We start from the raw sequence: 72,089 nt of genomic DNA on the forward strand, positions 1-72,089 counted from the left end.
TATATAAATAGGTACATAAGCTTCATAGAGAAATGTCTGATTATGTAATACAAGTACCAGTCCTCACCTTCCCGTCGCCCTTAGGGTTGATGAAGACCACGTAGTGTCCCCCGTGGTTGTCCCCCGAGTGCACTAACACCGCGTGAAGCGTGTAGTGCGCCGGCGTCGACGGGATCTCCTGCAGGTACGGGTCCAAGTTCACTTCCTCGAAGAACTCGAACCTGATGATTGGATTTCTTAGAAATTTATGTTGCAAAGTAAACTAACAATAATTACAGATTTTATTGTGATATCTGTCTAATTCCACACAACTTACACAGAGACGCGATCAGAAACAGGTTAAAAATGAAAGCTAATATATAAATAGCTTTGATAAGCCCTTTTGTGATTTTCAACCGACTTCGAAAGTCGGTTGTTATTACTTATATACTTCTGTATGTTTGCTACTTCAGAAGTTAGGATTGGATGAACCGATTTTGTAGATTCTTTTTTAATTGAACGTGAAATAACTGACATATAATTTCCAAAAAATAAATCATTAAGTTTGGCTCAGTAGTCTGCTAGCTCTGTTATCTTAAAAGATCAGCATGATGGTCATCGTACCTGTCATTGAATTTGACCGAGGCGTCGCTCTGCGGGTCGTACTGGAACCGCATGAGATGCAGATGCAGTACAGGCGGGAAGACGTCGAACCTCACGCCTTTCTCCGCCTCCTGCAGCCCGTGCTCGCCCGCGTCGTACTTGTTCTCGCCGTCCAATAGCTCCGTACTGATGTAGTCTTTGAAGGACTCGTAGACTACATAAGTTAAATAATTGTAACCGCTATGAGGAGTATAAAAAGGCAGACTGTTTCTAATCCATTGCTCAGTTTGAATAACTACTATCGGTATTAAACAAGTCGAAGCTAAACTAGAAACAAAAGTTATTAAAATGCAGAATAATCTTGTCAAAATTTTATATTATAGGTCATATAGGCGACAAATTGCTAGCAGCACCACCTAAGCTTCCGTCGTCCCAGAACAAGATTTTAATTCGTCGCGCGTCTTTTATGTTAAATTTAAAATTTTATAAGTGTCACTGCGCTTTATTCTGTAATAACATAGACAAAAATAGCCATTGACTATAAATAGTATCAAGGAAATCGAAAATTATAAATAAGACTCCATGTTTTAATAGGACTTTTCTGGCAATCACATTTTCTACTTTCAGAAAGTACTTCATCAGTTAAAAGTAATTTGTCGTGAGCGTTAAATATAGAAATGGGTCGAACTAAATTGATCAAAAGACCATTAATGGCATTTTCAGGTGGCAAATTTCAGTTCAATAGCGAAGAGGAATTGCTTTCAAAAAGTAATCTGGTATGAACTGAGCCCCGTTTATTTCTTAGTGTCATGAACTAGTTCGGATTAAGGACTATCGATTGCACTTTCCATTTAATCCACTTGTCCCCTGCATTCATGGGCGAATTTGTTTTCTTTCATATATCATATTTTAAGAGGAAATTTAATAGTAGGTGACCTTTTAAGCTAAGTCTTATTTATTGAGCATTAGGGATTTCCAGGCGTCCTTCTTTAACGAACCTTTTCTCTCGGACGTTCTGTCTATACTGATTCAGACCTTATAGTAACAGAGGCACTCGTCTGTACGCTCTGTACGTATCAAGGACGCCTAGGACAATAATCTAACCATAAGTAGAGGATCTATAGATGATTAAACTGAAAGTACGAATTGACCAAACTTACTATTATTCTTTCCCTTTACACTGAGTTGTATGTCGTAGAACGTTTCGACTCGTGTGCTGGTACAGTTCACGTTCTTGCACTTTATGAATGACGTCATTTTACCCTCGAACAGTTTCGGTACCGTGCCCTCCACCACCGTCCCTTTCATTTTGTTTTCAAGCTTATCTAATAGTACCTGAGAAGTTAGTTTTAGTCATAATTCTCACAACTAAGTACTAAAGAGATTAATAATTTCGTGGACCTCGTTTCGATATCATCATTCCCGGTTTTAGTTTTCGGCTGCCTGACTGTATACTTTAAATTTGAAAAGGCATTCTCATGTACATAATTATGAACATTATAGATTTTAACTTTTAATAGCCTTCAAAAGAGGTTTATATTTAAATATCCTTGCTCTTACTGACAGCATTCAGTGGGATTACTGAAAAAAGGCCGAAAAATATAATTTTGCGTATGGATATCAACAAATGTTAGCGAGATGAATTTTCATCAGGCAAAGGCAGAGATATGAAGCTTTTTATATGCAAAAAAATCCCGGGTAGTTATGAATAAGCTTACGCGCAAAAAAATAGCGAAACCTTTTAAACAAAGAGAGGGAGGCTTTAAAATTCGGCGTTTTTTACAAACAGGAATTTTGATACGTGCTGATGATGGGATGTTGGGAAATGTTCGTACTGGGAATCTATCGAAAATATTCATTCTGATTCGGAGTATCTAAGGGATGAAAATAAAGGTTTTAACAGTATTTGAACTTACCCGTAAGAATTCTTGAACATCATGTTGCATGAAAGAGTCTAACGTCTCCCAACCAAAACTCTTGGTGAGTTTCTTAGTTGCGACGGGTTTGTCCGAGAACTGCAAATCGTAGAACACGCGTTGTAACGCGAAGGCGACGGATCTCGAGCTGTCGTCACCCACCGTGGGTATCTTGTATACAGCCTTACGTAATACGTTCGTGAAGAACAGAGTCTGGAGAAGGGAGTTCATGTAGCATGTTGCTCCTTGGTTTTTTAACCCTGTACAATAAAAACGGTTAGTAAAGTGAATGTTAGGTTTGTGTGCATATAGCATCGGAAATAAATTGCCATATAAAACTTTAAAAACAGAAGACAACCGCATCTTAATGAGCGCGCGCAAACTTCGGTTAAGGTTTTCTTGTGGCTGATTATTTTTAATAATACATCCACCGATAAATGAACATATTATATTCAATATACCTATTTTCGTGCCATATTGTAACATTTTGAAAACCGTAGCCCATTTCACGAATTTGGCCTGAATAAAAGTATGTACTTTGATATAATTTATTAAGCTTGATTGCGAGTCCGGCTAAATCTGGCCATATCCATATAAAACAAAAACAATATTTCGAATCCAATTTCATCCGAATTGAATGGAAATAGTGTATTTTGCATGCGAGTGCCTATTCTCCGTATAATCCTTTTGTCACAGTCGCGACACTCATTGGATGAAATGACTGGTTCTATTCGCTTAGTTATTGCTTCCGCTCTGATAAGTTTCCTTTAAACCTTTGTCTGCTACGTCATGCACGACAATTGCTATTCAAGCGGGCTTAACATCTAATAATGATGCAGTTGTTGGTGCTATTGTTTCGATATCTTAAGTTATGCTTTCTGGAATATCATCACAAGAAAGACTTCATAATGGGTTAAACAGACATTTGTCGACGCCATTCATTGATTTTGTAAAGGAACTTTAGAGGGCTGTACGTGTTTTAAAATGAGTGAGGTACTGGCTTCCAGAAAGAAAATATTTAACTAATTAGATGTCGTCTGAGGTCTCTTAAACCATTCTTCAAACTAAAATTATTACTAGTGGTAGTAGAACTATTTCTAATTATTATACTTATAGGTTAAGAATATTTAGTATTACCAACAAATCCCGTATGTTTCTTCGAATCCCATGAGACACCGTGAGGTGCTTCAGCAACAACGTGAGCCTCTATAGTGATCGCATCATCCTTAACAAATCCGTTTTCAAGGTCCATCAAGTCGTCCCAGGATATAAAGTGCGCGAAACCCCAGTCGTCTTCTTTACTGTAAAATATTAACGCAAAATTTTTAAGAGGAACTCTTAAAAGTAAATAATGTTATAATTGAAGGTTTAGTCTCGTAATACCCTAAGGTTTTATGTGTTGGGCCAAAAAAGGATGTAACAATGTATGTTTTTTCTTTAAACTCTTGTTGTTGTCGTGTAACATAACGTGAACATCCAATTAAGACTACACGGTTCACATTCTAGTAATTTTTTTCTTTTTTCTTTTACTTGTGACACCACTCTGCCTCAGCTCATAGTAAGGGACTTCGAGTACGTCCTAGACTAGTCAGACAATAAATGTTACTAAAATGTTGGGTTAATTAAAATTTTAATGGGTAATACCAGTGATACATATGATGAAGCTTCCGACAAAGGTGTCCACCATCCTGCTTGTGAGACATGAGCTTCAACTCCCCCAAACCGTAACACGACCATCCAGGTGAATCACAGTCGCCATTGCATTGAAGAAACACTCCCAACGCCTTCTGTTGCTGACGGTCCGGTGTCGTCGTGTGTCTAAGGAGTATAAGTATCTTCCACGGAAGACACCTTACGAAGCAAGGAGGTGATAGCACTTGCTCCTTCAGCTGACTTATATTTTGGACAGTGAAACGAAACGTCGCTTCTGGCCGTGCGATATCATCATCATCTTGTGCAACTTCCTGTGAATCGTTATTAGGTATTTTAGAATTTAAGGTATTAATTGCTGAAGTTGAAGCTGAATGTTGTCTTGGTGATAGACGAAACAAGGCAGGTTCCGATTTAATTAACTGCACAGTGTTGAAGCTTGGCACAATATTGTTTTTAAAATAAATAAATGCACTTAAAACTGTGATTTTAATAACGTGTACGTTTTTATCCTACTTCGTTTTCGAACCGGATTTACTTTTGTATAGATACTGTATTTAGAAGGTGAACACTGTTATAAATTAAGTGATGGATCGGCTAACCGGGTTTGCCGCTGGTGTTACAGCTGTTGCGGTATCCGCGCTGCCAGTTTCAATCATTGTTCAGCAGCAAATGTAGTGCTACGGGAAAATAAAAACTATCGATAAACTTTACAGTGATTCAACATCCCAGACGTTTTTCTTCACATTTTTATTCACAAAAAGCTTTTTTCTTCGATAATATTTAACTACAGAAAGATAAATTACAATATAATTACCTTATTTCAAAATATTATACATAATGGTTGTTATCAAAATATAAAAAACTAATTTTGTAATTTTTTTAGGCAGATGACATACGTCACCTTATGATTTTTTAAACGTCATTTTGACTATTCTAAATTCAAAATAAATGCCTTTAGAAAATATAAATACAGGACAAAAGAGGTGGTGTATGGGGTTTTCAGAAAAGAGGATCAGTGAAAGAGTCTACACATGTAAAATCGAAAGCCATAAATAGAAGTACAGTCGCCTGCACACTAGCAGTACTTTACCAAATTTATAAGAACCATCGAACTTTCATCATTTCAAAACGCTCGTAAGCAACTATTCAACAGATTTCCGGTGTCAAACTCGTTTACTTAATTAAATATTAATACAATAAAAAGGAGTACATTTCTATTTCTAAAATGATTTGTATAAGTTGATGCTTATGATTTATGAGATCGAATTTCAAGGATATTCCTCCGAGGCGCGGTAGTTATTTTATAATTGAACGCGGCGTGATACCTACCGGATACCGGAAATTAATTAAATTGCCGAGTCATCTTGCGACGACATTATTATCTATTGCTTCAGAGATTGACAGTTAGATGCTGGGCTCTTTAATTAAAATACGTAAATAAGTTATTTTAAAAAGACATTGATTTAATTTTTGTAGACTAGACAATTTTCATCGCAATTTAAACCTAGTCGCACTTACATTCTTAGTTCGTAATACATTTCTGTAGCATTCGACGCAAAGAAAAAAGTAATGTTAATTAATTTTATATTACCTACAGCTAATGAATTCCAGTAAGTTGCTGCATCATTGTACCTAAGAATCATACAAGAAAGTGGAGCGCGGAGTAATTAGAACCTTTGTTATACCCAGACTGCTGCCGACGATGTCTATTGTAGTTCTATTAATTTCCTGTATAATATTCTATCTTAGATATAATTGGACTCTTACTCCGAATATCATTCGAATTCCCTCTTTTTATTAGCCATTATTTTAGTACGCACCACATAAGTTGGTAAAAGTTTTTGTTATTTACGATTACTGTAAATGGAAGCAGCAAGGGAAGTTTTTAACGATATAATAAAATAGTCTATAAAACTTGGTCTAATTGAGTTATTTACTGCCATTACAAACAAGTAAAAAAACCTAAACCTATGCGTGGGTTGGTGTACAAACTTTTTATGCAATACCTATTTAATTTATTTAGGTTATGGTCGTTGGCAGAGTAGTGTATGCTGTTGCTTAAAAAAAAACGCTTTCATGATTGGCGCCATTTTGAAACGTCAAAAACATTATTTTTTAAATCATTATCATATTAATCATGTCGAATATAAATACGTAAGTCTAATGGTTGAAAATTGTAATACAAATAAGCAAAGTATTTTTCGCAAGACCTTTACGTGGAGCAGCGGGATCCAATCACCCGTTAGAGTTGCGGCGATTAACTCCATTAACGTTAATGGAAGCAAGCAAGCAATCCCCGGCGTTACGACTCATTAGAGAATAATTTGAATTAGAATCAAGATATAATTGTGATCATAATGAAGTCTGGAACATCGAGGTTGGTTTATGTATTTTTAGACTTTCGACTTATTTTTAGTACCTATAGAGTTTACAAAGGGGCTGATTGTCATTTTTTATAGAACTTGCAACACTGTATTGATATATTTCTTTTTCTTCGACATATTTGGATTTACGCATAATACTTAAACGATTTGGAAATAAAAATTCTTTTAAGGTGAATTTAACGCGGCTTTATTACTAATTTTAAACTTTAACCTCCTTGCGATTTGCCATTGTTTCAAAGTGTCGTTTACAATTAATGGTTTACAATCAGTAAGATGTTGTTGTACCTACATCAATGTCTGGAACAACGCTTTCATCGATAATATTGTCAAATCCCGCCTATTATGTCTGGATTATAATACCTAGATGGATTCTGATATTAATTGAAGTGAAACATGGCCTTTACGACAATATTCAATTAACTGTAATCGATAGAGATACAGCCTGGAATTGTTCGAATGCTCGGGAGCGAGGCAGTGGGATATGTTGTGGTGTTCAGTTGTGTACATCCTGTAATACCTTGTTATGTAATTATTTGTAGGGCGTGTGCTGTTACTAGGGGTAATTAATCGGTGTAATGTTTAGTAAATTGGTGCTAGTTTTAGACTTTCATTACAGCTTGTGGTTAAGTTAACTTTCAGTGCCTAAATCGTATACCTGAAATGTAATGTTACTTACTGTCAAAATGTATGGAAAACTAAAAATGTGTATATTTTAATACATTATTCAATTACTTAGCCAGTCCCATTGTATTAAATATGAGTTATCAATTCGTAATCTTTAATTCCCAATAGTATTGATAGCTAATCGCAAATAATGATAACAGGCACGACTAGAAATAAATAACAAAATAATGAATTGACGTTCGGCCGGTCAATACAACTAGACACAATAATGGTTTGTGATAAATGAGGCAGAGTTCGGGAAATTGCCTCGACGGTATCTCCCGTTTCAGATTGACGTCTACCCTCGATCGAAGCAAAAAAAATCTTATCCCATCGGATTCCAATCAGACTCGCTCATTTATTGCAATTGGCTGATGGAACAAGAATTCTGTAGAAATACGAAGTAATTTTACCTACTTTGTTGCTGATTTTTTTCTTTTCCGTTTAGGTTTTTTTTTGTGGATAATTGTTAACGTTTTGTTACGTCGGCTGTGCGTGGACGATACGGATACGACATATGACTAGTTGATGGCTGTTAATAAATATTTGAAGAGAAATAATAATAAATATTATCACGTAACTTCATATTTAAATGATGATTTTAATGGTGTACAAGCTGTACTGCGCGTTTTTCGTAAGAAAAATAAACAAATAAGTAACCAAAAATACGTATAAAAATTATAAAAAGAAAAATGAAAAATCTCAAAAAGCCGGCTCGTGAAGGATTCGAACCTTCGACCACCTCTATTAAATTCATAAATGGGCGCTCTGACCGCTGAGCTAACGAGCCTTAGTGCGAGACATTCAAATTACGCTTCATATTTTCGGCATGGTGACGTCATTTTAGTACATCATCGCGCACAACACACCTACCTCTTGATATCTCTGCATCACCCTATGATTGACTGGTAGAGAATGCCTCTGGCATTAAGTCCGCCATTGTGCATTTAATGTATAGAAGTGTAAATAAATAAATAATGTAGTATACCAAGTATGTTGTTATAATGTTATAAACGCAAAAACTGGACAAAATAACAAAGTATTTAAAACTACTACCGTTTTTTGAGATCGATGACATAATTATTTTATTTGATCAAGGCCAGAGCCCCGTATCAATAGTATCAATGTCTTGTTTATTGCCTTAGCCAAAATTCAAAATGAAAACCTACATTAATAAATAACTTTGGATACCTAGGTAAATCACACTGTTAGTTTTAAACTGTTATTTGCGTATCAATTTTGCTAGTAGATTATACTGTTTCTGTTTTTAAGTTTATAACATTGATTACCTAAAGTTCTAACAGATGGCGCTAGTAATCTATGTAATTAACTTTTTTCTTTAGTTTCTGTTTCTGATTGCATTTTAGTCTTTGTCATAATGTCAGCTCAGTGGCCAAAACATAGATTAAGTTGATTCTTATGATAAGCTTAACTCTCTCGAAACACGAGTGTCTCCTTGAAATAGCTAATTGATTCGAGTATTCCAAGTCGTTCATATCATGCCATATTGTTATAGAGATCTCACTATCCACTTACAACTAATGAAGTCCAACTAAATTCCTAATTGGCTCAGCCCTGTGATACGAAAGTTTAGCTTTCAACGTTTAATGGTTTGTGACTTTGTCCTCGGATTTACTAGAACTAATTTCGCAGTCTGAAGTTGGATCTCTAGGGTGTTACGTTTAGTTGGACTTTCACTTGTTGATGGAATTATACGAGCATGTGAGGGTAGTTTGTTGATTTAAGCGCGCCTGTGTGTGTGTAATCCATTCGTTGAGGATAAGGGTCGAAGTTTCGAAATGGTCGTTTTGGTTTAAACTGAGCTTCTTATACGTGTAAGTGAGTGTTTTCATAAACAGCTACGTTGTTGTCATGTTGCCGTGTTAGTTAATTGACGGGAGTGAAAGCGAACTGTTTTAATATGATATATGGGTGAGTTTAAATGCAATTTTCGATGCTTATCAGTAATAAAAACATAATATATTATACATTAAATGGAGTTGTTTTGTGTGTGTGTAATTTGGCTACAAACGTAGAGTTTTTTCAATTACAATCACCTATGAATGGAATTTCCGAATTGCAATTCTTAATCTTAGAAAATCAATGTATCTGCTATTTCACAAAACACAGTTATAAATCATAGCTCTTAGCACAAAATTCATTTCACATTTTAGTCAGGCACAAAACGTTCGATATCAAGGCTACATTTGAGGGCACTTACATCCGAGTCGCCATCGAAACCTAGTTCATTTGTTCTGAATGAGCTCCGATAGTAGGATCTACGTCACGAACACAGTTGTTCACCGAACTAAAGTAATTAGAAGTCGCATTTCACGTGAAATACGTCAGCCAATCCCAATGGTCTTAAGTGCCTTATTGAAAAGTTAGCATTTACACTGTTCTGAAGTCGGTAAATTGTCTCAGAAGTGAAATGAATGGCGAATAGTTATGACGGTATTTGTAAGGATTCTGAGTGTTTTCAGTTTGAAGCACTGATATTTTAGTGCTATTTTTGTAACTATTAAAATCGTTTGTCGCGTCTAACAAATTAAGATGGTGTTGTTTTTTATAAGCTTAAATTATAAACTCATTTTCCATCCATAACATTTTTTTACCATGCAAAAATCTTATTTTGACAATGTTTAAATGTTATAATTTGAGTTAAGGTAGGAATAATAGGAAAAAATGCGTTTCTAGTTTCCAATATTTCACGACCACATCATTATCACTTCTCTCGTATATCCATTATCTCTTCCAGACACAGGCGGCCTTGTGTAACAGAATCCCGTGCAAATGGCTGGTCGCTGCCGCGGTATTGCGTTACAAAAGTGACAAGGGACGTCCATTTCCCAGAGTCGGGGCGCTAACTCAATCACCACTCTACAGGATTTTTCCCCTCGGGTTTCCTTGCAGGGGGCGGACGTGAGCGAACCACGCTGATGACTCCGTAACGAAGTTCCCTTCAATTTGAGGGACCATCGTGCTTTCTTATCCTGCGAATGCTACATTCTCGTTGCTTTGTTCTTTTAAGTGGCCAGGCTCTTGGTGTAATGGTGTCGATGTAATTTTTGCTCGATTTTCAGTGTAATCTTTGAATTTTGGAGCATCAATCAGTCAACAACTCTGATTTTTATTTTTATTTCATAGTAGTTTTAATTCATGTACCTACCATGTAGGAGATACTTTTTTAGGGCTTGATTTCAATATTATCTTAATTTTAGTATTTTGGAAAAGTTTAATTGCTTCATAGATAATCTGTAATATTTTGACCTGTATTTTTTATCATACGCCCCAAAACTTAGCTGATTAAGCAGTAAAACAAATTTCTGCATTCATTCAAACTGGTTTCTAACCAATTACAATTTGTCCGGTGTTGTTATTTCAGAACCAATACATATCATATGTTATCATATTCAGTCCCATTTTTTGAATGGAGCTTTGGGCAATAAAACTTTTTTATTGCTTTTCTGTTTTCCAACATTGTTTCCAAATAACGCTTAAACTAGCTTTAATTCTGCAGCAAACCGACTCACTTCGCATTTATATTAGTTTGAATTTGAAGCAACATTTAATTTAATGTTGCTTTTAAATTTCTTACTTAATTAAACACAAAAAACTTACAATTCTTAATTAAAGCTTACTTTCGCAGTTTATTATTGTTTCAATGACAAAGTAGAGTGAAGGCGCTACGGGAGGGGTCTACTAAAAGCGGCTTGAACATTGCTAATTAGAAATGCTCCTGTCGGAATGCACAAAGTTACTGCTACCTTTCATACTGGAACTGCACTTTGCTCTGAACATTTTTCCGCCGCGACTGAGGGCAGCGCTGACGTTTGCGCCTTTTTGTTCGAACTAGCTAGTTACGTGTGACACACGGGCGCGAAAACTTTTCAAGTGTCTGTTACGTAATATTTTGATGAGATAAAGATGCATGGCATTAGAATGGATATCTTCCAATGTTATGTAATGGAAATGACATTCCGTTTTGAAAAGTCACGTGATTTTGACTGATCAGTTCAGTACATTTCTGCGAAGAATTTGGTCGAAGCTAGCCTTTTTGAGAATATAACTTGTCTGCAGGCACCATGACGATATTACTGAGCGCTTTCGCTTTTACAGCTGTTATGTTAATATCTAAACACGTTCCTTTTCTTATCTAATTTGTAACTCTATCTTCTTTTTCTAGGTGGATAGGTATTAGATTCTTAGGATATTGTTTCTTAAAAATATGTACGAAACACTAACCAATCATGTCAATGTATCCAACATTACATACATTGATGATATGATTACATCCTTTCGCATTATATAATTTTGGCCAATATTATTGTTTTTGTTAGTTTATAAGTTAAATATTTGTACACCAGTAATGGTAGAATACAAGATACTAATTTATAATATTTAACACCTTACTGTACTGTATTCTGACAAATAAATTTATCTTTATCTTTATCTTTATCTTTATCGATTTTATTCATAAAATCTTTATGATGGAACGGAATTCAATTCAATAAAACCCATTCCAATACGAAACGCGCTAAGCCGTAAATAAAATTAATCTGTAACAGAATGTAGCGTAAAAATCCAATATTTGTTTCGATGAAATGTATTTTAGCACTTTCGGTATTTCCACAGGTATATTTTAATTTTGATGGCTGCCAGGTGCCGGCTCGTATAACTTTACGGCCGTGTGTATGTATTTCGTACACTACACCAATGGACGCCCTTTCCACGTTACCTTTTAGCTTTTACATTGTGAAATTGGTGTTGTTCACGTTAATAAACTTTTTCTTTGTTATCCATTCATTTATTTACACCTTTTGGCGCTTTTGTAGTATAAGAACCCGTTTGACTTTTGTAAAAACTCCTTTGGGTATTACTTTACCAGAACGTTAAAATGCTAACATAACGTGGTATTGCATATTCGTATTTTAGATTAATGCCTTCGTAACTCAAAAGTCCATAACCATTGTTGGTATTACGACTACGTCATGAAAACAACTAAGTCATGAGTGTTTACGACGACGTCTGAAAATGGGACGTAGTGTGGGTTATTGCATATTGCGATGAAAAATGTTTTCATAAAAATCTCGCCGAGTTTGCTCGGCGCCGCTCGCTGATCTTTTAATCTCTTAATTACATGAGGGCAGAATACGCGGGGATTTCACCAAAATAACCATGCAAAATGGATGGCGCCCCCGCCCCGCTCACTTCTCGTGAATATGAATTATTCTTTCGTTGCTACAGCTTGGACGCATATTTACATTTTATATGAGTGCCTACGACGCTCAGCGTGCCCATTTCACTGGGTTAGAGTTTTTGTTGCGCTATGGTTGGTAGATTTTTCACGAGCGGTAACGTTTTTATTCTATTTTTGACACGATCCACGTCATCAATCCCGCTCACACAGAAGAGGGTATATTTCCCGGCGCCATTTCCGCACCTCGATTGCGAAACGCTCACAATACCAGGTTTTATTGCAAATCCATCGCTGAAGACTTGGCCACTTTAGCAGTACGTGTCGGTTTATCACAGGGTCTCGGCGTCAGTCCGCACTGCTACTTTACGAGCATCGCCGTGAACGAAGCAGCCCGCAGTAAAATTTCAATATCCGCCAAAATATGGCATTTCATTTGGTCTCTCGCTGCGATGCCAAGATAGAACGTAAAGATGTAATGGGTTTCTTTATAATTATTTATGTGCTTAATAAAATGGTTTGGATCTTTTTATATTAAACCTATAAACTAGGAGATTTTTTATTTTTTATTGCAGATATTTTTCAAAAATATGAACAGGAACCAGTTGGCTAAGCATAAATAACTGGTTTTTAATTTGGGAAAATGGTGGATTATTCTTTTGTGCGACGTCTTGAGTATTAAAAAATATTAAAAAGATGTACGGTCGCATGCATAGGAGCGTCAGTGAGCCCTCCGTGGGCACGGTGGGCAACACGTAAGTATACAAAAAATTAAAACTCTTTCCACTCTCAATAAGATGGTGTACTTGAGTCACATATACTTATCTTCTGATCCTGAAATATGTATATTTTCTTGGGTCATTGGATATAACTTGTATATCCAAACCACTGGTATGTATAGAATATTTATTTTAATATCGGATCTAATTGAATTGGGAATGGGTTTATGTGATTATTTATGATTAGAGATTTATGTTTTAACTTCTTGAGGGTTTCTTTAATCTATAGCGTTATTATATGAATTACAGTACAATAGGGACAAACGCAACTGGAACCAGTGGTAACGACCATTTCTCTAATTTAAAGGCAAGGAAAGATAAAAGTAGGGGCAAGTTCTTATGGGAGGGGAAGTTGGGAGTGATCACGAACTTCATTTTGATGACCGTTTGGAGTACACGCTTTCAGGTGACCTAAGTATGAGATAATGTCTTAATTATTTTTTGAGAAAGTTCTAATACATTGTCGTGGATCAATCATCTTTGGCGAAAGTTATTATTCATTGTGGTGGACATTTTTTTTATCCCACCGAAACTTATCGAAGTTACCTATACATTTGAAGTTTTCTTTTTTTGACTACACTAATAATAAGTGATGTATTTTAAAGTTCCTCAGTAAAATTGCTTCTAGTCTAGTAGGAATGTGAAACGTTATTTTGAAGATTAGTTTTTAAATATCAAGGTTTGGTACGATTTATCATTTTATGACAATATGATTAAGATTCAAAGTCTTTTGTACATACCAGGTATTTTTTTCAGGCTCTAGTCCTAGTAGTAGTGGTATACAAGTTTGTGATGCACCTACTCCTTGCATATTACATCGAGAACGAATTCAGATTGTTCCTGGAGGTATCTTTGATAGTAACTGAAGTAGTTTACATCGTCGATGTGATAGTGCATATCCTGCATGCGGCTTGGCCTCTTGTGCGTTTACACATCAGAGTTTTTAGAAGGAACTTGCTCTTTCTGGCCTACGATGTTCTGTCAATGTTCCCGATGACTTTGTTATGTGAGTACATACGTATATTCTATTGTGATAGATACAAATATTAAGTGTTTGACATACGCACTCTGGAATGGTACCTAGCCAAGTCACATTTCAAAATGTATATTTGTTATTATATTCCTCTTGACAACCTCAAAGACAGTAAGATACTTCAGAATGACATTTTGCTCAGTGCCACTTATTAATACGACTATTCATTTCTAGTTAATATGGCAACAGTAATAGTGACACTCTTACACTTACACAGTTTTATTATTCAAGCTTTTGTTGTTATTGTATTTTAGTCAGTAATCAGCCTTTGGTTTTTATTTAAAACAATACATGTTAGAAAGTTTTTTAAATTACTTCGTTTTTTTCAGTTAAAAATAAACCAGGCTGTGAAAAATACGCAATAGTTGGAAGATGGTTGGAAATCGCACGAATTTACAGATTGATACAGTTCTTTCAAGATATAAACGGTCAAGTCAGTTGTCTTATATTTCTAAACATTTTAGTAGCGTACACCATTTTGAAATTGAAATATCATTCAGCCATTACATTTGTCCTTTTAATTAATTCAACAGCTGTCGAGAGCTCGTTTCGACTCGTCAACACTTTGCTTATTAACATTCATGTTTGATTTCTCGCCCAATTTTAATAAGGGGACATTTAGACGACGATGTCGGTTGAGTTGCAATACATTGTTGGCTGGCTTAAGATATTACCCCTTTTGATATCAGCCCTCTAGCAAAGTTACAATAATCGTTAGCATCAATAGAACACGTATTTCATATAGTACCTATGATTCTACTGCTCACTAACCTGCCTTCTCGATACATTCGAGCGTTTTTTTATCAACTATAACGTTTGGTGAAATGTCAGTTGATTATGTACATGGCTCGTCGCGTCTAAAGGAGCCTTACGTGTGAACTCTGACGTCACCAGATGCGGACCTCTCGGAAGTTTCTGTTTTTCTCTGAGCAATTGATAGCCGCTACACTGATGCTGCACGCTGGCACATGTTTATGGTATACGCAGAATAAGTTACCTGCCTTGCAACATCCGTGGCATAATATTGGATACCCTTCACATGTCCACGCTCGGAGCTTGAAGTTCGATAGGTATTATATTTCTTATTTTAACTTAAAGTAGTTTATTTTTACTCATATAATGTCAGATCGATCGATCGTAAAAATTAGTTTGGCAGGAATATTACGAAAGTTGTCAAATATAATAGCAATATAATTGGCAAACAAAAGCTATTATGTATGCTGTAAGTATGTCTTATCATGGGATGACTATAAATAATGGAAGCCGTTACTACGGTATGGTAATAGTAATTGTGAGTATCTTGTATTGTTTATTTAGGGAAATCATAGTCACAAACCAACAGAATTACTTTCTGTAACACGGGGCACGTCAATCTAAGAAATTTTAAATGTTTACTCTTCATTCCAATTTATTGAAACTGTTTATATTAGTATTATTTTTTCTCACAAATGTTAATAGAAGTTAAAAATTACATAGAAATATTTTAGAAAGATTCTTGAAAGTTTCCGCACCGCAAACTGGAACCCGTAAGAGACATTTTTGATAAAGAATCTCTTTGAAAATATCTTGGGCGCATTTGGCATCCAAGCGCACCCTCACTGCAGCTATAACTTTGACTGGCACTCAATTATGTATACATGTAGAATATACTTTATATGTAAATATGTTCATATTTACCGTGCTCTTCATGTAGCGTATTTTAGTTGCCACCGATGTTAACACAAAGAAATGAAATCAGAAATTGCCGACAAACATCAATAAGGAACTGGTAACGCCTTTTCAACCCATTTGAAAAAGGCGTTTCTTAATTTGTCTGTATTTTTTAAAGCTCAGAGCTTCGGTCTGCATTAACCGAATATTATATTTTTGTATTTAATGGGAAATTCCTTTTATTTGGACAAAAAATGTCATCAAGTTCAATAGTGTTTATTTGATGTCAGTTGTATGTTAAAATAAAGTTACATTAGCGTCTCTCTTCAATAGCTTTACTTTGTGAGGTTTGTGGTGACAGAGTTGTCTTATCAAATAGGGTCGTTATTCAATTGTTTTACGATGTAGTTGTTCTAAAATCCATTGTTTATTGTAGTTACAGAACTTGCTGGTACTACTGTACTTGCCGGTTTTTTAATGTCGTTTTTGGAGATTCGTTCCCTTTGGTAAGTGCAACTATATTCTATAAAATTTTTAGTTTTAAATATATTTTTTTAATTATTTTGTAGTAAAATAACAGCCACTCATGAACTGCTAAGTGGTGAGTTTGTAGTAAGTAGGTTTCATTGCAAACAGAAGGATTTATCACTACGCTCTTTCCACGTCGCGTCGGTCGTGTTTTCTCTACATTCAATTCAAGATTTAACTGTTTCATATCATAAAAAGTTTGATAAATTAAACAAATAGGTTGTTACTTTTGCATTGTGTATTGATACTATTTGATTTAATTGTGAAAAATGAAATTTTGAAACAAGTACCCATGTCCTATCTTATACTTGTTTTAAAAATTCAACAGTAATTAGATCGTAATTTCTACTATGTTATTCTTATTATCTTTGATGTTCAAAATGGCTTTTATTATAAAGTTGCAATGGATGTGAGCAAAACTTTAAATGCAGATACAATTTTCATCTCGTAAATTTAAATTGCTCGTTTATAATAAAATACAATCACGTTGACTGTAGTTGCTTTACTGTGTCTAAGTTCTTAATTAAAATAGATAATTGCAAACTTTATTCTTTAGATCTTTGTGTAAATCAAATTTCGTGCTTTTGTGCTTTGCAGTTTATTTTAATCAAAATACGAAAGCAACGTTTATTCATGCTCGGTCTTTTAATGTACCTATGTATTAGGCTAGATATAAAAAACGACTTGACTTCTCTGCCTATTACTGTCTGTTATTTGTATCTTTCATTACAGCAAAAACAAAAAATTCTAAACATTTTAAAAGCTAATGTTATCCTAGTGCTGTACCTACTTGAGTAAGACCTATACAATTTCTACTTAACGTTTTAGCTTGTTTCACAAAAATGGTTGACATCATGCCTGACGCTATCTGGCTATGTGTTCTTCCGATATCGTTTCATTGGCACCCTTGCCTGGGAGTTAGTCATCGAAAATACTAGAAGAGCTAATTTCGTTGATAGAGTAAGACCTTTTAATGTGTATGGTCCGTAATTTTCAGTAAAAGTATGAAGGCGAAAGAGTGTCTGTGTGTTTGTTACCATATAAAAGCCGAAAGAGTTGGTCCATTTTCTTTTGATAAAACTTTATTGTGGTATGGAATGGACCCCTGGTCTGAAGGTTTCATGTATGAATTTGTATTCAAGAGGTGCAGGTTCGATCCTAAAGCAGGAAAAGCGGCAATATGGTTTTTTTTAAAGTTGTAATTTATAATTATTTATAAATATGTATCTACTTCTTCTGAAGAATATGATCGTGAGGAAACCTGCATTAAAAATATTGAAATCTGAAATCGCCAATCATATACAGGGTGATATTTTTATTATAACTTATATTTCCAGTACCACCACATGATAAATTATCTAAGGATAAGTAGAGCACCGGAATGCTTAATAGATCAATGCAAAAACTACAAACTTCAATTGTGGGAGATGAAAGACGGAATACTGAGGTCGGACCAACTAAACAAACTACCCTTACCGCTACAGATGGAACTAATCTTTGACATCAACGTCGGGAATTTCCATAACTCAATGCTATTTAGGGATACCAGTTAGTATAATTCGTGCTATAACTACGTCATAACTTTGTTAAGGAAGATACTAAGTTTCCCTCGAATTCTATACCTTTGTGGAGCCGTTGAATTATCTAAAAACGTCGGGGTGGGCGTTTACTTAAGGGCTTTCGGATAATGATATTGTATTGAAAGAGAGTTTTCGTTAATTAAGAGCTGTTCCGTGCACATTTATTAAAGTTCGTTAGACGTTTTGTAAAAGATGGGATCTGTATTTGGAAAGGCTGCCTTTAAGGCTATTGGAATTCTTTATAATGGAGATAATTGATGATAATGAACTTTTCTTAATTTAATGAAAAATTTAAGAACAAAGACGGATTTAAAACACTTTTTCTAGTTTCTTAGCCTCAATGCCTACTTATTGATGTTAACATGTGTTATAAATCTAGTTGTGTTCAAACATTTTAGTTGCTGACTATACTTTATGATTTATCACATGGTTATAAAGGTTAAACTTAAGTGTAATTTCATCGTTTTTGTAGAGGAATCGTTTATGCGACAGATATCGTTGCTCATGAGACACGAGTTGTATTTGGAAGGGCAGCATATTTGGAGTCAGGGTGTTGTGAAAAGCGGTATGATTTGCATTAAACGTGGCGTCATTGAAATGCTTTCGGATGAAGACGACGAGAGCCCTATGATTGCATTTAAAGCTGGGACTGTGAGTAATCGTATTACTTCTATTTATCTATGAACGTATTTTAGTTCCTGTGCTCTTGACCATTACATTATAATAATATAAAGAATAGAAGTTTGGCTAAGGACAACAATAATGTGTATTTTTCAGACACTTTTATAAATTACCTTCTTGTATGTTTGCTTCTTTTTCGTTCCGTGAATTTTCGCAACTAAATTTTGAGGCACTTCCCGAATACCTAGCAGGCTGAAATTTTTAGGTTAGCTTCAAATCTGAACCGGCAATCAAAGCTGACAAAATTTGATGAAATTGGACATTTAAAAACGTGGGAATTTCGATTTTTTTATATCCATTAATTTTAAGGTTTTACCTTCAGCACGAATCAATCAATTTGGGTTTGAGATACGTACTAATAAAACCACCTTATTATGTGGAAAATACCCTCTTATAATGAAATGGAAACTGATAGTACCTAATAATTACAATATTAATTCAATCGAATTACTATCCAAAAAGGTTTCATTTAATTATTATAATGTTGTAATATCCAATCCATCTTAGGTTATTATTGCTTTGTCAATTAGCTATGTTGTTGATATTATAATTCAATTAACTGAGGTCTTGAGATGGTAATGCTTTCGAAACATATTATATGCTTAATTCTGATTAATTTAGCTTTGATGTCGCATTTACCGGTAAGTGCTATATATTGGTACATACATATAAAAAATACTTAAAGTATGTTTTCAAATAATGTTAGTTTCAAGAATGTTTTATTTATATTTTTTTGCTTTAGCGTTTCTGCGTATGTCTTTTGGGAAAATAAATAAACTATCGTTCATATGGGTTTGTAGCAGTTTGTGGCAAACAAAAATATTAACGCTAATTTCCATCAGGGACTTTTAGAGTGGGATCTATTTTGAGAACTAATTTAATCGTTTGTAATGTTAGTAAAATTGAAGGACAGCAGCCTTACTTTAAACCTAGAAACAGACTGATAGAAATACAGGAGAATCGAATTATACCCCTGAGTTTGCTTTGACTTTTCGTCTCGGTGTACCCAAGTAGGAAATGTCTCCATGAAGTTTACAATGAATTTAGCATGACAATGCGATAAAATCTAACCTATTTGCAGCATAAACTGTCTCATTCAATCCCATTGATTTTCAATCTTTTGCCTTTCGCGTACGGCATGCTAATATAACTTAAATTTAAACCAACAAAACAGTCGCTTCCTCTAAGTTCTTCTTTAAAGGGCACATCGTAGGATTGCTAATGAGGGTACTATTTCAACCTAGTTCGTGTGACAGGTTTTGTAAAGGATAATTTTCGTCCTAGGTACTTGGAGAGCTCAGTCTATTCTACTCAATACCTTCGAAAGTAACCGTCAAAGCGGCCACTTACGTCGAAGTACAGGTCAGTGAAGTATTGTTTAAAAATATATTAGAACGTGTAGATATACCTACTTATACAGGTAATACAGGTTACTACAGTCAGTTATACGTGATGGCGGAGGAGAATTAGAATAACTTGCCTGTCATATATCCGTAGCATAGTCCGTATTTTCTTGAACATCGTTATATCGAAATTATCGTTTGAAGTTACACCTAACCTAGCATCATAAATAATCAAAAGCTACCTATAGGCTATGAGCCTACACCTAGGTATGCTTGCTTTGTAAGGCTGACTTAACATGACATAAATTTATATTCATCAGTTATGACGTTCCATGATTACTTATTTATTTAACGTCCAAATAATTCCCTATTTACATGCATATCATTTCACTTTCTCATTATTAACATTTATAAACAAAATTATATTTGTAGATTGACGTGCCTACGTAAATAAATAAAGATATTAAAGTTGGTTACGAGGTGAGATCATTATGACTCTTTAACGGGTTTATGAGCTTTAAATTCAGGCTGTTTCTGTTAAAGCAAGACAAAAGACTGGCAAAACTGTTTCGCAGTACCGAATATACTGCCGTCTCGCTTCCACAACGCGTACAGCCTTGCTTTACCTGTTTGTGGTATAGGGAGTGGGTAACAAACAAAGACCTCTTTATAACTAAGTCGGCGGTCCGCCCCACATTTGAGTTACACCTCAATTAACCTAATTCCGCAGGTTTTACGCCGGACAGATTTTATGCGAGTGATATCTGAGCACCCGACCATGTTTGAAGTTATACGAAATAAAATAAGCACTAGGCTAAAGACCGCGCGGCGTAAGCAGGTCAGTATAACGACTATTATATTAAATTGTCTTTCAAGGTTGTATATTCAGGAATACTTTGGAAGAGTAGGTAATTTGAACTCGAACCTGCGACTAGGCGCTACTCGCTTTACCAACATAGATTTCGTGTTACGAATTTAGTTTCGTTCATCACATGTCACGTCAAAGACCTTGAATGTCATGTCAAAGAATACAAACTTTTCAACTTAGTTAAGACAAACAGCTACAGCTTATATTTAAACATCATTTCCGTCATCATCACCATGCTTTCTAAAATAAGGTTATAAAACTTTAATCCTACATCAAAGTCACATTCTACTTTATAAAGCTATGAATTTTCACAACTTCAGGTTTAGTGAAACCAGTTTATTTCGTACGGCACTTGACATTTCCTAGCGTGTGAATAATAAAGTGGGACTGCAAAACTCAAATGTACTATAACTCTTTATAACGAGGTTTGAATTCAGTTAGATTTCGTCCTATTTTAAATACCTACGTATAATGCCTTGATTTTATTTTACTGCGAAGGAAAACTTCCTTATTTATATGGGTATAAATGTTCTAAACCTAATGTCGAACATTTGGAGTGACATGTACGAACGAAAACAGTATTAAAATTAAGAGTATAAGGCCATTTAGGTATTGTATTAAAAAAGTACCTGTTAATATTTACCTGACCAATACATACTAATACATGACGTAATACAATTTCGAAAGTGAATCCAACAAAAAAAGAATATACAATGTCTCAAAAGTAAGTTTCCCCTTCCAACCCCTTAAAACTATTTCGAAAAACCGTTTTAAAATCCACTCCCACTAAAAAGTCCAACCATTTATTTTTAACGCACGTACTACGTAGTCACATATTTTAGCACTGAAACTTGTTCACATTCAACGTGACTCTAGGAAGCAATAGAGGAGTACGATAGAGGCGACTCGAGACTAATCCGGACCAGGTACCGGCCCATGAAAGTACTTAAAGACAATTTGGCGGGCGTCGAAGAAGAGGACCCTACTTTTGTAGACGACTCTCACATGTACTATAGAGGTAATAGAATTTAAATTTAAATGTGCTTTTCCTTTTTGCGGTTGGCGTTGGTGTTTTCTTTTAACGCTCTTTTTGTTATCTGTAGCTATGGTTGGTACTCGTGTTTGATTTTATCGAAGTGATAAATAATTAAGGGTTTAAGGAACTGATGATGACTTTTTGTTTAAGAAGTTTTTAAGCAGGGTACCTAGTACCTCATTTACATAACGACATGTTTCTAGTTGCCTTTATAATCTCATAGATATAATCTTATATTGCCATGCGTTTTTTGGATACTTGCGTAAACACTTATCTGGCCTTTTATATGAAGTCTCAAACTCAAATTCTTTAAATAAGACGTACTTAATTGATGTTTTGGTGAGGCATAGCGCTACACTGCAGCGTTTTTCTTTTTACATTATCTTTGTGTTGGTATTCTTATTTCATTTATTCTTGTAGTTATGTGTAGTATTAAGGTGTTGCCTAATGGTACTAAATATCAATGCCTATTTTCCTTCTAGACGAGAACAACGTTCGTCAGCCTAAGTTCACAACGGAATACTTGGAGCTGTACCAGTTGTCAGCCAACGTTACCACTATCGATGCACCGCATATTTGTCTCAGATCAAACTTCCCCTGGATTCTGAAGCCTAACACAGACTTTGTACGTCATTCAGATAAGTCCTTCGAAGTTTCCTCATATTACGATGAAGAAAAAATTTTAGACATCGTAGAATTTAAAATACTACTTCAAGTTAGTAAACAGTTCAATGTTTTTAACAAGTCGGTATATCAGCTAAATTAGCTTTGGTAAATTCATAGTCATTCAATTACTCCTGAAAGTATACTTATGTGGTCCTTTACACTTTCGACTGCGGAGAAAACACCGCGACAACGCGCACCATAACTTGCGTTGCCTACAACAAACTATCAATAGAAAGACACTGTTTGACATACGATTATACAAATGGAATATTTTACTATCAAAGAGCGCATTATAAATACTAACTTATAATGCATGAGCACTTTACATGTCATGTACTAAGCAAACTCATATTTGCGTTTGAGTAACGACGCAGTAACTCAATTCAGAATTTTAATAAGAATATAAATTTTAAATACATTTATTTATCCTTGCAAAGAAATGCAAATACCGTGTTATATTTTGATACTTATTTCGAGATAGAGAGTAGCTTTTCCGATTATGTAATTCTCTACAGTGGTTACTGAAAAGGTGGAAATTGTAGTTGATTTTATTCCAGACTCATATGTTCGACATAGTGCACTTTGTGATGGTGGTATACGTGTGCTTCATGGCTCCCTACTCGGCACTGCAGAACCACCACTCTGATACGGAAAAGGTTCTAACCACTATTGTGGTCGCTGGCTTACTGCTAAACATTTATATACAGCTTACCACTGCTACGGTTGAAAAGGTAACCTTTTTTGGTTTATTCTTGCATGTAAATACGATATTTACTATTGCTCTTTACAATACTATACTTAGAAAAGGAGTGAAGTGACTTTACTTCAATAAAAAACTTATCTAGATTCCTTTTTGGTAACCCTTTTAGACTACAGTAAAATAATCGTACACAAATATCATTTAGGTAAGTTATAAAATCGCTTAATAAAAAACACGACATATTTTGTTAAAGAATACTCAAAATATGTTTTGTAAAAAAACATCGTTGGTAAACAAAAACGCAGAGCTGTGCGTAAGTTGTTTTGTTTTCGGTTTAGCTCCCGCCCACGCTGACGTCGACAATGCCGCGGGCACGTGGCTTCCACAGTTAATGCCATTTAATACACGCGTACGTCGCGGTAAGACTACAATTTATGTGGCTATATTTTAACCACGAAATATTAGTACTGAATGAATAGCAAATTAACGATAAACAGAATTCCTTTTGTTAAAAACATCTCGTTTTTCAATTGATCACAGTGCGGAATCTTTACTCGGTGCTTAGTCTAATCAAATTAACAATTTGCATTATATTAAAATTCGATTATTGATAGCTAACCTATGTACCTTTTCCGTAACAAAATCATCAAAAAACAATTGTTTTTTTTAAACCGTTTGTTTACTCTTATTCTCTCTTATAATTATTACAATGTGTTTGGACCAAACCAGAGTCCTAAATCATGAGCAAAACTAGTCGGGCAATTCCAATAAATACGCGTAAGAAAACCGTTATCATACGATTATAAATCCCGCTCTCGAAAGTTATGATAATAACATTACCTAATTCCTAAAGAATTATCTTTCATGTAAAATAGTCAGTCTTTACCCACCGTAAACACGTTTAAGTCGTTGACATGAATAAATTGGTGCTCGCTGGAAACTTATTAATCTAATAGCAGTTTGTAGGATTGCAGCTCTACGGAACTTTGATTTGTAAGTCGGGCAAAACGATTAATTGTTCTTAACTTAGATTGTGAGATAATGAACTTCGTGATTTCTACATTTCTTTTTAACTCGATTTATTGCAGAGGAAGTCTGTAATCTGACTTTAATTTAATCGATTATGTAGTGTCATGTCACTGGGTGTATACAATAATGTCACTTACCTAGTTGTTTTATTTTGTCACTGAAACGATGTTACGAACAAAACCTATCGTTATTAGATTTTTTTTAACAATTACGGTTACATTCGATTTAAACATGAAATAAAAAAATGTAATCGAAAACTTTTCCCTTTAATTCTTTATTCGTATACAAAGAAAGCAATAATAAATCATTAGGGGCACGCAGGTCTCTGGAACCGCAATACATCTAGGAATAAAGGTCCCGTATGCAATTGCTGTTGTTATCGTGGTATACAAAGACGTTGTTTCGGGTAAGGGGTCTACTATTGGTTCTTCAAATAATATTCTGACAATTGCGGAAGCGAGAAGGTGCTCTACATAACATACAGCTGTCTCTCTCTTCAACAGCTGTAAAGTCAAGATGTGGTGGTAGACCTCCAGTTCAAAGCGGTTTGGTTGCGTGCGTAACGTCAATTCAAATCAATTAACGGCACGGGTTTGATTCACAATTGGTATAACCTATTAGGTATTGCTAAGGGAACGTTTGTAAAATTACCTGCGATATTCCGTCTTAATTAGCTTGTTATAATAATTAATGACGGTAATTAGTTATTGTGTGCTTATTACGCTATTATTTACGAGCATATAAGACGAGCTTGTCAGTTAGCTACAATTGCACAAATTGATCGATCACTGATGATCAAAGGTGGCTGGCAGGAGCTGGATGCGAGTAGCCGAAGATAGATATCAATGGCGTGCAATTGGGGAGGCCTATGTCCAGCAGTGTACGAATATGGGCTGTTGATGATGATGATGAATATCGATCACTGGTTAACCTACGTTTTAAACTGTCGGTGCGTGGATGGGTGACCATTCGTGTTTTCTAAAGATTTTGAAAACTTTTTGTACCAAGTTCACTAATGTTCCATATTTTCCTGAAATCAAGAGGCTCTTAAATCCATATTCATATTCCTTGGTAACTCAGTTATGTTAACTGTAGAATGTAGAACTAGTATAACCAACTTGTTATTTAACAAGCACTCACCGAATACATTTTGAAGTCTCTTAAAAGTTTAACTTGCGTCTATAAAGGACACTTAAGGAATGTCAAGTTTTCTCGCTTATCTCCGTAACTAGAAAGTTGAATAAATAATTTCTATTTTTCTGTAATAAATCCTTGCAAGTAAGATTTCTTTCGGTTATCGGCTATTTCCCGGTAATTGAGTTGAAATTCACATGCTTGAGTGTATTGCGTGACAATCTAATATTATGTTTTTATGCTGTTGATCTTAAATATGAGCTGGCAGATGGCTATCAGAGCTCCGTTATAAAAAAACCAGCCCTCTCGAGTCTCAAGTCCGCAGAAAATATTACAATAGCTTGATTCAAGGAAAAACTGTTTTCCTTCCCAGAATATACGAAAAGAGACGGTCAAGGAGATAGCAGAAGTAAAAATGGCTACCTTCGGGTTTTACCTGGATGTAATATCTGTGTTTCCTGTTTCCATATTTACTGATACCCTAGACCCTCAAGGGGAGACGGTAGCTGGTCAGATAGCGATGCTGTTCCCTATTCTACAGGTCTGGCATATATGGGATTATCTCGATAAATGGGCTAAGAATTTTAATAGTCATGTCAAGGTATGGTAACGCTGGTTTATTTGCTGATGTTCGATTAGATCTAAATATAGTATGGTTAAGGATAAACAGGTTTTTTGGATTAAAGGTATGAGAATAAATACAAATTTACCCGACATTTTGGAACATTGACAATTTCATACAAAACCGCAAACATTAAAATTTCGAGCCAAATATGTAGTTATAACAATCCCCATTTTGTTCAATACAGCTTTCCGATTTCACATTGTATGTTTTTCGTTTATTGTTATACACTTTTTATTTTCGTAAAAAAATCAAAAGGACATGCCCAAAAAACCTTTAAAATGACAAAAACCTTTTTAACTTTGTAATATCAACTTTTCGCAAGTTTTTTTACAATTTCAACGTTGGCTACGATACAAACAAGAGCGAGTTCGGGGAATTTGTTCCAACTGTCAGTAACATAATGTTTTTTTGAATGTAGGAGAATACTTCAATAATTTGTTGTATACTTGTACTATAATTATGTTGCTTATAGAGTGGAGTTACATATGAATAGTAAGCGTTTGTTTTAATTTACAGTTCATCGTCCTGACAAAGTTTTGTACGATTTTTATTATATTTTGTTACTGGTCTGGATGTTTTCTGTACCTATATGCATGTCCAAGGAAATTGTGCCGTGAGGTAAATACTAAACACCTTCTATATTATTGTTTAGGTGAATTATTAGTCAATGTCACTTTTACTCAATTGATGGACGCTGTAGCTGTATATTTGAAAAGGACACAGTTTTGTAGCACGCCATGCAGTTTCAGTTAGCGTGGACTCCTCTTACAGTTCTTTGCCATTCGTTCAGTCATCAATTTCCAATATACATTCGCGTTTGAAATATCAAAAACGCTTCAGTTATGCATACAGAACGATACGATTCAACGATTTTCTCTGACGCGTTCTCTGTCAAGCATTTTCCTTTTGACGACCCTTCGGATCAAAGCTGAAATAGTAAAGGAAGGCTTGACTCCCACACGGACAAGTATGTGCACTTCGTGTGACATCGAGTGCAGGGTTAAACGTAAATTCGATACGTTGTTAATGCAAAAATAAAAAATGGTGTCCAAAAATATTTGCTATGCACTGTACTTCAAATATCTACTCATAAGATACAGATTTTTTAAGTCGGTGAATGATATTACTATACTCTCAATCGACTTTTTGCTATTTTGACCCCGTTTCATAAAATGACTGTATGAATAATATGTTTTAGTATATTACTTTCACCGTCATCATTATCTCATCCTCAATCACGTATTAAAAAAAACGACTTACGCAGTAATGAATTTAATCCTTGTGTCGCGGGGGGTTTTACAAACATACAAATCACATGCACAACGACACCCAGACTCAGAACAAGCATTCGTGGATCACACAAATGCTTGTCCTACGCGGGGATCGGTGCAGTCAGATTTATGAACTGTAACCATTAAATTGTTTACAGAATTCATGGATGGCTCAGCTGATATACTGGGAGACGAAAGTTTTTATGTCTGTGGAAGCGCGCCACGAAACCCCCATGAAGACTGCTTTCGTTTTCGGTACAACCGTGTTCACTGGGTCTGGATCTTCGGAAATAGCGCCCGGAGACATCGACTTGATTGTCGTAAGTATGATTAAAAATATTGTACCACACATTGATCTAAATAAGATCAATGTGACGTAAAATCTCGAGAATGACTTCAAACCACCTTGTAGTGTTTTTTTTTGGAAATTCAGGGACAGCAGCAAGTTTTTTATAAGAGTTGCACCTACATCAATGTTGACCCTGATGACTATGATACCACATGTTTTCTATATGTGGAAGTGAAACTCTTTTTATATTTATTATAAAAGAGTTTTTAATAGGCTATATTGGTTAATGTTACGGCGAAAGAATCTCGAAGTCATTTCAAATGCCATTTCAATACGCTTTATCCAGAAGGGTGATCGTTTCTGCCATAAATTTTATTGTGCTCTTATGAAGCAATTTAAAGGAAGAGATTGTGGACCTTTTTGTTATTATCAGTAAATTACTGAAATTAATAGTTTGTCTTTTTTATAATATAAGCGTCTTATATGAAGTCCTTTAGGTATTTGAATATTTTACCTTTGAATTTATGTATGTATGAAACTTATGTCTTTAAAATGGGTACAAAAGTGTCCCTATAGTTTGACATGAATTACTAAGTAGAGTTCAGAACTATAGTCCGAATACAGTAGAGCTATAAATTCCAACTCGGCCAGTTTTTTTCCGGGCACCCATCCAAGTGTAGGTATTTTAAGCACATAGCACAACAGTTACGTATAAAAACTCCTTACATATGTTCCTACAAATGTACTTCCCCCATTAAAGAAAGATAGTGTAATCTATAGTAAATGGATACCAAACCACTTCATATATTATCCCACGTATGTTTCCCATTACCTCTCACTCCATAACCGTATATTTTTCTCGGAATTTTTGTTCAATGCACAAAAAGTTTTATGGACTGTACGACTTTATTTATTATACGTCTACGCTATTGCGGCTTTTTCTCCCGAAAAATATCTGATATACTGATGATTTTTTGTGTGCTTTGTTAAAACATATTGTTAAATTATGCATTTGTTGTTAGGGGCGGAATAGATTCCTTTTTCCTTGTGTTTGGGTGAAAAATGTTTATGGAAAAACGCGGTCTCTTACTTTTTCAGAAATATACAGGTACCAAATAAATAATATGTGTATGTATATGTATAGTAATCCAGGACCTGTAGACAGGCTACATTCCTTTCTGCGTCAATGCGATTTTGTCCAATGTTTCAAATTGACAAGTCGAAATCAAGTCAATATTCATATTTTCTACATGGCTTTAGATTTAAGAACATTAGTTATTGATCTAATATTTTTGTCAGGTTTCGATACTTTTTGTTCAATTTTAATTAACATTACCTTTATGGTAATGAACACGAATTCCACATAAATACCAGCGTGTACAATATCGTGAATAATTGAAATAAACCACGTCATTTCATTGGCGTTGTGGTTGCAAATGCTGACGATACTGTTCTCTGAAAGTAGTTTATACTGAAATTGGGACTGCCAGTTAATGTTATATAACTTATGTCAATGTGATGCAAAACGTATTTAAATATACTCTGGTCACATTTAAAATTTGCCGTATTTTATGTGCTCAGTGGTAACGCTTACCAAGGAAGTCAGACATTTTATTAAAGTAACATTTTTCTATGTTGTTGTTTGAAATTAGAGTTTAATCCCGAACAATTTTGGTAGCTAATCGGGAACTACAGTATTTTTTTGTGCAAGAATAGGATCTCTAAAGCCACAGAGGATGCCCTCAGAGAATATTGCTGAAAAAGTTAGCTTTTATCTAACTACGATAGCAACATTCGACAGCACATATGGCTGAATGGTTAAGGTCCTCCATGTAGAAAGGCGTTTGTTTGATCCGCGTATCCTTGTTCTGAGTCTCTATACATGTGACTTGAATATTTTGTTAGCCGCGTGGGAGTTAAAAATAACTCGCTGTAGCCTTGTTTAGCCCTCTTAAAAGTCTAGTTAAGGTCGCCTTAAAACATAAACTTTAGTTCAGCAATAGACTGTATAAGTATGATGATATATCGTATCATCACCGTACGGAAAGGCCAATTTTTTGTTAGAGTTTCTGATATTGATAATGAAATTTGTTGACTTATATGCATGTTTCTATGTATTGAACTGATGGCCGGAGTTTTGTTGAACATGCTCCACAGTGAAGCGATAACTTCGCACAAGAATTAGAAGCAATGTGTTTTTCATACTCATAGGCTAATTAAATGTGTCATCTTCGAGTTATGGCAGGAAACATGGGCGGTGAACCATCACATTTAATTATAAATTCTAAATGTTCGCCCTGAGAATATTGCGATAACACAGACCGCTGGCGATATAACGTGACGACATTTTTATGGATATGCAAATTTTATTATATAATTATGCGAACACATGAAATATGGAGCTAGTTTTTGTTTTGTTATATCTACACACGACGCTATGTAAACACCACTGGGAAAATGCTCTTAAAATTAAATATGTATATTTTTGAACCTGTTTTGTGCTGCTCTACTAGTAACTGTATACCACTGCACACATCATTTTTAAGAAGAGACTGGCTTCATCCTTCTTGAAAAATGATTAATCCAATTTTTTCAGGGAGGATGAATTTTCCAGTATAAAGTTATGAATTCCAAGTTAATACTGAAATATTTTAGGTTATTGCCCTCTTCGCGTTGGGATCGTACTTAAGTTGTTTCTACACGGCGAGAATCTGCAGCCACTACCTACTAGCAACACAAAGGAGGCTGAAGTTCAAGGTACACAAAGATTTCTAATTTAAATAGCTTTAAGGTACATTATATTTCAGATAGAAACACCCGCCTTTTGTAGCCATTGTTAATTTATTCTCAAAACGTGATTAAAAAAGCCTAGATATTGCTTCTTAAATCCTCGTACAAAAATTTAATGAAATCGAATTCCCTACTTTATGTAAAGGTAAAATTTGGGAACGCAAAATCAGCTTCGAAAAACAATAACCAAATCTTCTGAACCAATGAACAAGAATGATATGAACAGAATTGATTGTATTTGAACTGTCCAATGACCCGGATTTTTATTGATGTTTAACTATTGGGTTTAGGCCGTATTTGAAAAATAATAGGGATGGAAAAATACCAAATATTCCAGTCGTCCTTTCCTTTCTGAGACATAATTGAATTTTCGGGAGTTCATTTTGTATCGTCATGCTAGTGATACAGTTTGGGTGTACGATGAATATCCCTTATCCATAGGTTATTTATTTCGTTCATACAATCGGGTACGTTGATTCGTATGACCGAATAATGGATTTATTTTTCCTTTTCATTATATTATTTTTAATATGATATTTGGATGTTGGATATACATTTTTATTGTGTCAATGTGATTGAATAGTTGATTCTATAAACCTAATGGGATTTCAAAGAAACATAAATTCTGGAAATATTAGATTTTATTGAGTTATATCACAGCCGACGACCCACGTAATGCTTGTATCGTAAAATATACGATGTGGTCCTTACAGGCATATCGTTTCATCTTTATTAAAGTATTACAGAATATTCCTAAGATTTTATTTATTAGCTCCATCCATCTTTCGTAGGAATCCATGAGGGAGTTGTTTTATTTCCTCTCTGTGAATCACGTTAGTTCAAAAATCAAGGCCCGAGTGAAAAAGTTCTTCTGCGTTCAATGGTGAGTAGAACTGTTTTAGAAAATAGTTCGCGAGATAGTAGATGAGTTCGTAACTTATTTATTGAATATGTACTACCGGTATTTCGGTGTGTATTGAAATTGATGAGTTAAACATGATGGATTTAAATTAAATGAAAGATAGTTTGATTTTTCCATGCAAAGTTCGTAGGTACACAATTAATGACGCCGTTGATTTTTTATCGTGATTTTCTTTAACGAGTAAGAATTTTGATAATTTTAGTGCTTAAATTCAACCATGTTTCTACACCTCATTTTAATGTCTTTATATTTTGGCTGATTTGTCAACTCTATCAGATTAAGCACTAGCTTAATCTTAAATACTAATTCATGTTCTGAAGAACAATATTCTGCAAGGGGGATAGATTTTGAATATATTCTCTTAATCCGAAACAGGTACTACAATAACGCTGTATCTACGGAGGAATTATTTAAAGATATGTCCACGAATATACAACAAGAAGTGCTCTCTATTGAAATGGTCGAGACTTTATTAGTGTGCCCGTTGTTTCAGGTAATAACCGTTATTTGTTACTGTTCCTTTTATAAACTTAAGCAGAATATAGGATGTAAAGGTTCATTCAAGTGTCGTTCTATTATGAAGACATTATATACTGTTACTGAATATAGGTTCTCGAAACAAAAACAATAGGCAATATCACTGAAACGTGTTTTACTGCACCTTTACATACCTACTATACGAAATTATAAGACAACGCTTCCTCAAAATGCAGTACTGTTTTAATTTATTTTTCATCTCCAGAAATCTTCGCTATGATTAAAACTAACAAAAGATTTTAATAAAATATGAATGTGGGACATAACGTTGCTTGTAGGTACACAATCGGGACTTCCTCCAGACCGTGGCTAGTAATACGAGAAAACTGGTGTTACCTGATAACGAGGTGGTTCAACATGCAGCTGATATAGGACGGGATATGTATATCTTGCAAAAGGTAGCTCTTCATGGAAGTTATTATTAGTAAGGTATTGTAGGTTTCAGATATTTGATAAATGAGAAAGCAGAATTCTACTAATTTACGGAACCGAAAAAAGGGTAGACCGCCCTCTTTTTTGTGTTCCGGGTTGAAACGATAACGACTTTAACCCACGTCGAGGGCACTGCTTGGGGATATGTTGCACTATAACCGACCAAAACACTCCGTTACCCTTCAACTGCCTGAGCCAGAGTCACGGTTTCTTTCGTGTGTCCTGCGGACTCTGGTTTGAAAGGCAAGACTATTGCTGTAATGGATGACACGCCCCAACCATGTATGGCGCTGTCTCTTTTACACTATTAATTTAAGGATTGCACAAGTATCGGCATTCGTTATATTATTATGGTTCAAATATCGCAATTTTTTGTTGTTTGTCAAACTTTACAAATGTATGCTGCTATGTATGTATGTAATGTATACGTCAGACTCAGAAAAATAAATCTCGAGGAACACCAAGTTGTGTAAATTAAGTATTGTCAGTTTACCATCAACCAAAACAATTTATTCTTATACTTACCAATAATAATAATATTGACCTGAAATTGTTTGCTTCCAACAAGTTGCAACTGATGAAGTTACTGAAGATTACTGAAAGCTTCAGTAATTCCATCAGAATGGAATTTGGTGTTGACAAATGTGCAGTCATGCATGTAAAACGAGGTGGGATTGTAGAATCCCAGGGCATACAGCTCTCGGATTCTATAAACCTTAGGTCCCTCTCCTCAACGGAAACCTACAAATACTTGGGTATGTCAGAGGCGTTAGGCATTAATGTCGCTGACATGAAACAATCGTTACAGACACGTTTCTTTGGCCGCCTGAATAAGGTACTAAAAAGTTCCTTATCGGGCGGTAACAAGGTGCGTGCCTTTAATGGTTGGGTCATGCCAGTGATAATGTACTCCTTTGGCATACTCAAGTGGACACAGACCGAACTGGACGCCTTGGATAGAAGAGTCCGCACACTGCTCACCGCAAATCGAATGCACCACCCGCGATCATCGGTAATGAGGTTATATATCCCGCGAAAGTGTGGGGGTCGTGGCTTCCTAAATGCCAAGACCCTCCATAATCGCGAGGTATGTAACCTCAGGGAGTATTTCCTCCGAGTGGACGTGGGGATGCACCGAGATGTGGTGGCAGTGGATAATGGCTTCACTCCGCTCTCTCTAGGTAAAGAGAACTGGCACAAACCTGTCGTACTAAGCGTCAAAGACCGCAAAGATGTATGGCAAAGCAAGGAGCTACACGGACGCTATTATCGGACCCTTCACGGGGCCGATGTAGATTTCTTAGCGTCCGTGGCCTGGCTACGCTTCGGAGATCTCTTTGGAGAAACCGAAGGGTTTGTATGTGCAATTATGGATGAAGTTATCATGACGAATAACTACCGAAAATATATAATTAAGGATGGTACAGTTGACATCTGTCGGGCATGTCACTGTCCCGGTGAATCCTTGAGACATATAGTTTCGGGATGTTCTCGTCTTGCTAACGGTGAATACTTGCACAGACATAACCAAGTGGCCAGGATTATCCATCAGCATCTTGCTCTGAAATACAAACTTGTGGAATCTGAGGTGCCGTACTTTAAGTATGTGCCCGACCCAGTTCTCGAAAGTGGTCATATCACACTGTACTGGGATCGATCTATCATCACTGACAGGACTATTGTTGCCAATAAGCCTGATATAGTGGTGATCGATCGATCAGAGCGTCGGACAATGATTATTGATATCACTATCCCCCATGACGAGAACCTCGTGAAAGCAGAAAAAGAAAAACAATTGAAATATTTGGATTTAGCTCACGAGGTTGTCGACTTGTGGGAGGTGGACTCGGCAATCATTGTCCCGATAGTTGTAAGTGCCAATGGCTTAATAGCCAAGAGCCTCGATCAACATCTTCGGAGGCTCTCGTTGGGCGTCTGGGTCAAGGGTTTGATTCAGAAAGCGGTACTTCTGGACACGGCGCGCATCGTGAGGAGGTTCCTCTCTCTGGAGCCCTGACCACCGGCAGCTTGGGCCCTGTTCCCGTTGCCGGTTGGACACTATTTTTTATATTTTTAAATGTATGTTGTTTTTATATATATTTAAAAATGTAATTTATATGTATTTTAATGAAATAAAGGAAATAATAATATAATAATATATCCTGGGACAACTCACACACGGTTATCTGATCCCAAGCTAAGCAGAGCTTGTGTTATGGTAACCAGACAACTGATAAACTTACTTATATATTTCTAAATACATACATATTATAGATAAATTACACCCAGACACCAGAACAAATGATCATGCTCATCACACAACTTTTGTCCTGGGCGGGAATCGAACCCACGACCTCTGGTACAGCAGTCAGGGTCACTAACCACTAGACCAACAGGCCCGTCGAATGTCGAATGTCGACCAATGACACAATGATAGCTAAAGTAATTCGAGTCTCGCAAATAAATCTATTGTATGCCTATCCTTTTCACTGAGATGGACTAACAAGTTCTGATACAATAAGATATTATATTATTAAGGTTATATCTCAGATATTGGTTAGTAAGTACTTAAGTAAGTTTTTCGTCTATCGAGATTTTTGTATTGTGTAATAACTAGCTACGCCCCGCGATCTTATCTGTGGTTTATCCGAATTATATTGTTCTTTAGTCGTTCAAAAACGAAAAACACAATAGTTTTGTTTCGTAATAAGTAGTCCATACGTTTGACACCGCGGGTCAACATAGTTGTCTTAACAATATTGTTTCCAGGGCCACTGCAACTTGTTGAATAATCTTGGAAAAAGACAAGCGACCATTGGACCGAATAGTCATTTTGGTGTTGTAGAAATGCTTTTTGGTTTGCCTAAAGTAAGTTCTCTTTTTGTTATGGTGGTAGTAAATTAATTGTGTGTATATAATGTGAAATTTTATAATTGCTTCAGTATATTCATTGTTTATGTGTCATGTATGTGTACCGCAATATTTATGCATAATTTGTTGTATTTGATTAATAGTTACATTATTGACAAGTTTGCAACGAATTTATAACACTTACTAGCTGACCCAGCTAACGTTGTTTTGCCTAATAAATTATTTCTAGTTATAGTATGTATTTTTAATCCAAAAAACAAAATATTTTTTTTAGTGTGAGCAACCCTTTTCAATAAAACCCAATAGATATTGGTAGATTCTCAGATACGATAATACTTATATAAAATTTGGTAAAAATCGGTTAAGCCGTTACGGAGGAGTACGGTAACTAACATCGTGACACGGGAATTTTATATATTAGATTCCGTAATATTCGTTCTAAATTGGACATGCAAAAATAAAATATTTATCTTTTTCTCCTATTGCGGGTCTGCTAGTAGACATTTGTTATAAAATGAGCAAACTCTTGCAGGTCTTTTTAGTTTTTTAATAAAACAATTATTTCATACAATACGGTATTTACATTCCATACAACAAAACCATGCCTTAATTTGTCCAGGTATACACAGTGGTGACGTCAACAAACTGCATATTACTGCATGTGGAGTACAGCGCGCTGGTGCAGTGCTGGGGCACGTTCCCGGACATTAGTCACCCCATTATAACGGTGATTCATGCATTTAATATCGCGTAATACGTAATACAACAACAGCACAGAAGCTTTGTGTGAACCCTCTGTGCTTGATGTATTGGAGCCTGTGTCTGACTGCTGTCGAGCTTTCTGTTAGTCTTAGTGGATATTTTTATTTGAATGTAATGATATTTTTATTTAAAAAAAATACCTTATCTTATTTTTAAAAAGGCTAGGATGGAAATGATGGTGATGAAAATGCTTTTTTAAAGATAAATTGCCTGATACAAAAAGGTACTGGCAGTAGTAGTTTGATGCGATGGTGATAAAGGTAACATGTATAATATGTAGGTACTTTAAAAGAGGTTGTAACAAATATGTCCAAATACAAAGCAAAATATACATAGCATGTCAAATCTTCTATCATGTATACAGGGTGTATGGAGAAGTAGTGACATGTTGCGTTTTCTATTTTTTGAGGGGTTTTTGGATTTCCACTTACTACTTCCCTCCTTAAACTGTATAGAAGACCAAGATAGATGAGAAGGCAAAAGAAGAAATTATTAACGACGCTTATTGACGAAATATGTTTCTCGAAATACGTTATATTAAATAGAAAATTCATTACGTTATAAGATCAAACAACAGTCAATATCGAGATATTATAGAAACAAATTCTAAATGACACTCACGAAAGTACAATTTGATTGGAAATTCAGTTAACTTTCTGCAACTCAATTTTCCTCATCGATTACGCGCCCACCCAATTTCCTTTGACATCATTCTGTAAATGTATATTATTGTAGCTATACCAATTCTTTAGTCAATAACAAATTAAATTTGGCCAATATCGGTCGGAAAATTAGCCTTGAATATTTTTGGTAAATGAACATATCATTTAGAAAAAACCGCAGAAGTTTCACACATGGTAGGTACATACCTATAACAATGAATAATATATGTCAAACTTCGGTCCAACAAGGAATACCTTATTTGAATAGTTTTATAATTTACTTTTTACTGTTCACGAGTTAGTAATTAGTTATAGAGTATGAAAACTGAAAAGGGCCAACTACAAAAAACAACAACGTAGTAAAACTAAAGATGTGTGTGATGAGTTGATTAAAAAATATGTTACTGATATAAACGCGAGCTCATTAACAAAATCTGTAATATCTTGTCTACACACACAGGTACTAGAAAACCACGAACTTAAATCGAAGGCAGCAGAATACGAAGACGCGAAACCTCTAATTGGTCGACTGGACGTGAAGACAAACAGAATCGCTGTAAGTACAACTAATTAATACCCAAGTTTAGTGAACGAACAAGTTTGAAAGTAAATGATTTGTTTGTAGCAAGAGATAAAGGAAAGTTTCGTGGTGCTCACCACCAGAGAACAGCGAGGCCATTACGTGAAGACCTTCGACAAGTTAGGGGTATTGAGGTAAACATGCCTTTGTGTTTTACGAGGTAAATTACTCTTAACTTTATCATCGAACAATGGTATTTTGTATTTAGTAATTGTGTGTGAAATATGGTTACTTTGGCACTGTTGCTTTTACGAAATATAATTAGTAGATGCGGTAGATGTTGTTTTGTTTTATTGTTCAAGTACTTTCTATCTGTTATAGAAAGCACTTGACGACGTGAACAACGGGTAAACATATAGATTCGTTTGTGCAACCTGCGGTAGTTATGAGTCAAATGTATAGATTACTATTGAAAAAGAATACTTCGTGATCTTTAATAACAACCTACGTAAACCGATTGTCCAAGTCCAAGCCCGTCGTCGATAATTAATTTGGAGGAATAAATATAACCGCAAGCAAGTTATCGGAGCTGCCTAATCCTAGTCTTGTTCGAGCTCGTTATTTTCAGCGATATCATTAATTTTACTTGCCTCTAATATCCATAACAAATCGCCTTATTTATTTATAAATTTCTTACATCTTTTTACATGAAAGCTTATTTATTTCACGCTGTCAGAACGAACACTGACTTAACAAAGGCTTTACTTCAGATTTTGCCGAAAAATAAAACGTAGCTCGAGTCGGACATTAGTCAGGCTTACCAATAGCAGTGTGGGATTTAAAACTGGGGTTTGTTTGAATGATCTGGTCTGAATGGTAAATGGTGGGCAATCCTCTTACCTTTAGGCTTATCTACGGATACGCGGCTTTTAGAACAGTTTGACTCATTTACTGACTGTAAAAAGTTTTTATTTGTTGCTCACTTACCAAGTTAAACTTAGGGAGACAATTTTTAACACAAAGTTTTGCTCTTTACTATCAACAGTATATACATTTTCGTGGACCCCCATTAACATCTTATGGACCCCCATTTTTTATTCACGCCTAAGTAGACCCCCAGCAAGTCTCTCGTGGACCCCTGTGGGTCCATCTGGACCGCTTTGGGAATAACTGCACTAGACTATCACTCAATGTAAATTAGTATTCATAAAAGACCTGATAACCTGTGTATTTTACAGACATATACGGTACATATTCATGCCGGGATGCATTACTCCCCACGGCATGTTCCTGAAGGTCTGGTGCGCCGTACGTTTTGCACTCGCCGTGTTCTACATATTCGGAGTGCCGTACGATATTGCTGTAAGTCTGTTTTATTGTGTTACCGCTGTGATAAGCGTGAGTAAGGTTATTTATGTTGTGATTGATCTTGTTGCTGGTATTTTTGTAAGTTTATTTCCTTTGAATGGTTGTGTTGTAACTTGAAATATGGGCTTGTGAGGGTATATCAACTATAACATGGTGATGTTCATATAGTATCATCAGTCAGTCAGACACTTCCAACTTTCCACAGCAATACCTACTTACTTTCTTTGCTAGGTAGTGGTAGTAACAGTCAACATTTCCTTTTTTTATTGTGGTGTAAGAATCGAAATACATCCCCAACATCAGCGTCGTGCCTTGTATTGATTTTTACAAGACTAAGTCAGGTTGAAGGAAATATTTTTTTTTCCTAAACCTCCTTAATAACGAGTAGACAAATTACTCAATTAGATCAATATTTCAGACGAAGCAACACAAGCACGGCGGTCTGTACAACTGGTCGGACGTAGTTCTATACATCGATATATTCATAATGGCGTACGTGGCATACTATAATGATAAGTCTCTGCTTGTTACACATCCATTACTTACCGTCACGAGATACTTGAAGCACGCGTTCTTATTGGATTTCATTAGTGTATTCCCTTTTGAAGAAGTGGTAAGTTAGTTTTTTTTATTAAAATATCCTTGAGGTATTCCATCCATGTATTATATTCGATGCTATAAAAGCTATGATCTTAGACACAGGCTTATTTTTTTATGAGGAGGTAATAAATTGGTTCTTATTGTTACAGTTTAGGATAGTAAATGATAACACAGATATGGATCTATATCGACTGAACAGAATGCTTTTGGTAAGTAATCTAACAATAAACCTGCACCTATACTTTCACACTTCAATTGAGTAAAAGAGATAGAACTATCTACACAGCTCCATTCCCTTCTGATGAATGTCATTAAACCCTTAAAAACGTAATGAAACAAACGCTTTACATAACAGTAAATTTCCTTTTATTTAGGTGACGAGAATAACAGGTGCCTTTTCATACTGGGCAAGTGACATAATGCGACTAAACCCCGCCGTAGTCCTACTGAAGTTCCTACCTATAGCGGTGACCCTTGTGAACTTTGCAACTGCGTTTATATTTGTGAATGCCTGCGAACCCTACTGGCCAGAACATTCACACTACATACTTGTTAATTGTTCGAAGATATTAATCATCTCCAGTAATAGATATGAAACTAGATGTAAGTTGACTTTATTTTATAGATTTCATGAAAGTGTAGTACTTAATGAAATGAAAAATGATTAGTCATCTGTCACATCGTAGTTTTAACTGTTGTTGGCTGTAATTCGTGAGCAGCTAATTTGAAAAAAATATATATTTTAAAGATTTTTATGAAAAATAAGGGTTTTCTATTCCAAATGGTATGGGCCTTCAACTAACGATTTCTCATTTATTCAAACTAATCATAAAAGACTAACAAGGCAAAATTTTAAACGGAAAAAAGTATGAAAAATCTGATGTTTAGGTGCTACGAGCTACAGACAGATATAGAGACACAGGTAGGTATATCGGCCTAACTTAAAGTCTATTCTCGTCAAAATATTTTGTGAAGAGTACTAACTTAACACAATACCCCAACAGCAGAGTATTTCAAAATGTAACAAATAATCTTGTCATTGTGGTCTCCCCACAGATGCAATCACCGAATATGTATACACGTTTTACTGGGTTTACGAAGTCTTCGTCGGTAAGTACTTACGTAATTGATACTATGGTTACTGGTAATGAATAGGATGCTTACCAAGAATGTACAGAAGCACGGTATTTGTATACAAAATTGTAATTTGTATTTGTAAGTGATGTTACTATTGCTGAGGGTACGTTGTCCGTCCCCATCTATAATCATCAGGCTCTACTTCATGAACCTTAATAGGTTATAGTTAAAGTTACAGATACAGTTAAAGGTTTAACAGATGATGTATTTCTGCTGCGGCTAATAAATACTAAAATTAAGTTAATCAACGATTGTTACGGCCATACATTTATTGGTGGGAGAGCCAATTTTTATGGAAACTTTAGTGTCGCGAATCCTGCTTCCAAATTAATTTATTTTTATGGTAGTAGTATTTTATGCGAATGTATATCTCAAACATACGATGAATGCTCATTCTTTAATAAAATGCCGCTGTAAAAGAAAAAAAAACCTTTAGTGCAGTGAGTCATTAACTGGCTACATTTAGCACAAAAAAAGCTTTCTTTCGAATATAACTTTATAAAAACCTTAAAATTCATCCTAGGTCTGGGCTGCACTCCCGTAGGCATGACTAACTCCGTGGACCTGTGGCTCGTGATGTGCTTGCAAATCACCGGCTTCCTATATTTCGCTTTCATGTTTGGATATGTGGCTTCCACGCGATCGGCCGCCGCGCACGCTTTGTTGGAACATAATGTACGTTGAAGTCTGAATACCTTTAGTGAGGGCTTACAACGATGGTCTATAACACTATACTATAGTTAGGCTTAAAATCTCTTTACTTGAAGAACTCCCAATAAACAAGAGCCTTTGAGAATCCGTTTATAATATAATTACTCATCGATTTTAAAAATATGATGAAGTTATATAAGGCTTTAGACCAATCTCATGTGTCAGGTTACAGTGGTTAGAGAGACATTTGATTAGCCGCTCAAAATTATTTACTCATATTTATACAAATGGCAGCTGGTCAAAAATAATTACCACTTACGAATGTGTAGCAAGCCGTAATTGTACCCGTTATCTCCCGCTATGGTGAACTTTAGCGAAATGTTCTCTCGTAGTGGGGCATTAACTGCGGCCGCTATTGTTCGGCTCGTGTAACTCCAAATAAAAACTAATTGCTTCAGAACACCGAAGTTCAGAGTTTCCTTTAATGTTCTGTATGTTCAGAGTTATTATAAACCAACATTTTACAAGATGATTTCAAAATACGACGGCTATATTGTTAGCTCATATGGCGAGATACGCCAATCAGTGCTCAATAAAGGCTGCTAAAGGAAATTTGTTATATTGTTTTCTATTGTGCTACAAGCGTTTCAATAACCTTCCAAGCCGATCAATTGGTAAAAACATAATAATCGTTATATGAAACGAAATCGATCCTCGACATACAATTGTTGCCAAGTGAAACCGTAATTGTTTTTATTCACAAAAATGTGTCGTGAGTTGGGCTGTATAAATTCAGAACCAAATTAAATATACTCGTTACAATAATAGTAAAACGTAACAATGAACAGATTCTAATTAACGGCAGAGATAGACCGTACTGTTAGTGTAGTACGTTACGGCTAAAGTTGCGTCATTAAAAATATCACGACTTTGCAGTTCCAGTACAGTAATTATATTAGTTTTAACGAGTTCAGACCTCGTTTGTTTTATAGGAAAAAACAAGGGATCTGACCAACTTTCTGTACCAAGAGAACGTCGACCCTATGCTCACGGCGAAAACGTTGAAATATTTCGAATATGTGTGGAAGAGAACGAACGGCAGCAACCCACAGGTAATAACTTCTCGTAAATATTCTACAACGTGCTACAAAATGTAGTTACTCGTAGTAAAGTGTAGTATTGTAAACATCGAAAAACAGTGTTACAGTGGTCACGTACTTGTGAAATACTGCGTTATACACTTTTTACTGAAAAAGTACATTAATTCTGGTGAAACGCTGACGGCTGGTGCGGTAAAACATTTTTATATTTGTGAATGTGTTTGTTTAAGTTTATATTTTACAATGCCGGCACTACACTGCCTCTGTAAAAACAATGACTTGATGTTATATGTATGAACACGAATTGACAAGCAGGATTTAATTTATGTTTTTTTGTTTTGTAACTCCCTGTCCACGCTTTAGATGACGGGCCTGTTGGTCTAGTGGTTAGTGACAATGACTGCTATACCGGAGGTCGTGGGTTCGATTCCCGCCCAGGACAAATGTTGTGTGATGAGCATGATCATTTGTTCTGGTGTCTGGGTGTAATTTATCTATAATATGTATGTATTTAGAAATATTTAAGTAAGTTTATCAGTTGTCTGGTTACCATAACACAAGCTCTGCTTAGCTTGGGATCAGATAACCGTGTGTGAGTTGTCCCAGGATATATATATATATATATATATATATTTGAGAAGATGAAATTGCTTACTTTTTTTAATGACAACAATATAATCTCTCTGTATCTACTCAATACTCGTAAGCGATTTTCTTTTAATCTCGCTTTAACTAAGCAGTTTTATCTCCAATATCACTGCCGAATCGGATACCCAAAGTAGGAACATTCAAACCCATTAAGAAAAAAGGGAAATAATATATCACTACCAAATAATATAGAGCTTTCTCTTTCTCCTTCATAGTAATGGTTCGTAGATGTCATAATACGGGGGATAGTCTATCAGTTCGCACGACCGCAGGTGCTATTCATTGGTGACAGGTGCGGGTCGTAATGTCGCTTCATCATTTTGTCCCTAATTTAGATCTCGCTCGGATAGCAACAATGATTTATTATTTAATTATTAAATGAATAATGTAGCCTTTATGCGCCTACCACGAATTAACTTTTGTAAAGGCGTCAGCTTATGTTTTGCGAGTAAAATGGAATATTTGGTCTGAATCTATCCCACAGTGGGGTTGAAACCTATTTTCAGAGTAAATACATTAATATTACTAGACACGATAGTCCTGTTTGTGAATAAACAATTGTTATTGTAAAGGGTTCCATTAAAAGTTAGAAGTACTTAGTTTACAAATTCATAGTTTTACTAGCAATAGTTTTAGAATCGTTTATCTTTACGATGTGAATGTATAAACGGTAATAATATTCTTTAATATGATAATTAAATAGACCACCAGCCACTGTGCTGTGTTTTATCCACTCTTGTAACAATCAATTGTTTTTTATTTATGGTGATTTCTTTTTCATGAGGATAAATGAATTTAGCGATCTTGCGATTAAAAGAAAATAGTTTTACCTACTATAATATTGCTTAAATCAAATATATATTATACGCGTGTTACGGTGTACGAAATTGAACTCCCGAAATGGCTCAACCGATGCTCATGAAATTTTGTGTACACCCTGGGTAGATAAGAGTTTTTTCTGCATCTTGGCAAAATAACGTTTGTAAGGACTAGTACTATCTGAAAGTGTAAAAAAATCATCTCTAAAATTTGAATACAAATAAATATCTTTACTCATCTCAGAAAATCTGTCGCTGTCTCAACTCGGCACTAATGGAAGACACACTGGTGTTCATGTATGAGAAGGCTCTCCGTGAGGTCCCACTCTTCGGGAAGGTGGAGCGCTCCTTCATCAGGGTCATCACGCAGCATCTGCATGAGATGTACCTGTTGAAGGGAGATACCGTCATACAGTGCAGGGATATACAACCACATATCTATATTATATACAGAGGAAAGGTATGTTGGTATAGTTGTAGTTATTTGTGATAGTTTGTGTGATACTCACTAGTAGAAAAAGATAAAGGTGTAGTTTTTTATGATAGTTTGTGTGAAAGCTCAGGAGTAGAAAATGATATAGGTGCATACTGGATGATGGTAGCATTCTGGTTTTAAATCCATAAAATAAATAAGCAAATACACACATGTAAATATTGAATTTAATGAAAACACGGATTGAGATAAGCATTTTATGAGAAAACTTACTTAAATAATATGGCCCACAAAATCAATTTTAATCTGCAAAACATCAGAATATTTGATCGTTGCAATACTTTTTATGTTTATTTAATAATATAAAACATTGTATATCATGATTACTTATAAAAAACCCGTTGTAAACAAATACTCAATCATTCATTTGATTACGTAGTTTTATTTATTAGACTTCAATCACATCATAAACACAACGAAATATTTCGTCCACATAAATATTCTAACATTCCCGAGCTTTGTCCAAACACCTTATTTATATTCATAGATATTTTACTAGGTACACAAGTCCTTGTCAACAGTCAATCCTTCAAGTCAAATATTGTTCGAGGTAAATGATCGGGGTATTATATCCGTGGGATACGGGATCGCTGGCTCACTGGCCAGGGCCCCGATTCTGCTATTTTACAATGACCGATGAATGAATGGCAATTGGATTAAATTTGAAATTATTCCTATTCTCTTCAGCATTTTGCCAATACAATAATTGGAAGGTAATTTTATTGACCTTGTGTGACCGTCCTGTACTGAATTTATAATTATTATGTAGAAAAATACTTAAGGGAATACGAAAATTGCCCTTTTAAGCCAAATTTCATTCATTCATCGGCCGTTGCAAATAGCAGAATTGGGGACCTGGAACAAAACGCAAGGTTTTTTATTATTCCGTTTTTGCACATCTCACTAGGTTCTGTACCCCTGTATTGTAAACACGGGTAGACGGGCAAGGAGCTTGTAATGTTCGACCCCTGACCCTTTTACTGTCTGGTGACAACAATTTTTTGTCTTTCGGAGTATTGTATGTAGAAATAATAGAAATGATATGTTGTTTAGGTATGTGTTTTTCGAAGGGTCGATGTTATAGCGATGCATGCGACAGATACGAAGGTTATTGAATCGGTAAACTAAAAGTAACTTAAGTTTATGTTGATCTAAAGATAGTAAGGCAGCCATAATTATAGAGTTATTTACTTTTCGGATCACTTCATAATAGTAAAGAAAATGCTACATTACAGTACATTCTCGTACAAAATAATGAAATTTCAGGTAGACGTATTAACATCGTACAATGAGATGATTACTTGTATGGGTCCGGGTGGAATGTTCGGAAACTTTACGGGCGTAAGTAGCTTTACAGACAATGAATTATCATTATTTATAGCTTTTGAAATGTAACTGTTTTTTGTCCCTTGAAATCGAATGAAACGAGTAAAACAAATTAAAAATGTCATTTTTTTGCAACTACGATGGTAAGACGATGCTCCACACTGCCTTTAGTGGCATCTTGCTTCGACATCCACCTCATTCCAGCCTTAGCTTATAGTTCAATATATTCTTGAGGAAATACTAGGAATACCAGTACATGAAATATCTCCATCATATTTCTAAAACATTTTCAGCAACCAATATCGTGTTCGGAAGTGACGATTTATGCGAGTCGGAGTCTCGACTTATTAACTATACCAAGTGTGACTTTCTTCAACTTGGTGAAATACTATCCTAAAATACAAGAACCTTTGAACAAGGCATTCGAAATGTCTAGAGATTATATTTTGCCTATAAATATGGAGATGAATGATGATGATGATTCTTCTGAAGGTATTGTTGGATTTTATTTTTGTAGGTAACCATAGATGTTGAAGTTTTATCTAAGACTGGCTGCTCGCGAAGAAAATATAAGTTGGGATTTTTTTCGGACTTAGTTTTAAGGCTTGCAAGCACCCTCTTCCCGTTTTTTGTTATACAAAAGTACTTTTCTAAAAAATACTTTTTAATTTGCCAAAATTATGCAATATCATGATTATGGATTGTAATTGTTACATTTTCATGTGGCCACAGTACGTTAAAGTCCTTTATTCTTTTCTGCACAAACAAAACATAATATCGTAAGAAACAACATCTTACTAAGCCATGCTATTATGTAAATATAATAAATTTACTGAAACAAGTCTAAAGCCAACACTCGCTTATAAAAGATATTCGAGTAATATAATAATTGTATCGTATTCGAGAACCAAACCGCGCGCACATCCCGTACTCAATTATTTGCGCATTAAGCTTGATTTTATTGAATGACCTACATATCAAAATTTTAATCATACCTTCATGCTCGTACATGTCAAGTGGAATATTGGTTCTAAATAATAAGTGCTTTTGTATTACAGAGGATTCGACGTACGATTTGACATCATTAGAGTCTGGTGCGGATTCTAAGAGTGGATCTAGTCGGTTTGATTTGTCAGGTAATTGAAATTAAAACTTCGAATTGCTTACTTTTATTTTCACACGTCCTATTTCGCCTATCCAGAGTCCAAAATGTGGACAGTTTATTGGTCTGTCTATTTTTTCATAATAAGGTTCATCAAAATCGGTTTAGCGGTTTGCTTGTAAAAGCAAGACAGAAAAAGTTCATGTCATTTTTTTTATACATACGTCTATTAAAGTACAAAGCTAGCAATAGTGAACTGTGCTTGTACAAACATAATCAAAACTAAAACGAGACTTTAAACACTAACGTGTTTGCGAAATGGCGGGATTCAATCCCATCCTATCGACATTCCACCCTTAATAAAAGACAAAAACACACCCCCATCACTATTTCCTGTTCCGTAACAAAGGCCTGTCATCAAACTATCGTGTTCCTAATCCGTAGGGACTCTTGCAATGAGCACGTCACAATCGAACGTAAGCCAATCGAAGTCGTCGGCCAGTGTCGGCACGTATCACAGCTATTCGCACGCTTCGAATCTGCTGCGGCCCGGCACTCTCATGTTTCAGGTAAATTGATACGCGGCGAAAGACTAATGACGACTCCTTTAGTAGTTTGTGATTTTCTAGGTGTTCTAATTGTAGTGTTAAGTGATTGCTATGCTGGTAGACGTAGTTTAGTTGCTTTTGTTAGTTGAATTTCGTACTCAAAGGATAATATAAAATTTAAAAAAGACACGACAAGACAGTAAAAAAATCGCTACAAAAAATATATATAAGAGAAAATAATGGTTGATACAAGCATCAATCTGATAGGAGGCCATTATGTTTTATAAAAATATTTATTCTTTTAAACTACATTAATTAATTACTTAATTTATTAAGGTTTAACGACACCTTGTGTGTACACTGTACAGTACCTAATGCTTATGTATATTAATAACTATGTCACAAATTTATTTAACGTACTATGTACACTGATTTCTCCAAGATTTCTGCTCCGATTCACCAAGAGTTTGATCAAATTAGGCTTGGTGCCAACTTCAGTCAGTAGGTACCAAGCTGATATGCTAACTTCATTTGACATTCAGTTTATCCCGATGAAAGTTGTTTAATGCAAAAAAACCGAAAAATATGACCCAACTTCATGTATTATGGTATAAGTGCAACGTAGATAAATACATTTCTGCGGTATTTTGTTATTTATTGGAAACGTAAACCGTATCTAAATATTAATGTTCGGAATATTGTATTATCGATATGCGTGCTTCAATATTAACCACAGAGCAATAATAACGTAGGTAATTATATATTTGTATTTGAAATGTGGCGTAAGCCTTACTACTAAAATTTAGTATTTTGTTCTATAATTAATAACAATAGGGCTATATTTAATATTCATGTACCTATTGCTTTTTTATACATACAGTGTTGTTAGTTTGAAATGTAAATCGAATCCTACCTGCTATCCATTGCTTTGTTTGTATATGGTACTAAGAGCTTTTAATACGTTGTCTGGTTGTCTCACTGTCACTCAGTAATCAAATCTTGCAAGTTGATTTTGGGTCCGATTGACCTGAAGCTTTGACAATATTAATAAGTTTATTTGACAATAATAAAGTCAGCAAAAAGTTTTTTTTTTATAACAATACTGTACTGAATTACTTATACCATCTGACATCTATTGTCCCGGTACTTCAATATTTTTAAACGTAAGTTAACATCTCTATAAAGTGTAAACGACTCCGTGGAGGTTTTAGTTTCGCGATGGCGCTAAGTTTTAATTCGTTGTAAATCTCTTTAAAAAGTATTGTGAGCGAAATAGAGCGAGTTTAATGTAGAGGTTTTGTCATCCTTCGATCCGTGGATTAACTATATATAGTTAGTATCCTGTCTCTACAATTTAGCAAAATTGTTTCAAACCAATTTGGTTGGCAAAATCACTTTGGTGGCAACTTCATCTCTTAAAGCAGAAATTTAGATGTGCAAAATATAGATGCCGTTACAGGTAGAGTATTGAACTTCATGAGGTACCTTAACTCCTCTTCCAGGAGTCTTACAAATCGGTCAAGTGCAGGTCGAACTGTTTTAGATCCTGCAAAAAACTTATAGGTAACCGTAACAATTGTTATTTTAAGTCGAATTTAATAATAATAAACTTTTATTGCACTAATTGTGGTTACATAATATGGTCTTAGTATAAGTTTACAGCTCTGCACAATTTACAATATACTTAGCTTATACATAAAATGTTAACTGTTTTCAGAGTTTCGGCTATGTAACCTGTACGATGGTAACTATACACTACCTGGTAGGTCTGTACGACCTGGTGACCCTAAATGACTGCTACCTCCTGTTCTGGGTTTACGCGGCCTTGGATATTTACTTCTACACAAAGATATATCTGGCTATGCATCAGGTAGGTAATGCCTATATATACCTACTTTATAGAGCTTTTAGTAAATACAGATTGCAAGTATTCTATTTTATATGACAAAATATACGTTGTGGTGCGTTTTTTGTTCTATTTAAACACATTTAAGATATTTTCTAATATACATTCGCATATATTTTTTATGATTTCCTATCTGAATTGTTGGTATTGACTTCGATAGCTTACTTGGTAAAGCAACTGGCAGTTGGAGTCCTGTCTGAGAATAGTAATTTTTTTATAAGCTTTGATGATAACGACAAAAACCTTTCTCAATTAACAAACGTAAACAACATTTACCGAGTTTACATTGAAATAAAGAAATACCAAGTCCAGATATCATAAAAAGCGAGTTTAGAACGTCTACAATTTAGCATCTATACTTTTCATCGTCAGCTCCCAGAATACTTAGCTTTAATTAAGCTAAGATAGCTCGTTAGACAGAAACTGCAGCTTGCATCACCTAATTTCCGAACAACAGACGGATTAAGTCGTCCAATCAGCGTCGAGTGACATTGTTATATAACGAGATACATCAATTGAATAGAATTGATATTTATGAATCAACCAGCTTAGACCAATCCCGTTTTACTGACGTTTTTATTCGACGCCAAATTAAACGATTATCATTTTGAATGTAGAGCTCACGCTGAATTGAATGTCATGGCTTAGTGATTTGTATTAAATCTGAGTACGGAGGGGAGATTGCGAGTATTTTTTTACAGAATTGTAACGTTACTTTTTAATTTCGAATATTCTACGAGTAAATTGGTACTTAACGAATATATCCAAGTCTCGTATGGATACTTTATTAAGTGTATTAGATACCTATTTATTGTTATGGGCATAACTTACTGGATGACTGATTTCAAGCTTTTAATTTTGAGTTTACTCTATTTTAAACCAATTCTTTCTGTTTATCTAACACATTCTACAGTACGTGTTTATGCTACCAAACTCATTCTAAATGGCTAGACAGATTTATGTATTTTTTGTTTATTTTGTATGCGCTTTGTCGCTGTTGGATGGTTTAGATTTACAAATTAGCCCGGCAGCAGAAATTCACCGGATCGGCCAGTCTATTTATAGATGTACTGTTTGCCTTAAATATCTCCACAAAACAAATTAAATACTTTGTCTGTGACTGAGTCACATATCTATACTACTACCTACATAATATCTAAAAGTAGGTACGTAAATAACCCACCCTTCTATTAATTTCAAGCTTTTAATTTATTTAGCGCAAATGTTTTGAAACTTTTTGGATTAAACAATATCTACATTGTTTATCAATTGTGCCTACCCCATATCTGTTGTTTCAAATATATATAAATAAGCAATAAACTCCATATAAGCATTTAGATAGCTGTTATACCTCATAGGGTTATGTCAGCAAGCATGGAGAGCTCATCATGGACGGACCCAAATGTCGGCGCAGATATTTCAAACATAAAATCTGGCTTTGGAGTGACATATTGGTTAACTTCCCTACGGAATTCCTCGGTTTCTGTTTTCCGTAAGTTTTCTATACAAAATTATATTGAAAAATCAAACTTATTTTGTAGTATTAGAATTGTATTTTAATTGAGACGTTAGTCTTTTTTTAAATTACGAATACTATAAAACAATTTTCGTTCACTATCCTAACCACTTTCAAAAAATGTATTTTCTTAAACTCACAAATCCATTTACATAATTGCAGATTTTGAATAGTTTTAATTTTTTTTAATCCTGCTTCCATAAGAAGGTATTAATCATTAGTTGGTTACAATTTCTTTTTCTGCGTAACATAAATCAGTGTAATATTTAAAACTCGCTTGTAATTTATTTCAGTGAATCCGTGCGTGTGATTCATTACCTCCGCGCTATAAAACTCTTTCGACTGAAGTATTTATTCGAATTCTATCGCAACACATCGCGAGAGCTGACAAACAATCTAACAACATTACAGGTTACTTATACTTCCTTTAATACCTTTTTAGAATAACAGAGGGTATATCAATACCTCTTAAAGTAAGTTTTTATCCATGCGGAAGCAAGACAGCGCAATACACGGTGTAGAGTGGCATCTTGCTTTCACAACAACAAGACTCTTGTTTTTTCAAATGGTGGTAGGTCTTCTGTACCTACTTAACGTAGAAGCACATAAATAAATAATTCGTACACACTACATATACTTGCTTTGTCTTTTTCTACACGTGTACGCCGCGGTCGCTTTGAGCTTTCGTCATTGTTGTTAAGCTAGCAATTTAATAAAAATGTACTGAACAAAAAATAAGAAATAGATTCTTGGAATTCATGGGTTCTAGACATTTTTTGACCCTAGACCGAAGACTGAGTTTTTCTTTTATCTTATTTTGAGTGATTATGATACAATGTTTGAAATGCCAAGGAGTCGGTAAATCAAATAGTTTATTTCCCCACATTTTTTTTCTATTCTTTTTTTAAGTTTCTTTGGAAAGTAGTTGGTACAGTTGTTCTATGAAACAGTGGTTTTTGTCTAATGATATTTGGATTTTTCTTTCGACATTTTTTACGTGAAGTTTAGTAAATTTGAGTAAATTTGTGCTTAATTTACGAAATTGCTTTATTCGTATTAGTATTTAATTCAGAGTGTTTTTTCCAAAAAAATAATTGCTTCAACCGCAATTTAACAAGTAGTTAAATAAGTTCTTTTAACTTTGTGGACTTTATAAATATTGTTAAATTGTGTGCAGGCGGCGATGACTATAATGGTAGTAGCACTTATGATCCACACCTTCACTTGCGTGTGGCTCCTGGCTATGATAGGCACGTCGCCCATCAGCGTCATACGAACACTCAAGATACATATACTTGACGAGTAAGTTCATAACAACATTTTATCGTATAAGAAGTACTTTTATTGAGAAAATGGTGAGAAGGCACAGCTACGCGTATATAAGCATGCATAATGAGCATTATGTGAAAGTTTTCAGGATATATTAGATTGACGCTTAATAATGCTCTGGTTAAACCACATCCATATAAACCAATGAACGCTAATGTTTTTAACCTGCACCAAAATCGGTCACTTTTTCGTGAGATATTGAACACAAAACACATTTAATGATATCAAAACAAAAACTATTTATTCAAGTAAAGCTAATGTCAGAAAAACAATGAATAGATAGCGCCGTATCTTTCTCTCACCACCGGTTTCTAACAGATAAAACAGGAGCAGAAACGGCGCAACCAACTTCATTGTATAACACACTGTCATTTAAAATAACACCTCTTTCTTGATAAAAAAAAGTTAGATAATCTTAATATAGGTAATTGACCTACATGTACCTTACATAACATCTACAAGTCGAGTGTATCTTCCAGAGAGATGCCCCAACTCCGTTGGGATTACGTCACATCGTTCTACATGGTGGTCTCTCAGCTGACCACGACTGGCAGTGACGAGTTCGTTATCGACGAGATTCTCCCGATGTCCATCCTAGCCGTCATTCTCGTTTGCGGGAAAATGTTAGCATCTATAGTAGTTGCAGCTTCGATACAATTGGCCTATTCCACGAAATATGCTCTGACGGCGTATGAAAAGGTTACGAAGGAGCTGATTGATATGCTGAAGAATCAGGGATTGTCGAGTAAGTGGAGATTATGTAATGGCACTAGCTTTTGTTCGCAGCTCCTTTTAAACAATCGATTGGCTGTTGAAGTGTAGATGACAGTTATATCAGCTGACAGACAGACAGAAAAACAGATAATATTACATTTAAGAATATGTAGATATTTGATTACACCATACAAACACAGTTAGAATTAAATTACAAATTAATACAAAGCCAACAATTGGGCTATATATATATATATGTTTTCATTATATTTTAAATATTGGGTATCAATTTTAAAACTAATGCCGAAATTAATAAAGTAGTGTAAAAAATCGTAGTAGCCAAATCCTTGCTAACGAGGTTCATTTAATTTGTATAATGGTGATAAAAATAATCTTAGTAAGCAATTCTCAATAACGTCTTACGTAAAAGTCAACCGAGTCGAAAGTTAAATCTTGACGTGGCATTTTTCAGCAGATTTTAATAGTCGCCTCAAATTACGTCGCTGAGACAGAAGTGTTTTCTAAAGAGCCTTCGTTGTTTACTCTGGGAAAATATTGAAGAAAATTGAGCACCCAAAAAGGTTCATCCTATAGGTTTAAGAACACAGGCGTTTATATCTTAACTTTAGTAACAAATAAGTTTAAGTGTTTTTAGGGTTTTGAAAACAAAGGTGTGGATAGAACCTATTATTGAGGCTCCGCTGTCTGTCCGTCTGTTACCAGGCTGTATCTTATGAACCTTGGCAGCTAGACTGTTAAAATTCTCACAGATAATTTATTTCTGTTGCCGCTATATCCAAAAATGTAAATGAAGACACATTTTAAGCCAGTTGCCTAACCTAACCTAACCGATTTGTCGGGAACCCCCTGCCTCACCATTCCTGAACTACGAAACATTTCAGCAATTAATAGCCATACCTAAAGAGACGAGAAAAAGTTAATAAATGATCAAATATGTATACTTCATATTGAAACTAATCTAGTTTCTTTTGCGATGAAACAATTTTGTTATTAAGTTGCTTTGTGATCAATATTGAGGCAGATACATAATTTCAAAGCATATATTGTTGAGCTATCTCGATACTCAATACAGACTTCTACCTATATGCCTAAGAGAGCTTACATACTCCTATACCTGGTTATAGCGTCACCAGTCCCGAAATCCTTAACTATTTAGGTCAAATCCTGACCTGTTACTATTGAGATCGGATATCAGTCTAGCGTAGCCTCTATTAGACATTTCGACTATGGAATTTATTTGACTGTAGACGTTATTGAAGCAATGTAGTGTTTGGGTGTGGGGCACCGTCTGTCAAAAAGCCTACTTTAAAATATGTCTTAGTTTTTAGTTCCTTTCCCGAAGGCTACTTACTGAGGCTAATTACTGAGGTTCCGTTGTCTGTCCGTCGCCAGTCTGTGTCTCGTGAAACGTGATTGATAAAAACAATTGAAATTTTCACGAATGATGTTTTTTTGTTGTCGCTATTACAACAAATACTGAAAGTAAAGAAGTTAAGCAATGGTTGTTACGGTGCTTTATGTAATGGGTGGCAAATAAATTTGATTAAACCTGCAGTTAGGTATATACATCACACACATTTATTTTTAGCCATTTGTATGGAAACCGGTCTTTTACTATTTAACCATATAATAATTATAAAATTAATTCATTAAATTGTAATATCTTAGTACGAATGCGTTGTTTTAACTTCAGGTTATCAGTTAAAGAAGTTTTGGAAATACATTCAACAGCTTTGGGTTACTGAGCGCGGTCGTCAGGTGAGACAAACTCATTACATTTAGATGTATTTACATACTATGTAATACAAAGGTCGTACAACCGTCTACAACGAGACCTTAATAGTTGTGGAAGCGAGACATCGCTCTATGCCTTGTATAACGTTGTCTTGTTTTCACAGGACTCTTACTTGAAGTAACATTAACACAATTTTATCGATTATCTGTGCCTATAAATAAAGCTTTATTGAAATACCTGAATTCTCATAATGTTTGTTGAAGATCAACAAGAATGACATTTATTACGAATTTTCATGGATCAGTAAATTTTATCAAATTCAATTGTGCCCACTTTGTATTATAATATTTCAATTTATATCTAATGTATTATAATATTTCATTTTAATGTTTTTTGAAATATAAAACTTGCGATATTTTTAGTGTATTTTGTATCAATCTTAGAGGCAGGATTTGCCACTATTTCGACTTTCAACCCGTATAAGTGTGTGTTTGTCTTGTCGAATGTTTGCGCGAGTATCTTAAAGTTAAAATTAATTAACTACAGTTCCAATAAATTCAATTATTTTTAGTAACATAAGTATCAATTTGTTTTTATAGATCCCTCTTTTTCTGATTGTTTCGTTAAATAATAATGAAATATTCATCTTAGCTACCAGTCCTATTATCCCAAACCCCATACGTGAGGCGGTGCGACCTGATGTCGGCCATGTTTGGTCACCATTTGAGGAACTGCTACATATTTGCTGAAACCGGGGAGTCCTTCTTACGGCAGCTGACTGTGGCACTTGACTACACTATATTCTTTCCCGGTAAGTTAATATCAATTTAATTTATTTTTATTGAACCACATGATGTTTCTTTTCTCGTTACAAAGGCTTTAAGTATTGTTTGCTACTTGGCAAAGTTTAATTTATCGAAGGAGAAGAATGAAATACTATATACCTGCAGTGTGCTATTATAATCCTTTAGCTAGACAAAGCTTTATTTATTCAGAGAAGAAACTAGAATGGATAATTTACTATGCTTACTATAGGGTTGGCAATTTCAGATGCAGTTTTTAATACTTACCTACTTACTTTCTTATAAATATTCTTTTATGGTCTGAATCTGTTTACGAAATCAAATAATTTATTTATATTACGGATCACGCTCCGTGTAAAGGTTTTAAAGCAGATTTTAACGATTTAAAATAAAAACTAACATTGAGTTACGTGTTATCTAAAATTCTTCTTGTTTCATGGACATGAAAGCAAAAATGCAAATTCTGATAACTATGTTACAGCTGTTTCGTTTTTGCCTGTATATGGGTTACTTATTATTCAAAAACCTATGTAAAAACTGGCAAAGGTAATTTACAAAGTAGAGGTGTATAAGTATTTTATAGAAATTTTGATTCAAAAACCGTTTTTGGCAGAAATAATATCATAAATTTAAGGCGAAATTCTGCACTATATTTGGTCGTCTATATAGACTACAAAACGACATACACTTTTAAACCTTTTACTATATGGAACGACGACACAACAGTAACGTAAACTTGCATCATTAGTTATCGAGAACTAATTACCCATTCCGATCTCTTCTTAATGGTCTGGATTCTAAATTGTTCGGCAGACAATAGCTCTGGCTAACAAAAACAACAAGAATAACGTATTTAAATAGCACGCTGAAGTTGAAAACAGTAGCGAATAAATGAAATACAGTATATTTCACTTCAACGTTTTTAAAAAGGGAATTTATTACCTTAATGAAAATAAATTTATCCTTGCACTGGATTAAATGTTCCAAAGTGTTTTTATCTAAGTTATAAAAACACTACACCTAACATCGAAGACATTGATATTTAAGTGATTATAAAGCGACAGCATGTACTAATTTCTGAACCACAAATCCTTCTTCTAAGTGTGGATGTCTTTGTGTATTTAACATCGGTACATGACTAAAAGACCACACAAGTTCCTGTAAGCCTCAGTTGCATTTGAAAATCTACACAGATTTGCCTAATATGTTTCGCTTCGTTATAGGAAAACTGTAGAATCTTTAGTACATTGGTCTCGAAACTCCAGTTCCAATCAAGTTTGTCCATCCTCTTCCACTTCAAAAAGCCACATCTTTCAGGTAACTACATAGTGGTGGCTGGTGACAGCGACGCCCGCATGTACTGGGTGGCTTCAGGCACCGTCTCTGTGGTGTCAGTGCGGGCGGACCTGACTGAGATTACACATGAGCTGCTTGTAGCTGGTGACGTGTTTGGGATACTACAGGGCATGAACCGAGGAATCACGCATTGCTTCTCGTATAGAGCTGAAACTAAGGTATGGACTAAATATTCAAGTTTAAAATAGTATCTTTTTTCTAAAAGTTTAAGAAAAATAAATTTAGGAGTACGATGTGATTTTGTGAATAACTAAGAGTTAATTTGAATGCACGGATAGTCAAGGTCATCACGCCATACCCACCGAAATTACAAAGTACGGAAGTCTAAGATACATTTTTTTAGCTGAGAAAAATATTATTGTCTATGGTTTGTTCATCACAAATTTGTGTGCCAAGTGCAATGATACTAAAATAATACCTACTAGATTCTGTTGAAATTATATGTGGATACATAATTATTAGGGCTAATACGGTATTATTATTAAAAGCTCTCCAAACTTTTGGGTTCGGCCTTATAATAGATCTAAAATGGTCGTACACAGTAAATATTATTTTGGTCGCTTATAACTTTATTATTAAAAAGTCTGGTTACTTTTCCAAGCATTATGGAATAAGACACGACCTTGCCGAATGACAATAGAAATTTAAAAGAATTAAAAAAAAAGTTTATTTTCGATAGATTTTAAAAAGGTGGTTTTCATTTCGTCTGAATACTTTTTTTACATATTATTATGTAACCTTATTAATTTAATTATGTATATGTGGGTCCCATAAAAGTCCCAAGATTAGTTCAGTAGTTTTTATTTGAAGTCATTATAGTTTTATTATTTTCTTAAAAAATATTATAAAAAAAATGTTTTATCCACAGGTAAGTATTCTAACACTGAGCCTGGACTCATGGATCAACATTCTACCATTTTTCCCTGAAGCCAAGAAGCTGATAATGGACCGATCTGAAATATTATTTACACAGATTTAATTTTATGTAGAGTAGTTATGTGTTAATTAGTTTTATGAAATATACGTTTGACTTAGTAGTTTTAAAGTCAGTTGTATATGTTTTAGCATCATTCTCTAAAATAACCAATAGTTTTTGAACTGAACCAATAAAATTCTCGACGATCCGAACGTATAAACTTGCACTGAAGGTATTTTTAATTGCTACAAATGGTTTAAATGTTGCTAGTCTGGTCTACAAATAGAAACCAACCACTTTTAGTGGTCGTCGTAAGCTGCCTTCTACATTATTCAAAGAAACGGTGCGGGCTTTGAGAGGTGTCTATGAATTTTAACATAAATTCTCATTGAAATTGCCTGTTGTTTTACCCATAATACTAGTATAATCGGTCTATTGTATTTTGATGTATAAAAATATATATGTAGGTTTAAAGTTGTTCCAAAAGTGGCACAATAGGTCGAAAATATCCGTAAGGAATACATATTTTTGTTTTACCCATTAATAAAATCTGCAGAGATAAAATGTATCAAAGGTGGTAAAACGTATAGAAGAGGTGGCTTATAACGTTACTTGTACGTAAAAGGGTACAGATAAATGACGTCACACGAGATTTCAACTTACTGTGTCATCTTCATTTTTGTTTACGCTATAAAAGAAAACTAGATATGGTACCGTCTATAAAACTAGCTATGTTTTTGAAATATATCTGATGAACTGATATATTTTTTTAATCATTTGTAAAATGAGGTCATTAGGAGGCGATTGTAGGCAGCTTGATATTTAATAGTAGATTAATGTAAAACTTCATAAGAATTTAGTACCAAATAATATTTTGTTTCAGAAAGTATTCCGAAAGAATTAAATAACCTTTGGATAAAACTCATACTTACCAGTTACTTCAGGTACCAATAAGCATGGAGAGAATTTAATACTCGCGCACTCACACATAAAACCAGTTCATTCTAGATTGAAAGCCACTTTAAGCCGCTTACGACAGTTTCGATATTCGTGCCTTTGAAATGATGAGAGCCCAATGGAATCGAATCGTAACTGTACGCTCGATGGCAAAAGTTGAAAGCAAATTCAATGAATTTATTTTTGTTGAAATTCTATTGGCTAATTCCAATTTATGTATGTAGATTTTGTTGATAACAGTCCTGGTTTATATTTAAAATTTTAAACATTTTGATTCCAGAACCAAAATGGATTTGATGTTTGAAAATAGAATGCCATGTGCTTTTTTATAACTATAAGTTGAAATTAATTTAATGAGATCTTCGCTCAAAATATTAAATGAAAGTTAGGACCGTTATTGTATACTAAATTATTGTAACAATATTGATTAATGGTAAACCATTTCGGTACGCTCTATTTAGTCATAACGTTAGAATATTGGCATGTACTAATTTATACTGAGAGACTTGTCAAAGCCGATACCTGAGGAATGTTCTAATTTATAAAGCAAGTCTTGTGTGGTGTAAGGGAACGATATTGTACAAACATAATTATAATATAGGTAAGGTTTTATTTATGGATATTTGTAGGTTGTTAGGGTTATCCTACAATGAGATTACGATAAAAAATAAACACCGAAATGGAAACGGTGGTCGGTAACAATACAGGTAACAAAAAATTAAGCATACCAAGCTATCGTATCCTTCAAGTTGGATAAAACGGCAGACAGCATGTAAACAACTTAAAAATCGGTTGACTAATTTGGGAGTCCACAACGGAAAACAATTTGACGAGTAATTTATATATTTTAAGATTACCAGGCATATCCTGGTGCCTAAAGTAATATAACACTTTAGGAATTACTTTTGTATTCTACTATACCAATTTTAATTTTGCTATATTATTTATGAAGGAAAACCGGGTGTGGAAAGATTTGTTTTCTTAAGACTAAATAATTTAATCTATATTAATAATAAAAAGACGATGTTCAAAGTAAAGTTTTAGTATATGACGGCTAATATTTTTGTTACTATTTTATAATACGTCGTGTTCCAAGGTTCCCTTCTCAAACAAGAAGTCTGCATAAATTAATTGCAGAATGTTGGCGCAAATGTTCCCGATGAACTTTAACACATTGCTATTTCCCGGGCTCTGCTTCCTGAACTTCAACAATACCCCATCTGTGTTTGACTTATTCTTATAACTAATGCTGCACAGCTGCTAATGCCAGAAATTAAACACAGTGTGCGTCTCTCTTAATTTTCTATATATATGTATCAAAGCAACATTTTCCATCGCCGATAAGTCAATATAATGGCTTATTAAGAAGTTGAAATTGTTCGTTTAATTGGGTTTGCTTTCAAGTTTCACGACGCGAAACCGACGGAGTTTTGTAAATATTAAATATTTCCGCGAAAAGCGGACCGCGCGTGCCGTTTGGCGCGCAATGAAAAATCTGATTTTCATATATTTAGGTGGGTGCCCAAATGGAGGCAATATCGAAGTGCTGATTTGTCGCTCCGCTGAATATTGGTCTGGCGTTGATTCAAATCGGTGCGAATGTAGAGATGAGGTAAATCGGGCTGGTTTAATTCCCGGAACAGCATAAATAGCTTGAACCAATGGTTTTGATATAAACTGCTAAACTTTTATATTGTGTATTATAGTATAAGTAGCTAATAAATTACATTTGTTTAAATTAACTACGTGCAAGCTCCTTACAATAACGATAAGAAAAGAAAACATTATTAAATAAATATAAGATTACAGTACTCTTACCCCGAGTTGTATTATGGTACAGTTAGCTTGAAAAATGCGCCAACATTAATACTTCCAGCTATATTTCTTAGTGTAAAGAATTCCGCATTACTGTCGTGTTTATCGTTACTTTTTGCGTCATTTGCAACAGATGACGTGAGGCATGTGGAAGATTAATCTGGGAGGTGTAGGGGACAAACCTGCTTCGGGAAAAGGGGTGGGGAGGAAGCAAGCGGAACGGGAATGTCCACGTTATTTAGTTGAGCATTACATCAAGCTCCCGCGGCGCTTCGTTCTCCGCTAAAATTATATCAACATTCATTCAAGCTCGTTTTTATTTGCCATTACCATCCCAAATACATTGCATACATCTAATCTTTTATCAATCACTGAGAGAAAAACGCCTCTAAGTTATTGTTATCGCTATTGTTATCCAATCTCGCCGATATTACCTCCATTACATAAAGTTTGAAAAGCTTCCAAAGAATAGACGATCAAGCGTCGTACCTCATAAGGTATCAATTTAATCATAAGGAGTTACGAGCTTCAAGGCTGTATTTATGTCGTTCCATCACAAGCGAAGCCCATTCGGGACGAAATTAAATTAGAGGTAGATTGAAATAACCTGCCCAAGATGCCAATGAAATACCGCTTTAGCTTAAGACTTTTTGAACTTCGTGAATTTTGTGCTTTCTACGGAGAATTTGCTGATGTCTTTGTGATACTTGTTAACAGAAAATTATGTCAAAATGTCGATGAAGATTAAGGGCTTGTTACTTTGTTTTCGAAAGTGATCTCTTTATTTGGAAACATTTTTGGGACTGAAATATTATATGTTCTTAAAATTAGATTGTTTATGTAAATCCTACTTTTATTGATATGTAGTAAATGTTAGTACTGTAAATAGAATAAAACTTGAAGTTGTTTTTAGTGACTAACGACTTATTTTTTCTCTATACAGTCAGTCATGGAATTGCTTTGGATTCACAATATATTTGTCTCATCAATTTGAGTATTTATTCAGATTTATAAAGAAAACTAGAATACAAAATGTCAAAAAAATAATATTAATACTCTTCAGCGTTTCGGTCTGCAGAAAGCAATATAGTATATTGCCATAGACATTAACAGGAATGTCTTTTATGATTGTTCGAAAGATACGTCAAGTACACTTGTAGCTTTGAACTAAGGTTATTTAATTAAGAAGTGTGTCGCGAGCCGGGCCGCGGGGCTCCTTCATATTGCAAGTAGACGTCGGTTTATAGCGCACCCACTTTACGCGGAGAAAGAAACGTATTGTTATTATAGCTTCTAGAAGTACGTTCCGGCTGTGGTTTCTCTTATATGTCTTGTTTAATGGAACAAGGTAAGATATTACTTTGGTTTTAGGGCCCGTAGTGGTTAAACTGTTTGTTCGTCTGTCCTAACTTGGACACCAGCCTGTATTGCATCAACCGTGTGGTTCCTGCAAAAACGACGAAAATGCTGTTATTAATGTCATTTTCATTTGTAGGTACTTATAAATATGATTATTTACCAAATCACCAATGCAATTTTTAACAATTTACATACATGCTACGGCTTTCGCTATTTCCTAAATGAATACGACCAAGACATCCGTCAAAGGCTTGCAAATGTCAACTTTATTGATATGACTTTAAAGGTGTTGTAAAGTTAAAAATGGTGCCTCTAATGAACAATCCAGACCTCCAATGGCTTATATGTTTTTCAATACCACCAATGACTTGCAAGCCTAGTACATGGCGTACTAGACTTGCAGTCTTCAAGCAAGTAGTTTGAACTTACTTTACACATAAGTCCGTGGTGTCCTAGGAACGGCAAAGGCTACTAACTAAGAAAACAGCGTCTACCTACTACCGACAGAAATGCACGACGATGCGCGTCGGGGTGTCAAACCTAAATCGCCAAGCTACGTCTCCAGCATTTAGGCGTAGCAATGGATAGCAATTCATCACACACCACCAACAACATAGCTCCCAGCCTACAAAATGAAGCCAAAATTTAATCACTTTTATTATTAAGTTCACTCGAACCAAAACATCGTGTAAAAGACAATAATGGCCCATTTGTGAATGAGGCATGTAGTGGCCCATTGTGCGCGGACATTAATTTATTTTATTTCGAGAGTAAAGCAAACCCCGGTGCTCTGAATGCATTTACATACCTTACAAATGGGTGAACAAAATCAAAGTGCTTAAAATTCTTTTGTTTAAGTATCGAAAGGGATTTTGTTCAAAATAATGAATGTATGCTAAATAAAATATTGATAATTCAAGTGAAGTTTTGAGCTGTTAAGACAAAAATCAATATTTACTGTAGCTGTTTTTCTGTTGTTTTTGGTCTGCTATGAAGTTTTCCAACGTTATTACGTATTAACTTTGCTATTTAATAATACATACCAAGAACTGACTAATACTTAGACCTTATACATAATTAGCAAGCTCAACTCTTAACTTATTTAACTAGATGCAATACACATAATCTTCGTTCCTGTTTAACGCCTGCATATTCGAGTACATGCGCGGGATCTTTGCCAGGATATTTTTAAATACACGTTAGCTCTTTATTCTTGAGGGATCAGAGCTTGGAGTGTAGCCAATGTGTTGTTTATTGCGTCAATTTGATCTCGTGCATCAATACAGGCTTAAAACTTACTTGTGTATAAAATCGGGCTTTAATCTGACTGCAAAGGGCAAAATAGTATAGAGCATTCTGCGCTACTCTTCAAGCAAGACAGTTGCATCACACAACTACATTCTTACGTAGTGGCGTTCCTCGTTTATCAGTAAAAGTCCTTCAAGAGGTAAGTCTAAGTGGAAGGCTTTTTTTTTGGTCGGATTGGGAATGATCAAATTAATGACCCTTCCCGCTTTATGTTGAGAGGAAGAGAATATCAGACTTTTTCTGACTAAGGACCCAAGTATGTTCTCACCTTTGCCCTTTGCATACTGGACCATGATAACTCTTTCGGATGATCCCGCTGGCGCATCATGCAGCACCTTTAATGGACTCCACTGAGCCTGCTGATGAACGTGTCATTCGGCACGGGCCTGGTCCTTTTCGAGCGGTGTAGTTGGAGGCTCAAATATACCATTTATGTTCTCCATGATTTTTAGTTCCAGTTTGGAACCGTTCTTTGTGTATGTGAATAATTATATTTTTGGATAAGGTTACACGACAAAGATATTCCACAGCGTAATGTCGTATTTATTAGATATTAATTTATCTTAAATATTATCTCCAAAATGCCTGAAGCAAGATTTTAAGGCTGTCGAATAGCCTGTGGAACATACCAGCAGAATGTAAACCCTGAAATTTCGTAGATATTAACTGCAGGAATTTCCTCTAGGAGCAGTGTACAGTTACGTAGACTAGAGTGTGTTGCATTCTATATAATTTGCGATGGAGGTCATAGGAGCTGGTGAACTGTAATTCTCAGTAAATATAAACGAGAAATTCTGTTGATCAAGTCGTAAATTTCGACTTTTCTAAATTGTCTCAATATTTTATCGATAGCAAAATAGGAATAATTTGAATCTTATTCCTCAATTAGAACCGAAATTAATTGCTTGACTACATCTATCGTTCTCAGGTCTGGAATACCTTAAGCAGATAAATCCATCCTGATTTAAATGTAACTACTTTTAATAGTACTGATCTATAGTCGTTACAAATTGTACAAAAAGTGTTCGGATTCAGTAGAGTCAGTTCGTTAATTAAGCGGCAGTCTGGCAGGACGGACCCACCGCCACGTCTGGTCCCGAGTTGCGCTCCACTTCCCAACAAGCGCATCTGTTGATAACTTTACTTGCTAATGCTCTTCTTGTTTCATACATCTTTGTAGCTAAGTTATATTCAACATAGTAACAGTTACTCTTTTTTAGGATTCCGAAGCTGAGTCTTCGATCTCTGCCCATCCGTTTGTCCTTCACCAGGTTGTATCCATTGAACCGTGATAGCTACACAGATGAAATTCTCTTAGATGATGTATGTTTTGCTGCTGCTATAGCAACAAATACAATAAAATTATTTTGCAGAGTGATAAATAAATTTGAGAGAGGAAACATTTTTTTTGTGTGTGTCACCAAATTGATTGTATCAAGTCCGATCTAAACTTGATCGGTATCTACATAGCAATTTTTGAGATGTGGATAGATATCCGTTTTTTTTGGAATTACGTCTGCTTGCCATTTTCTTTGCTTAGGAGTATTTGAAAGTGATAAGTTTACACCGCCGAATCAAACGATGGGCGTGTCAATCAAATACGAAAATTTTCGAAGACATGTAAATTTCTCTTAATTTTTTTACTCTACATAGTACTAAACAGAAAATATACTTTTGACATGAACAAAGCATACATTAATATCATGTGATATGATGAACCACAATAATAATGCTTTAGTAAAAGCCGACGTCACAAAAGCTTCGCAGTGGGAAGCCGGATTAATAATAGTGATTAGCGATATGAGGCAGTTATTAACAATGCTGTTTGATCTCATTTAATAAAGCGTTTGTGATTTGTTTGTCCACAAATTGAATGTAATATTTCTTTTGTTTTCATTTCATTATTTTAGTACGCTTTGTAATCAGGCAAATTCTTATAACTCTAGTGTATGGATTCTGGTGTCGTTCCGTTTTAAAAGTGCTTGGAAAATAGGCTACTTGAAATAAAAACTTGTTCGAATCAAATTATAATGAGCATTGGCTAACATTTTCACATTTGTGATATTAAAATTTACATAACAAACAATACATTTTGATTCTTACAAAGGAGGATTAGTTTATAGTGGTGATTGCTTTATATCCTACAAATCTCTAGTGGGACAAGACATATTACATTTCTTGTAGAAATGTACCTAACACCGATAATCCTCACTGCCTAGATAACGTCGAACTTGACGTCAGCCGAAAGATTTTCTTGACTTAGCTGAGTCGGCCCCACGGTGGGCGCCATTAGCAAATACAACGTATGAATCTTCCATTGATTGCAATGCTAGCAAAATATTTGTACAAATGTGTCGATATAATCTGAGTAGAACTTTAACAATCAGGCTGATTAAAAAAATAGAAGTATTTGAATGCCTGCAAAAATAGTCTAGAATGTGTGTGTGAAGTAAGAAATACTTCAGCAAAATCATTAAACTTAGGTACATGAATATAATAATTGTACAGTAAATAAGGTTTTTTTATTTTAAATAATATGAATCTAATAATTCACTACTTTCAAACAAGCTATTTACAGTTCTACACGATACAGATAACGAAATTACATCAGTGAAAACTCAACACAGCTTTTGCATTTTCCACAGTGCCACAATAGTTTTACCCAGTCTCTTCCGCAATGACAATCATGCTAACACCGGGTTAGCTGTGATTGTCACATTTATTTATTTAGGATTCACAGCACATTGTCGAGCGAGGCAGTTAGATGGCATTTTGGCATTTATGAAAATGTGCTGCGCAGTCGTTTCGGAGGCATACATTATTCAAAGAGTAGAAACACCTCGCACGGTACACTGTCTCCGTTCTATTTGCACATATTTTTGACTGCTTTAATTACATCTGCATGTTATTAGGGATGAATATGTTATGCGAGCTTTACGAAATGTATTTCTTTATATTGTATTCGTAATATGGGATAGTTATGAATTCGTAATATAATTCGTGTACCGCAGAGTTTTTTTAGAGTTTCGTACCCGTAGGCTAAAAGTGGAAACCTATCACAAAATCTACAGAGCCTGCATGTCTTTCCATCCGCCTAACATAATGGAATGAAAATCCAAGGTCTAGGTCCAGCATCTTCATTAGGGTCAGAAATATGAAGGGTGACAATTCTATCAGGCAAATTAAAAACCCCAGTGTCACCATTCCGATTTTCAAGTAACCGGTTTTTTATTTTATTCACAAGGAGTTTTCATCATTGTATCACTTACTTTGTACTAACCTTGTTTTTATCTCATAATGCTGTATAACAAGTCTACTTTGAGCACACATAATGTCACCTTTTTACCGGCGTCGGGAGTGGAACTATGAATTTTTAATGGAGTTACTAACAGCGATATGCTAAGTCCCTCATATTTATTCAAATTGCTTTGTTTTTTGTAATTACTTTTGAAAACGTAAATCTGCGCTAGCCGTGTTAATGAATGTAATACCCCGGGGTTTTGGAAAGTAATTTGTGAAAGGATTGTGGATATTTTTTTGAGTTTGACAGATAATGTATTATGAATATTTATCACCTATTTATTAAATTAAAATGCTTGTGTCAATTGTGTTATAAATGTAGGTGATGTTCCTTATTTTCTCGAAGGATATAAGCAAATGCACATCTTAGGTATAGTGTTTTATTTATTTAAAACCATGTGCATGGTGTGTCTCAATTCAATGGAGGTCGTACAAAAAAGAAAATACAAATTTGTTACTGCTAATATAAAATAAAATAAGGCTTTGTAGAGTTTAAAATGTAAAAAAATATATAAATACTGTACATACTGCCTATGCACTGTAGATCGCAAACTATTTGAACCTCACAACTTGAAATTAGGTAAGTACCCTTAAGCAGAACTTCTCAAAGAATAACTTACTTTACAGTTCTTTAGTAATATAGGCAAAGATACCTTAACTTGGCTTTATAGTGTCGACTAATTAGACCAACTAACTCTCACTGAAAAGTGTGTCCAAGTTTCCTAGAATAGTGTCAATGTTTTAATCATAGTTGACACAGGCTTGGCCGAGCGCGGAGAGATTTTACTCCACTTTTGCGCATTAAGAGCTCTAGCAATACTGAATTTGAATAAGTATGAACCAAAATGAATTATGCATTTTCGATCTATATTAAAAGTGTTTAAGCGACAATGATTGAGTGTTACTCATTCTGTTTTTATAGTAACTATCTTGAGAATGATTCATTATTAAATTTTAATGATGTAACGGTTTACACGGCGGGGTCGTCAGCTCATGGTTAAGACTTTAGTTTGGGTCCGAAATTAGTCGGGCAATCCCGATAGATACGTATGAGTAAGCCGTTGCATCATTTAAAGAATTATTCTTTCTGTTTAATAAATATTTTACAACATTTTTTTGTTACTTTAAGTATTGTTATGAATATTGATGTTAGTGCGGTTAATTCAGCCGTAAAACCAACTCAAAAACGTAATGTATTGCGGTCAATTAAAATTCATATACTAAGCATGACATAATCCATTCACAAAACTACCAACATTCATAAATAAACTAAATGTAAAATGAAGTGTAAGCGTAAACGAGGTCATCACCCAAAGCCGGGCTTAGCGGGCTTAAGTTTCACTTTCTGAAATTAGCAGTTTGTACGCAAACCGCTTATTCCTGTAATGGAGAGCCCGCGTCGACCAGCGATCACAGTGACACCAGTTTGTGATGTGGTGACACCCTTTACAACGAACTCTTGAATTATTAATACACTACGAAAACGCGGCCGTTCTTTAATCCCCGTTAACAGCTTTGGTTGTAGAAAAAAGGGTTGAATTTAAATGTACATATTTTAAGCTACTAAATTTAGGATTAAAAAAGTTCTTTCACGTATAATAAGTAGTCTTAGCCTCTATCAAGATACATGAACATAAAAGCTTCAACGAGCTTCAAAGTAAATATACAGGTACGCATAAATTAAGTAATTAAAAGTTGTCGCATTTGTTTGAATAATTTTAATGGTTTATTTTAACATTGGGAGTGTGTGAGTAAGTAATGAAAGTTATGCCATTAGCGTAATGCACTTTGCGCAGTTGTCAATTGAGGGATCGTTTAATTAAGCTGAAATGCTTCTACCGTCGTCCTTGTATTGATAACGGTAAGTAGACGAACCAAGGACAAGTTGGCTATACAATAATTTGCACAATTATGAGTACTAACTTTTCAACATCACAGATTTTGAAATTATTGCCTATGCACTGATATATGCCCAAAAATAAATACATATTCGTTTGATTAAATAACATACAGCAACATTTATATCTGTAGTTTGTTACTTAAAAAATAATGATTAATGCTTATTTACCAAACTAATTATGAATTATAAAATAAATAAACGGCTTACATCGCAAAACCTAAAATTAATAATTTACGTTTGATGCTCGGCTGTCGGCATAATAAAGCAATAAATTAATTACATCAACAATTATTCCTCGCGTCGGTACTCGTTGAAATTTCCGTAGACACATCAATTTTATAATGACATCGAGTTTAATTCGACTGGAATCCATAAAAAGCACTTGTCATCGGTATTACTTTGGGAGATAAAAATCGAAAAATCCGTTTTACGACTTCCAATAACGAAAGGAGAAATTTGTCGGTGTGATAGGGACGCGGGACGTGTATGACATAAATCATGCTGGGCCCGATATTTTATAGGTTTTAATTTTGGTATTTTATGTTGTGATAACATCTGCGGACGTAATGGGCGCGCCAGCCGCGGGCTCTTTACGAGGTCCGGTTTATGGCGGCCAATCCCTCCTAGCTAACTAAATTTTTGTATTTTTTTTTAGTGATCTGTGGTTATTTAAATGGTGGTATTTCTATTTATTTTGTGTGAGTAAAGTTTTTTTGTAAGGAGACGCGGATGACTGTGTATATTCTGTTTTTCTTATTACTTTTGACTAATTATCTCTAAATAAAAATAATGTACACACGAAAACGTAATTTTTCCAAGCAGAACATCTCATTTTGTTTAATCTCCATAAAAAACAGCGATAGAACAAAAAATCCTCATTTATAAATCTAATAAATAAGACGGGAACAATCTCGGAGGATGGCAACATTATTTGCGTTGCGACTGGACAAAATATTTCATCAAAATGCAAAACAGCACAATTTCCCCTGCAGCGGCCCGCGTCGGAGAAAGAACGGAATTAACTGGACGTTGGAAAACAGATAACTTAATTTGCATAACTCGTTCACACGGGGCATCGCCAGATAACCTAATTTTGGCTGACGGGTTAAAACGAGCAGAAAAACTGGCAAAATGTTGGTCTTTTCACGTCAATTATGTATTAGAACGGCCGATTGGCCACCGTCTGAGTAGTTCCCCCTTTTGTTCTCTTGTTTACTGAATTGGTGTTTTGTACTCCATTTTATTGGGTTAACTCTCTTTTTGGGAACGTGTTTTGGTAGCAAATGTACTCTCTCAGCCTACTTGTATTAGCTAATGGTACATTCGGACACATTTTAGCCAAAAAGTAATGATCGTAAAATAGCTTTGACTTACATTTTGAACGTTACTTAAATATGTGATTTGATACAATATTATAACAGTTTTATTAACATTTTGTTTGACAACACTGACAGTCTCAAAAATCAAAACATTTAAACAAAAAAAGTTTATTTTTCTCTGCATAACATAAACCTTCCACCCGTTACCTGGCCATGGCAGCAGTTCACAGCTCATTGTGGCCTATCGCAGTTATGTTTCTTATTTCCCATTCAAACACAGCGAGCGAGCAGTTACCATTAAAAGGTCCGACATTCGCCCCCGGAGACCTCTTTCATCACTGCATGTCGCCGCAGCTACGAAGCAATCGCATTAACAAACTTAAATTAATGAAGTGAATATTAGTTCTCTTGAATATTTTTTTAGACAACTTAATTTTAGGGTTCCGTAACGAAAAGGCAAAAGCTGTCTGTCCTTCCGTTTGTCACCAGGCTGTATCTCATGAACGCTGATGGCTAGATCGTTGTAATTTTTAAAGAGCCAAAATTAGTCGTACAATCCCGATAAATACGCGTGAGTAAACCATTGCATCATTTAATAATGAATCATTTTCACGGTATTTCTGTCGCTGCTATAATAACAAATACTAAAAATAATGATGAAGGTTAGGTAGCGGTTGTTACGGTCATATATTTGCGAGAAGGTCTCAAAATCTGGGAATACAAATCGGTTGGTTGTCGGATACATTTGTGGGTGGGACCTACCCACAACGTTTATCTTAAACCTTTTCATACAAAACCTTCAGTGTCGCAAGTAAGACTTGCAATTGACTTGCAATTGACTTGCAATTGACTTGCAATTGACTTGCAATTGACTTGCAATTGACTTGCAATTGATTTTATTGCGCTTTTAACTAGTCAATCTTCTTTATTTTCAACGAATTTAATCAACAGAGTATTGCTCGTTTTCTAAGTCCAGCTGGATCTGTCAACTCTGCTTACTCTGATACTTTTTTGTAAACACATGCACTAAAAAGACACAAGATTTTATTTATTTCAGTTTCGAAAGGTTTAAAAGAAAGAAAAAATATTGACATTTAAATTCTTTGTATTTTTGCTCCAATATTTATTTCCGCAAACAAAAAGCAAAGAGTAGTTTATTAGTCTTTTGGAATCACATTTCAATAGTTCGTCAATTTATAATTCGAAATTCATTTAGTTATTGCAGAAACTGGATTAAAATACAGTTCAGTAACAACAGGTCTGCTCACGACTCCGTGACCAACGGCTCTTATTATCAGAAACTTTTCTGTAGTTTTTCAGCTTTTCAACTTACTGCAAGGGATTCCTTGGGTCTCGTCGTAAATAAGGAATTATTTGTCAGAATTTGCTCTTTCTTTTGTCGAGTCGACGGAAACTTTGAGTGAAGTTCGTTTCGAGTTCCAAGTAAAAAAAATATCTACCTGGAAAAATCTATCAGAGATGGACTGCATAACTAATATAAAATGACCACTGTTTCTTCCTTACTAAATGTAGTAGACAAAGGTTTTTTTACCAATTTTCAATGTAAACTTAGCACATTTCTTTATATTCCTCATATTAGTATAGTATAGGTATTTGTCCCGTACGACATTCACATTCTAGTATTCATATGATATAGCGCCTCTTTTTTAAATTCCTCATAATTATGCTGGTATTTGTCTTACAGTAAGACATTCTCAAGCTAGTATTAATATAATATAGCGCCTCCAAGATTCGTCCCACATCCGTCCCGAGCAAGCGTAGCGAGTAGCGTCTATGTGAGTGACGTCACACCTCCAGGTATCCGCCTCACTTGTTTGTCGACGCTCATTCATGCATCCACTACAGATGGCATACAGATAGCGTCGTTCGCGGCAAGATTGAATTGCTCTTTCATATCGCGATGTCACGACTATATTTAGAGATCTGAAGTTTATGGGTGAAATAAATTTTATATATTTTTGAATTATGTTTGGTTATTTACGGTGGTATTTCTTGTAGATGTGCAAGGTAGCAAGCCGCTCATAGGAGAGCGAGGCAAAAAATCTTTTCACTACATTATCTTACAAAAACATTACAAGATATCCTTATAAAAGTTAAAAAAAATATTTTTTTATTTATTTGTAAAACATGAGTATACACATACATAGTGTGCATGCAGGGTGTTAAAAAGAAAAAAAAGGAACAGTCATGTTAAAGCATTACAGCATACAAATATAAATAAAAAAATACACTTATTATTTTAAGGTTAAATCATTTGTTCTGTAAGTTGGAAATATACTTTATTAATAACATCAGTTTTAAAAACGTCACTTGGCCGGACAGGCAGATTATATAACGGTCTGTTATTCAGAGTTCCAAGCAGGTTGTATTAGTAAACGTTATGTATTATTCTGATTTAAGTGCTCATTGATAGTAGGATGGTACTTGAATATTGATAAGCGGAGCTCCTCCGGAATACAAGAGGTCTATTTCGTTTTACTTAAACGTTAACTAGGGATGGCCGAGTCATTAGTAAACTTGGTTCGTTAGCTTTTTATTTAACGTTTATGTATAACCTTATGGGGAACCTTGACATGTCTTGTGTGCGTGACTGACATACATCACTCTTTTTGTTATAAATATAGATATGAAAAAAAAATTACCCCTTAAATAACTACTTTAAAGTAAGATTATCACTTTTAAATAGTTACTTTAAGTTGTAAGTGGTCTCTGTCACTCCAAAGTGTAAAGAAAGTTTTTGAAGTTATATGTTCTGAAGTGAATGATTTGTTTTCCCTAGTTATGTCGAGGTCATTTGGCAGTCTCATCTGTTTCTACTAGAGAGTGTCTTTTACATTCATAACCCATTAATTGTAATAAATAATATTTACTTTATACCTTTTGATCTCTTCGAACTCCACTCTGAAGTTATTAATTTATC

General features: G+C 34.9%; 2 protein-coding genes and 1 non-coding gene across 5 annotated transcripts in view; 1 reads left to right on the forward strand and 2 right to left on the reverse strand.

The window, feature by feature from the left end:
• LOC113492020 (ubiquitin carboxyl-terminal hydrolase 7-like) overlaps window positions 1–5,074 on the reverse strand; it is a 7,361-nt gene extending 2,287 nt beyond the window's left edge. For all 3 annotated transcript variants that reach the window (XM_026869293.1, XM_026869292.1, XM_026869294.1), the window contains exons 1-8: window positions 4,966–5,074; window positions 4,751–4,828; window positions 4,143–4,462; window positions 3,636–3,799; window positions 2,499–2,758; window positions 1,743–1,917; window positions 604–796; window positions 68–221 (exon numbers count right to left, since the gene is read on the reverse strand). In XM_026869293.1, the coding sequence (XP_026725094.1) occupies window positions 68–221; window positions 604–796; window positions 1,743–1,917; window positions 2,499–2,758; window positions 3,636–3,799; window positions 4,143–4,462; window positions 4,751–4,807 (1,323 nt within the window). In that variant the 5' untranslated portion in view covers window positions 4,808–4,828; window positions 4,966–5,074. The remainder of the gene's footprint in view (window positions 1–67; window positions 222–603; window positions 797–1,742; window positions 1,918–2,498; window positions 2,759–3,635; window positions 3,800–4,142; window positions 4,463–4,750; window positions 4,829–4,965) is intronic.
• A 2,835-nt stretch (window positions 5,075–7,909) lies between these two features.
• Window positions 7,910–7,988, reverse strand: Trnah-aug. Its single transcript is given in 2 exon segments — window positions 7,910–7,945; window positions 7,952–7,988. It is a non-coding gene; the product is annotated as a tRNA-His (tRNA).
• Window positions 7,989–12,986: 4,998 nt separating this feature from the next.
• LOC113492021 lies at window positions 12,987–57,631 on the forward strand. Its single transcript, XM_026869296.1, has 46 exons — window positions 12,987–13,150; window positions 13,424–13,580; window positions 13,931–14,180; window positions 14,537–14,640; window positions 15,102–15,277; window positions 16,294–16,363; window positions 17,214–17,345; window positions 17,723–17,933; window positions 18,438–18,616; window positions 19,931–20,008; window positions 20,720–20,827; window positions 21,734–21,875; window positions 22,376–22,518; window positions 23,117–23,290; window positions 25,796–26,023; window positions 26,564–26,665; window positions 27,477–27,638; window positions 30,263–30,364; window positions 31,189–31,280; window positions 31,695–31,812; window positions 32,135–32,254; window positions 35,058–35,156; window positions 35,779–35,886; window positions 37,044–37,139; window positions 37,209–37,297; window positions 38,342–38,465; window positions 38,890–39,084; window positions 39,221–39,280; window positions 39,446–39,674; window positions 40,128–40,181; window positions 40,732–40,883; window positions 41,852–41,971; window positions 43,670–43,885; window positions 45,185–45,259; window positions 45,538–45,736; window positions 46,303–46,380; window positions 46,791–46,915; window positions 48,612–48,764; window positions 50,159–50,292; window positions 50,610–50,727; window positions 51,494–51,618; window positions 52,125–52,390; window positions 54,074–54,138; window positions 54,767–54,926; window positions 56,236–56,432; window positions 57,143–57,631. Exons 1-46 carry the CDS (start codon window positions 13,092–13,094, stop codon window positions 57,251–57,253), a joined length of 6,255 nt encoding a protein of 2,084 aa, XP_026725097.1. The 5' UTR covers window positions 12,987–13,091; the 3' UTR covers window positions 57,254–57,631.
• Window positions 57,632–72,089: the final 14,458 nt, after the last annotated feature.

This window comes from Trichoplusia ni, chromosome 3 (genome assembly GCF_003590095.1).
Source record: "Trichoplusia ni isolate ovarian cell line Hi5 chromosome 3, tn1, whole genome shotgun sequence".
NCBI classification, from domain to species: Eukaryota; Metazoa; Arthropoda; class Insecta; order Lepidoptera; family Noctuidae; genus Trichoplusia; species Trichoplusia ni.

Bases quoted from the DNA above. Each gene is read 5' to 3' on its own strand.
- LOC113492021 (XM_026869296.1), top strand. From the start codon at position 13,092: ATGTACGGTCGCATGCATAGGAGCGTCAGTGAGCCCTCCGTGGGCACG. The intron at 39,085-39,220 runs GTAAGTTAGTTT...TTATTGTTACAG, and splicing joins TATTCCCTTTTGAAGAAGTG to TTTAGGATAGTAAATGATAA. The intron at 50,293-50,609 runs GTAAGTTTTCTA...AATTTATTTCAG, and splicing joins TTCCTCGGTTTCTGTTTTCC to TGAATCCGTGCGTGTGATTC.